This window comes from Eurosta solidaginis, chromosome X (assembly GCF_040869045.1).
Source record: "Eurosta solidaginis isolate ZX-2024a chromosome X, ASM4086904v1, whole genome shotgun sequence".
NCBI classification, from domain to species: Eukaryota; Metazoa; Arthropoda; class Insecta; order Diptera; family Tephritidae; genus Eurosta; species Eurosta solidaginis.
In genome coordinates, this window is record NC_090324.1 from 195,754,821 (window position 1) to 195,826,909 (window position 72,089).

Consider the following 72,089-nt stretch of genomic DNA (forward strand, 5'->3'; position numbering starts at 1 on the left):
TAGCTTTAACTTTAACTTTAACTTTAACTTTAACTCTAACTTTAACTTTAACTTTAACTTTAACTTTAACTTTAACTTTAATTTAACTTTAACTTTAACCTGAACTTGAACTTTAACTTTAACTTTAACTTGAACTTGAACTTTAACTTTAACTTTAACTTTAACTTTAATTTTAACTTTGACTTTAACTTTAACTTTCATTTTATCTTTAACTTTATTTTTAACTTTAGCTTTAACTTTAACTTTAATTTTAACTTTGACTTTAACTTTAACTTTAACTTTAACTTTCATTTTATCTTTAACTTTATTTTTAACTATAACTTTAACTTTAACTTTAGCTTTAACTTTAACTTTAACTTTAATTTTAACTTTAACTTTGACTTTAATTTTAGCTTTAACTTTAACTTTAACTTCAACTTTAGCCTTAACTTTATCTTTAACTTTAACTTTAACTCTAATTTTAACTTTAACTTTAACTTTAACTTTACCTTTAACTTTAACTTTAACTTCAACTTTAACTTTAAAATTAACTTTAGCTTTAACTTTAACCTTAAATTTAACTTTAACTTTAACTTTAATTTTAACTTTAACTTTAACTTTAACTTTCAATTTTAACTTTAACTTTAAGGTTAACTTTAACTTTAACTTTGACTTTAACTTTAACTTTCATTTTAACTTTAACTTTATTTTTAACTTTAACTTTAACTTTAACTTTAACTCTAACTTTAACTTTAACTTTAACTTTACCTTTAACTTTAACTTTAACTTTAACTTTAACTTTAACTTTAACTTTAACTGTAACTGTAACTTTAACTTTAACTTTAACTTAAACTTTAACTTTAACTTTAACTTTAACTTTAACTTTAACTTTAACTTTAGCTTTAACTTTAACTTTAACTTTAACTTTAACTTTCCCTTTAACTTTAACTTTAACTTATCTTTAACTTTAGCTTTAACTTTAACTTTAACTTTAACTTTAACTTTAACTTTATCTTTAACTTTAACTTTAACTTTAACTTCAACTTTAACTTTAAATTTATCTTTAACTTTAACTTTAACTTTAACTTCAACTTTAACTTTAACTTTAAATTTAAATTTAACTTTAACTTTAATTTTAACTTTAACTTTAACTTTAACTTTAACTTTAACTCTAACTTTAACTTTAACTTTAACTTTAATTTAACTTTAACTTTAACTTTAACTTTAACTTGAACTTTAACTTTAACTTTAACTTTAACTTTAACTTTAACTTTAACTTTAAATCTGACTTTAGCTTTAATTTTAACCTTAAATTTGACTTTAAATTTAACTTTAATTTTAACTTTAACTTTAACTTTAAATTTAACTTTAACTTTAAACTTTAACTTTGACTTTGACTTTAACTTTCATTTTAACTTTAACTTTAACTTTGACCTTAACTTTAACTTTAACTTTATTTTTAACTTTAACTTTAACTTTAACTTTCATTTTAACTTTAACTTTAACTTTATTTTTAACTTTAACTTTAACTTTAACTTTATTTTTAACTTTAACTTTAACTTTAACTTTAACTTTAACCTTAACGTTAACTTTAACTTTAACTATAACTTTAACTTTAACTTTAACTTTAACTTTAACTTTAACCTTAACTTTAGCTTTAACTTTAACTATAACTTTAACTTTAACTTTAACTTTAACTTTAACTTTAACTTTAACTTTAACTTTAACTTTAACTTTAACTTTAACTTTAACTTTAACCTTAGCTTTAACTTTAACTTTAACTATAACTTTAACTTTAACTTTAACTTTAACTTTAACTTTAACTTTAACTTTAACCTTAACTTTAACTTTAACTTTAACTTTAACTTTATTAACTTTAACATTAGCTTTAACTTTAACTTTCATTTTAACTTTAACTTTAACTTTATTTTTAACTTTAACTTTAACTTTAACCTTAACTTTAACTTTAACTTTAACTTTGACTTTAACTTTAAATTTAACTTTAAACTTTAACTTTAACTTTAACCTTAACTTTAACTTTAACTTTGACTTTGACTTTAACTTTAACTTTCATTTAACTTTAACTTTCATTTTAACTTTAACTTTATTTTTAACTTTAACTTTAACTTTAATTTTAACTTTAACTTTAACCTTAACTTTAACTTTAACTTTAACTTTAACTTTAACTTTAACTTTATCTTTAACTTTAACTTTAACTTTAACTTTAACTTTAACTTTAACTTTAACTTTCATTTTAACTTTAACTTTAACTTTATTTTTAACTTTAACTTTAACTTTAGCTTTAACTTTAACTTTAACTTTAACTTTAACTTTATTTTTAACTTTAACTTTAACTTTAACTTTAGCTTTAACTTTAACTTTAACTTTATCTTTAACTTTAACTTTAACTTTAACTTTAACTTTAACTTTAACTTTAACTTTAACTTTAACCTTAACTTTAACTTTAACTTTAACTTTAACTATAACTTTAACTTTAACTTTAACTTTAACTTTAACTTTAACTTTAACCTTAACTTTAACTTTAACTTTAGCTTTAACTTTAACCTTAACTTTAACTTTAACTATAACTTTAACTTTAACTTTAACTTTATTAACTTTAACATTAGCTTTAACTTTAACTTTAACTTTCATTTTAACTTTAACTTTAACTTTATTTTTAACTTTAACTTTAACTTTATTAACTTTAACATTAGCTTTAACTTTAACTTTAACTTTAACTTTAACTTTCATTTTAACTTTAACTTTATTTTTAACTTTAATTTTAGCTTTAACTTTAACCTTAACTTTAACTTTAACTTTAACTTTGACTTTAACTTTAAATTTAACTTTAAACTTTAACTTTAACCTTAACTTTAACTTTGACTTTAACTTTCATTTAACTTTAACTTTCATTTTAACTTTAACTTTATTTTTAACTTTAACTTTAACTTTAATCTTAACTTTAACTTTGACTTTAACCTTAACTTTAACTTTAACTTTAACTTTAACTTTATCTTTAACTTTAACTTTAACTTTCATTTTAACTTTAGCTTTAACTTTATTTTTAACTTTAACTTTAACTTTAGCTTTAGCTTTAAATTTAACTTTATTTTTAACTTTAACTTTAACTTTAGCTTTAACTTTAACTTTATCTTTAACTTTAACTTTAACTTTAACTTTAACTTTAACTTTAACTTTAACTTTAACTTTAACTTTAACTTTAACTTTAACTTTAACTTTAACTTTAACTTTAACTTTAACTTTAACTTTAACTTTAACTTTAACTTTAACTTTAACTTTAACTTTAACTTTAACTTTAACTTTAACTTTAACTTTAACTTTAACTTTAACTTTAACTTTAACTTTAACTTTAACTTTAACTTTAACTTTAACTTTAATTTTAACTTTAACTTTAACTTTAACCTTAACTTTAACTTTAACTTTAACTTTAACTATAACTTTATCTTTAACTTTAACTTTAACTTTAACTTTCATTTTAACTTTAACTTTAACATTATTTTTAACTTTAACTTTAACTTTAACTTTAGCTTTAACTTTAACTTTAACTTTATTTTTAACTTTAACTTTAACTTTAGCTTTTACTTTAACTTTAACTTTATCTTTAACTTTAACTTTAACTTTAACCTTAACTTTAACTTTAACTTTAACTTTAACTTTAACTTTAACTTTAACTTTAACTTTAACTTTAACTTTAACTTTAACTTTATCTTTAACTTTAACTTTAACTTTAACTTTCATTTTAACTTTAACCGTATTTTTAACTTTAACTTTAACTTTAGCTTTAACTTTAACTTTAACTTTATTTTTAACTTTAACTATAACTTTAGCTTTAACTTTAACTTTAACTTTATCTTTAACTTTAACTTTAACTTTAACTTTAACTTTCATTTTATCTTTAACTTTATTTTTAACTTTAACTTTAGCTTTAACTTTAACTTTAACTTTAATTTTAACTTTAACTTTGACTTTAACTTTAGCTTTAACTTTAACTTTAACTTCAACTTTAGCCTTAACTTTATCTTTAACTTTAACTTTAACTTTAATTTTAACTTTAACTTTAACTTTAACTTTACCTTTAACTTTAACTTTAACTTCAACTTTAACTTTAACTTTAACTTTAACTTTAACTTTAACTTTAACTTTAACTTTAACTTTAACTTTAACTTTAACTTTAACTTTAACTTTAACTTTAACTTTAACTTTAACTTTAACTTTAACTTTAACTTTAACTTTAACTTTAACTTTAACTTTAACTTTAACTTTAACTTTAACTTTAACTTTAACTTTAACTTTAACTTTAACTTTAACTTTAACTTTAACTTTAACTTTAACTTTAACTTTAACTTTAACTTTAACTTTAACTTTAACTTTAACTTTAACTTTAACTTTAACTTTAACTTTAACTTTAACTTTAACTTTAACTTTAACTTTAACTTTAACTTTAACTTTAACTTTAACTTTAACTGTAACTGTAACTTTAACTTTAACTTTAACTTTAACTTTAGCTTTAACTTTAACTTTAACTTTAACTTTAACTTTAACTTTAACTTTCCCTTTAACTTTAACTTTAACTTATCTTTAACTTTAGCTTTAACTTTAACTTAAACTTTAACTTTAACTTTAACTTTAGCTTTAATTTTAACTTTAACTTTAAATTTATCTTTAACTTTAACTTTAACTTCAACTTTAACTTTAACTTTAACTTTAACTTTAAATTTAACTTTAACTTTAATTTTAACTCTAACTTTAACTTTAACTTTAACTTTAACTTTAACTTTAACTTTATCTTTAACTCTAACTTTAACTTTAATTTTAACTTTAACTTTAATTTAACTTTAACTTTAACTTTAACTTGAACTTTAACTTTAACTTTAACTTTAATTTTAACTTTAACTTTAACTTTAACTTTAACTTTAACTTTAACTTTAACTTTAACTTTAACTTTAACTTTAACTTTAACTTTAACTTTAACTTTAACTTTAACTTTAACTTTAACTTTAACTTTAACTTTAACTTTAACTTTAACTTTGACTTTAACTTTAACTTTAACTTTAACTTTAACTTTAACTTTAACTTTAATTTTACTTTAACTTTAACTTTAACTTTAACTTTAACTTGAACTTTAACTTTAACTTTAACTTTAATTTTAACTTTAACTTTAACCTTAACCTTAACTTTAACTTTGACTTTAACTTTAACTTTCATTTTAACTTTAACTTTATTTTTAACTTTAACTTTAACTTTAGCTTTAACTTTAATTTTAAATTTAACTTTAACTTTAACTTTAACTTTGACTTTAACTTTAGCTTTAACTCTAACTTTAACTTTAACTTCAACTTTAGCATTAACTTTATCTTTAACTTTAACTTTAACTTTAACTTTAACTTTAACTTTAACTTTAACTCTAACTTTAACTCTAGCTTTAACTCTAATTTTAACTTTAACTTTAACTTTAACTTTACCTTTAACTTTAACTTTAACTTTAACTTTAACTTTAACTTTAACTTTAACTTTAACTTTAACTTTAACTTTAACTTTAACTTTAACTTTAACTTTAAATTTAACTTTAACTTTAACTTTAAATTTAACTTTAAACTTTAACTTTAACTTTGACTTTGACTTTAACTTTCATTTGAACTTTAACTTTAACTTTAACTTTAACTTTAACCTTAACTTTAACTTTAACCTTAACTTTAACTTTAACTTTATCTTTATCTTTAACTTTAACTTTAACTTTAACTTTCATTTTAACTTTAACTTTAACTTTATTTTTAACTTTAACTTTAACTTTATTTTTAACTTTAACTTTAACTTTAGCTTTAACTTTAAGTTTAACTTTAACTTTAACTTTAACTTTAACTTTAACTTTAACTTTAACTTTAACTTTAACTTTAACTTTCATTTTAACTTTAACTTTATTTTTAACTTTAACTTTAAATTTAACTTTATTTTTAACTTTAACTTTAACTTTAGCTTTAACTTTAAGTTTAACTTTAACTTTAAGTTTAACTTTAACTTTAACTTTAACTTTAACTTTAACTTTAACTTAAACTTAAACTTTAACTTTAACTTTAACTTTAACCTTAACTTTAACTTTAACTTTAACTATAACTTTAACTTTAACTTTAACTTTAACCTTAACTTTAACTTTAACTTTAACTATAACTTTAACTTTAACTTTAACTTTAACTTTAACTTTAACTTTAACTTTAACTTTAACTTTAACTTTAACTTTAACCTTAACTTTAACTTTAACTTTATCTTTAACTTTAACTTTAACTTTCAATTTAACTTTAACTTTATTTTTAACTTTAACTTTAACTTTAACTTTATTTTTAACTTTAACTTTAGCTTTAACTTTAAGTTTAAGTTTAACTTTAACTTTAACTTTAACTTTAACTTTAACTTTAACTTTAACTTTAACTTTAACTTTAACTTTAACCTTAACTTTAACTTTAACTTTAACTTTAACTATAACTTTAACTTTAACTATAACTTTAACTTTCCCTTTAACTTTAACTTTAACATTAACTTTAACTTTAGCTTTAACTTTAACTTTATTTTTAACTTTAACTTTAACTTTAACTTAACTTTAACTTTAACTTTAACTTTAACTTTCACTTCAACTTTAACTTTATTTTTAACTTTAACTTTAACTTTACCTTTAACTTTAACTTTATTTTTAACTTTAACTTTCGCTTTAACTTTAACATTCACTTTAACTTTAACTTTAACTTTATTTTTAACTTTAACTTTAACTTTTACTTTAACTTTAACTTTATTTTTAACTTTAACTTTAACATTCACTTTAATATTAACTTTAACTTTCACTTTCACTTTAGCTTTAACCTTAACTTTAACTTTAACTTTAACTTTAACTTTAACTTTAACTTTAACTTTAACTTTAACTTTAACCTTAACTTTACCTTTAACTTTAACTTTAACTTTAAATTTAACTTTAACTTTAACTTTACCTTTAACTTTAACTTTAACTTTAAATTTAACTTTAACTTTAACTTTAACTTTCATTTTAACTTTAACTTTCATTTTAACTTTCACTTTAACTTTAACTTTAATTTTATTTTTAACTTTAGCTTTCGCTTTAACTTTAAAATTCACTTTAACTTTAACTTTAACCTTAACTTTAACTTTCACTTTAACTTTAATTTTGACTTTAACTTTAAATTTAACTTTAACTTTAACTTTAACTTTAACCTTAACTTTACCTTTAACTTTAACTTTAACTTTAACTTTAACTTTAACTTTAACTTTAACTTTAACTTTAACTTTAACTTTAACTTTAACTTTAACTTTAACTTTAACTTTAACTTTAACTTTAACTTTAACTTTAAATTTAACTTTAACTTTAACTTTAACTTTAACTTTCATTTTAACTTTAACTTTCATTTTAACTTTCGCTTTAACTTTAATTTTATTTTTAACTTTAGCTTTCGCTTTAACTTTAAAATTCACTTTAACTTTAACTTTAACTTTAACTTTAACTTTAACTTTAACTTTAACTTTAACTTTAACTTTAACCTTAACTTTAACTTTAACTTTCACTTTAACTTTAACTTTGAATTTGACTTTAACTTTAACTTTCACTTTAACTTTAACTTTAACTTTAACTTTAACTTTAACTTTAACTTTAACTTTAACTATAACTTTAACTTTAACTTTAACCTTAACTTTAACTTTAACTTTAACTTTAACTTTAACTTTAACTTTAACTTTAACTATAACTTTAACTTTAACTTTAACTTTAACTTTAACTTTAACTTTAACTTAAACCTTAACTTTAACTTTAACTTTATCTTTAACTTTAACTTTAACTTTAACTTTAACTTTAACTTTCATTTTAACTTTAACTTTAACTTTATTTTTAACTTTAACTTTAACTTTATTTTTAACTTTAACTTTAACTTTAGCTTTAACTTTAAGTTTAACTTTAACTTTAACTTTAACTTTAACTTTAACTTTAACTTTAACTTTAACTTTAACATTAACTTTAACTTTAACCTTAACTTTAACTTTAACTTTAACTTTAACTATAACTTTAACTTTCCCTTTAACTTTAACTTTAACATTAACTTTGACTTTAGCTTTAACTTTAACTTTATTTTTAACTTTAACTTTAACTTAACTTTAACTTTAACTTTAACTTTAGCTTTCACTTTCACTTTAACTTTAACTTTATTTTTAACTTTAACTTTAACTTTACCTTTAACTTTAACTTTATTTTTAACTTTAACTTTCGCTTTAACTTTAACATTCACTTTAACTTTAACTTTAACTTTAACTTTAACTTTTACTTTAACTTTAACTTTATTTTTAACTTTAACTTTATTTTTAACTTTAACTTTCGCTTTAACATTAACTTTAACTTTGACTTTCACTTTAGCTTTAACTTTAACTTTAACTTTAACTTTAACTTTAACTTTAACTTTAACTTTAACTTTAACTTTAACTTTAACTTTAACTTTAACTTTAACTTTAACCTTAACTTTACCTTTAACTTTAACTTTAACTTTAACTTTAACCTTAACTTTACCTTTAACTTTAACTTTAACTTTAAATTTAACTTTAACTTTAACTTTAACTTTAACTTTCATTTTAACTTTAACTTTCATTTTAACTTTCACTTTAACTTTAACTTTAATTTTATTTTTAACTTTAGCTTTCGCTTTAACTTTAAAATTCACTTTAACTTTAACTTTAACTTTAACCTAAACTTTAAATTTAACTTTCACTTTAACTTTAACTTTGACTTTAACTTTAACTTTAACTTTAGCTTTAACTTTAACTTTAACCTTAACTTTTACTTTAACTTTAACTTTAACTTTAACTTTGACTTTTTAACTTTAGCTGTAACTTTAACCTTAACTTTAACTTTAACTTTAACTTTAACTTTAACTTTAACTTTAAATTTAACTTTAACTTTAACTTTAACTTTAACTTTAACTTTAACTTTAAATTTAACTTTAACTTTAACTTTAACTTTAACTTTAACTTTAAATTTAACTTTAAATTTAACTTTAACTTTAACTTTCAATTTATCTTTATTTTTAACTTTAACTTTAGCTTTAACTTTAACTTTAACTTTATCTTTAACTTTAACTAATTTTTTTGTTGGTTTTTTGGCCTTTAGTTTGTAAAAGTGTTTGTAAATTGTCGAGCTCGAGGCCATACAATATTAAGTAACAAAGAAAACTGTTTATTTGTATATGTTATATATTGTCGTTTTTTTATTTATCGATATTTAGACTTCAATTAGAAGTCATCTTCAGGACTAGAAATACAAAAATACAAGTATTATAATAAAAAACATAAAAGTACATGTATACATTTGACTTACATCGTTGGATGTACCAGATCGACTAATTTAAAATTTGATATGACAAAAACGAAAATAAACATAAAAAGTAAACAAATAAAGAACCGTAATTATAAACAAAATTCTTAACTAACAACAATATAGCATAAAAAGTTAAACTGTGAGCGACACCCATAGCATAAGTATGTATTAAATTCCCACCAGGTAAATATTGTTGTATAACACTCTCAGCATTAATTTTTGCAATTTTGCTTTACCAATTGTCGGTATGCGTGAGCGCATTGGTCTGTGTCTGACTTAAAATTCATTCTTTTATCGTTGGGTGTGCCGGTGATGTGAAGCATCTCCGAAATATAGCGTTTCGTATAATGTTTTTCTTGTTGTAGAATTTCTACCTCATCGAAATCCGGAGAGTGTCCAGTTGTTTTGCAATGCTGAGTGAGGGCCGTTTTGTTATCATTAGTGTGGTCCCTATTTTTTATGTTTGATTTGTGAGCGGAAATCCTTGTCTTTAGTTTGGATTTAGTAGTCCCCACATATACCTTATTGCATACGTGGGACCCGTCGCCGTTGCATTTAATTTTATATATAACGTCAGATTTCTCATATTTTCCGATTTTGCTTTTTGTATTTGTAAATATTTTTTGTAAAGTGTTGTTATATGTGAAGGCAATTTAAAATTTTTCCCTGTCGTACAAATTCGAATGCTTTATCCTATTCGACAAACTTGGTACAAAAGTGGTGGATTTATATATTTTATCTGGTTTGGCTTTCTTGTCTCTAGTCGTCTTGAAATGGCTATGTATGAATTGTTTTATAAGTTGAGCAGGAAATTCATTATTTTCAAGAACTTTTTGAATTATTTCAATATTTTTCTTATGGTACATCGCGTCACTAATTGTGAGAACACGTCTTACGAAATTTTTAGCCGTATTTACAATTGCAGACTTGTCGTGTTTCGAATAAAAGTTTAATAATCTACCGGAGGCAGTAGGCTTTCTATACCAATCGAACGTGAGGTGGTTGTTGTTTTTTATTACCAGAGTGTCCAGAAATGGCAATTCTCCATCTTTCTCAACTTCTAACGTAAATTTTATAGATCTGTTGTATTCATTTAAGTTAGCCAGCATTTTCTCAATATGGTCGGTTCTTGCAATGGCAAACAGATCGTCTACATATTTAGTGAGGAGGCGTGGTTTATATGGTGTATCTTCCTCAAATTTAGTTAGCAGTTCTTCCATCACAATATCTGCTATGACCGGAGATGCCGGTGACCCCATAAGCATTCCTGCACGTTGTTCATAAATCTTATTTTTGTAGTTGAAGTACCTGTTTTCTTTAATACAAAATCGTACTACCTCAAGGAAGAGATCTTTGGTTAGATTTGTATGCTTTTTAATTTGGTTCCATTTGGACGAAATGATTTCCAAAGCATGGTCTACTGGAATGCTAGGGAATAATGAGACAACATCGAACGAAACTAGGCTCTCATCATCAAAGACATCCTTAATTTTATTTTTAAACTCAACGGAATCTTTTACATTGTATTTTGATTCTTTGGTTACATTCATCAAAATATTTACAACGAATTTACATAGGTTGTACGAAGGCGAATTGATGGAAGAACATATAGGCCTCAATGGGATACCTTTCCATTCAAGTCTATCATATTGTTTTTAAAGAGCTTTTCCACGATCGCATTGTTTCTGTCTTGGAGCTTGGTAGTTGGATCTCGTTTTAATACTCGATATGTGGAAATGTCATTGACGATGCGTTGTAATTTTGTTTCGTAATCGTCCCCTTGCATTAAAACTGTCGCACTTCCTTTGTCCGCGTTTAGAACTAACAATTCTTTATTATTTCTAAGAAATATTTTTGTCGATTGTAGGGTATCTAGAACAAACCTGTCCCTCGCGCTAATGTCTGCTTTGTTTTGGTGATCTCGTATAATTGTTGTAAAATTATTTCTCTCTATTTCTTGATGTTCTTTGTCTTTAATTGTATGTATGCAATCTTCGCCATCTGCTATAATTTGAAAAAGGGGGAGGCTATTCTTTGTTGTTGGTAAAGAGTATTTTGGGCCTAGTGAGATAATCCACTGAACGTCTGGTGGTATGGTAGTACTTGTTGTATTATGAAACCACTGCGGTACGTTTTTTATGTTAAGTAATTGTTTTTGTTTTTCCCTAAGCTTCTCATAGTTGTTCGTTTGTGTTTTCTTTATTTTTGCGGTAATATTTTGAGCTAACACTTTTTCGCTCTCGAAAAACATGTTGGAATCATCCTCACTAAGTTTTTGTTGTAATTTATAATTTAATGTATTTACCTCTTTTATTTTTTGTTGTTGTAGTTCATGTTTTATTTGTATTATGAGATTCAGGAGCTTCTTATGCACATTTTCTAAATACCTCGATGTTGAGTTGGTGATTTTCTTTGATATTCTATTTTTGCCGATGTTGCAGTTGACAATATAAGAAATGGTCTTAGTAGCGTTGCTGATAAAACTTGGTATAATTCCACTCTTTCTACATCTCCCAAGGAATTTAATCGACTCAGTCAGCCTGCTTAGTTGTTGTGCGCTGCGCTGATAGCGTTTTGTACATTTGATAGTTTTATTATTATACTTATCTTTTAAATTTCTGTAGATGTTGTATGTATTTTTGTTATTGCGGCGTGCTCTCCGTTCCATAATTAATTTTTTTGTTGGTTTTTTGGCCTTTAGTTTGTAAAAGTGTTTGTAAATTGTCGAGCTCGAGGCCATACAATATTAAATAACAAAGAAAACTGTTTATTTGTATATGTTATATATTGTCGTTTTTTATTTATCGATATTTCGACTTCAATTAGAAGTCATCTTCAGGACTAGGAATACACTAACTTTAACTTTAACTTTAACTTTAACTTTAACTTTAACTTTAACTTTAACTTTAACTTTAACTTTAACTTTATCTTTAACTTTAACTTTAACTTTAACTTTAATTTTAACTTTAACTTTAACTTTAACTTTAACTTTAACTTAAACTTTAACTTTAACTTTAACTTTAACTTTAACTTTGACTTTAACTTTAGCTTTAACTTTAACTTTAACTTTAACTTTAACTCTAACTTTAACTTTAACTTTAACTTTAACTTTAATTTAACTTTAACTTTAACTTGAACTTGAACTTTAACTTTAACTTTAACTTGAACTTGAACTTTAAATTTAACTTTAACTTTAACTTTAATTTTAACTTTGACTTTAACTTTAACTTTCATTTTATCTTTAACTTTATTTTTAACTTTAGCTTTAACTTTAGCTTTAACTTTAACTTTAATTTTAACTTTGACTTTAACTTTAACTTTAACTTTCATTTTATCTTTAACTTTATTTTTAACTATAACTTTAACTTTAACTTTAGCTTTAACTTTAACTTTAACTTTAACTTTAATTTTAACTTTAACTTTGACTTTAATTTTAGCTTTAACTTTAACTTCAACTTTAGCCTTAACTTTATCTTTAACTTTAACTTTAACTTTAACTCTAATTTTAACTTTAACTTTAACTTTAACTTTACCTTTAACTTTAACTTTAACTTCAACTTTAACTTTAAAATTAACTTTAGCTTTAACTTTAACCTTAAATTTAACTTTAACTTTAACTTTAATTTTAACTTTAACTTTAACTTTAACTTTCAATTTTAACTTTAACTTTAACGTTAACTTTAACTTTAACTTTGACTTTAAATTTAACTTTCATTTTAACTTTAACTTTATTTTTAACTTTAACTTTAACTTTAACTTTAACTTTAACTTTAACTCTAACTTTAACTTTAACTTTAACTTTAACTTTACCTTTAACTTTAACTTTAACTTTAACTTTAACTTTAACTTTAACTTTAACTTTAACTTTAACTTTAACTGTAACTGTAACTTTAACTTTAACTTTAACTTTAACTTTAACTTTAACTTTAACTTTAGCTTTAACTTTAACTTTAACTTTAACTTTAACTTTAACTTTAACTTTCCCTTTAACTTTAACTTTAACTTATCTTTAACTTTAGCTTTAACTTTAACTTTAACTTTAACTTTAACTTTAACTTTATCTTTAACTTTAACTTTAACTTCAACTTTAACTTTAAATTTATCTTTAACTTTAACTTTAACTTTAACTTCAACTTTAACTTTAACTTTAAATTTAAATTTAACTTTAACTTTAATTTAAACTTTAACTTTAACTTTAACTTTAACTTTAACTTTAACTTTAACTTTAACTCTAACTTTAACTTTAACTTTAACTTTAATTTAACTTTAACTTTAACTTTAACTTTAACTTGAACTTTAACTTTAACTTTAACTTTAACTTTAACTTTAACTTTAACTTTAACTTTAACTTTAACTTTAACTTTAACTTTAACTTTAAATCTGACTTTAGCTTTAATTTTAACCTTAAATTTGACTTTAAATTTAACTTTAATTTTAACTTTAACTTTAACTTTAAATTTAACTTTAACTTTAAACTTTAACTTTGACTTTGACTTTAAGTTTCATTTTAACTTTAACTTTAACTTTAACTTTGACCTTAACTTTAACTTTAACTTTATTTTTAACTTTAACTTTAACTTTCATTTTAACTTTAACTTTAACTTTATTTTTAACTTTAACTTTAACTTTAACTTTATTTTTAACTTTACCTTTAACTTTAACTTTAACTTTAACCTTAACGTTAACTTTAACTTTAACTATAACTTTAACTTTAACTTTAACTTTAACTTTAACTTTAACTTTAACTTTAACCTTAACTTTAACTTTAACTTTAACTATAACTTTAACTTTAACTTTAACTTTAACTTTAACTTTAACTTTAACTTTAACTTTAACTTTAACTTTAACCTTAGCTTTAACTTTAACTTTAACTATAACTTTAACTTTAACTTTATTAACTTTAACATTAGCTTTAACTTTAACTTTCATTTTAACTTTAACTTTAACTTTATTTTTAACTTTAACTTTAACTTTAACTTTAACTTTAACTTTAACCTTAACTTTAACTTTAACTTTAACTTTGACTTTAACTTTAAATTTAACTTTAAACTTTAACTTTAACCTTAACTTTAACTTTAACTTTGACTTTGACTTTAACTTTAACTTTCATTTAACTTTAACTTTCATTTTAACTTTAACTTTATTTTTAACTTTAACTTTAACTTTAATTTTAACTTTAACTTTAACTTTAACCTTAACTTTAACTTTAACTTTAACTTTAACTTTAACTTTATCTTTAACTTTAACTTTAACTTTAACTTTAACTTTAACTTTAACTTTCATTTTAACTTTAACTTTAACTTTATTTTTAACTTTAACTTTAACTTTAGCTTTAACTTTAACTTTAACTTTAACTTTATTTTTAACTTTAACTTTAACTTTAACTTTAGCTTTAACTTTAACTTTAACTTTATCTTTAACTTTAACTTTAACTTTAACTTTAACTTTAACTTTAACTTTAACTTTAACTTTAACTTTAACTTTAACTTTAACTTTAACTTTAACCTTAACTTTAAATTTAACTTTAACTATAACTTTAACTTTAACTTTAACCTTAACTTTAACTTTAACTTTAACTTTAACTTTAACCTTAACTTTAACTTTAACTATAACTTTAACTTTAACTTTAACTTTATTAACTTTAACATTAGCTTTAACTTTAACTTTAACTTTCATTTTAACTTTAACTTTAACTTTATTTTTAACTTTAACTTTAACTTTATTAACTTTAACATTAGCTTTAACTTTAACTTTAACTTTAACTTTCATTTTAACTTTAACTTTATTTTTAACTTTAATTTTAGCTTTAACTTTAACTTTAACTTTAACCTTAACTTTAACTTTGACTTTGACTTTAACTTTCATTTAACTTTAACTTTCATTTTAACTTTAACTTTATTTTTAACTTTAACTTTAACTTTAATTTTAACTTTAACTTTGACTTTAACCTTAACTTTAACTTTAACTTTAACTTTAACTTTATCTTTAACTTTAACTTTAACTTTCATTTTAACTTTAGCTTTAACTTTATTTTTAACCTTAACTTTAACTTTAGCTTTAGCTTTAACTTTAACTTTATTTTTAACTTTAACTTTAACTTTAGCTTTAACTTTAACTTTATCTTTAACTTTAACTTTAACTTTAACTTTAACTTTAACTTTAACTTTAACTTTAACTTTAACTTTAACTTTAATTTTAACTTTAACTTTAACTTTAACCTTAACTTTAACTTTAACTTTAACTTTAACTTTAACTTTAACTTTAACTTTATCTTTAACTTTAACTTTAACTTTCATTTTAACTTTAACTTTAACTTTATTTTTAACTTTAACTTTAACTTTGACTTTGACTTTAACTTTCATTTAACTTTAACTTTCATTTTAACTTTAACTTTATTTTTAACTTTAACTTTAACTTTAATTTTAACTTTAACTTTGACTTTAACCTTAACTTTAACTTTAACTTTAACTTTAACTTTATCTTTAACTTTAACTTTAACTTTCATTTTAACTTTAGCTTTAACTTTATTTTTAACCTTAACTTTAACTTTAGCTTTAGCTTTAACTTTAACTTTATTTTTAACTTTAACTTTAACTTTAGCTTTAACTTTAACTTTATTTTTAACTTTAACTTTAACTTTGACTTTGACTTTAACTTTCATTTAACTTTAACTTTCATTTTAACTTTAACTTTATTTTTAACTTTAACTTTAACTTTAATTTTAACTTTAACTTTGACTTTAACCTTAACTTTAACTTTAACTTTAACTTTAACTTTATCTTTAACTTTAACTTTAACTTTCATTTTAACTTTAGCTTTAACTTTATTTTTAACCTTAACTTTAACTTTAGCTTTAGCTTTAACTTTAACTTTATTTTTAACTTTAATTTTAGCTTTAACTTTAACTTTAACTTTAACCTTAACTTTAACTTTGACTTTGACTTTAACTTTCATTTAACTTTAACTTTCATTTTAACTTTAACTTTATTTTTAACTTTAACTTTAACTTTAATTTTAACTTTAACTTTGACTTTAACCTTAACTTTAACTTTAACTTTAACTTTAACTTTATCTTTAACTTTAACTTTAACTTTCATTTTAACTTTAGCTTTAACTTTATTTTTAACCTTAACTTTAACTTTAGCTTTAGCTTTAACTTTAACTTTATTTTTAACTTTAACTTTAACTTTAGCTTTAACTTTAACTTTATCTTTAACTTTAACTTTAACTTTAACTTTAACTTTGACTTTAACTTTAAATTTAACTTTAAACTTTAACTTTAACCTTAACTTTAACTTTGACTTTGACTTTAACTTTCATTTAACTTTAACTTTCATTTTAACTTTAACTTTATTTTTAACTTTAACTTTAACTTTAATTTTAACTTTAACTTTGACTTTAACCTTAACTTTAACTTTAACTTTAACTTTAACTTTATCTTTAACTTTAACTTTAACTTTCATTTTAACTTTAGCTTTAACTTTATTTTTAACCTTAACTTTAACTTTAGCTTTAGCTTTAACTTTAACTTTATTTTTAACTTTAACTTTAACTTTAGCTTTAACTTTAACTTTATCTTTAACTTTAACTTTAACTTTAACTTTAACTTTAACTTTAACTTTAACTTTAACTTTAACTTTAACTTTAACTTTAACTTTAACTTTAATTTTAACTTTAACTTTAACTTTAACCTTAACTTTAACTTTAACTTTAACTTTAACTTTAACTTTAACTTTAACTTTAACTTTATCTTTAACTTTAACTTTAACTTTCATTTTAACTTTAACTTTAACTTTATTTTTAACTTTAACTTTAACTTTAACTTTAGCTTTAACTTTAACTTTAACCTTAACTTTAACTTTAACTTTAACTTTAACTTTAACTTTAACTTTAACTTTAACTTTATCTTTAACTTTAACTTTAACTTTAACTTTCATTTTAACTTTAACTTTATTTTTAACTTTAACTTTAACTTTAGCTTTATCTTTAACTTTAACTTTAACTTTAACTTTCATTTTAACTTTAACTTTAGCTTTAACTTTAACTTTAACTTTATTTTTAACTTTAACTTTAACTTTAGCTTTAACTTTAACTTTAACTTTATCTTTAACTTTAACTTTAACTTTATCTTTAACTTTAACTTTAACTTTAACTTTCATTTTAACTTTAACTTTATTTTTAACTTTAACTTTAGCTTTAACTTTAACTTTAGCTTTTACTTTAACTTTAACTTTATCTTTAACTTTAACTTTAACTTTAACCTTAACTTTAACTTTAACTTTAACTTTAACTTTAACTTTAACTTTAACTTTAACTTTAACTTTAACTTTATCTTTAACTTTAACTTTAACTTTAACTTTCATTTTAACTTTAACTTTATTTTTAACTTTAACTTTAACTTTAGCTTTAACTTTAACTTTAACTTTATTTTTAACTTTAACTTTAACTTTAGCTTTAACTTTAACTTTATCTTTAACTTTAACTTTAACTTTAACTTTAACTTTCATTTTATCTTTAACTTTATTTTTAACTTTAACTTTAACTTTAGCTTTAACTTTAACTTTAACTTTAATTTTAACTTTAACTTTGACTTTAACTTTAGCTTTAACTTTAACTTTAACTTCAACTTTAGCCTTAACTTTATCTTTAACTTTAACTTTAACTTTAACTTTAACTTTAACTCTAATTTTAACTTTAACTTTAACTTTACCTTTAACTTTAACTTTAACTTCAACTTTAACTTTAAATTTAACTTTAGCTTTAACTTTAACCTTAAATTTAACTTTAACTTTAACTTTAATTTTAACTTTAACTTTAACTTTAAATTTTAACTTTAACTTTAACGTTAACTTTAACTTTAACTTTGACTTTAACTTTAACTCTCATTTTAACTTTAACTTTATTTTTAACTTTAACTTTAACTTTAACTTTAACTGTAACTGTAACTTTAACTTTAACTTTAACTTTAACTTTAACTTTAACTTTAACTTTAGCTTTAACTTTAACTTTAACTTTAACTTTAACTTTAACTTTCCCTTTAACTTTAACTTTAAAAACTTATATTTAACTTTAGCTTTAACTTTAACTTAAACTTTAACTTTAACGTTAACTTTAACTTAAACTTTTACTTTAACTTTAACTTTAACTTTAACTTTAACTTTAACTTTAACTTTAACTTTAACTTTAACTTTAACTGTAACTGTAACTTTAACTTTAACTTTAACTTTAGCTTTAACTTTAACTTTAACTTTAACTGTAACTGTAACTTTAACTTTAACTTTAACTTTAACTTTAACTTTAGCTTTAACTTTAACTTTAAATTTTAATTTTAACTTTAACGTTAATTTTAACTTTAACTTTAACTTTAACTTTAACTTTAACTTTAACTTTAACTTAAACTTTAACTTTAACTTTAACTTTAACTTTAACTTTAACTTTAACTTTAACTTTTACTTTAACTTTAACTTTAACTTTAACTTTAACTTTAACTTTAACTTTAACTTTAACTTTAACTTTAACTTTAACTTTAACTTTAACTTTAACTGTAACTGTAACTTTAACTTTAACTTTAACTTTAACTTTAGCTTTAACTTTAACTTTAACTTTAACTTAAACTTTAACTTTAACTTTAACTTTCCCTTTAACTTTAACTTTAACTTATCTTTAACTTTAGCTTTAACTTTAACTTAAACTTTAACTTTAACTTTAGCTTTAATTTTAACTTTAACTTTAAATTTATCTTTAACTTTAACTTTAACTTCAACTTTAACTTTAACTTTAACTTTAACTTTAACTTTAACTTTAACTTTAACTTTAACTTTAACTTTAACTTTAACTTTAAATTTAACTTTAACTTTAATTTTAACTTTAACTTTAACTTTAATTTAACTTTAACTTTAACTTTAACTTGAACTTTAACTTTAACTTTAACTTTAATTTTAACTTTAACTTTAACTTTAACTTTAACTTTAACTTTAGCTTTAACTTTAACTTTAACTTTAACTTAAACTTTAACTTTAACTTTAACTTTCCCTTTAACTTTAACTTTAACTTATCTTTAACTTTAGCTTTAACTTTAACTTAAACTTTAACTTTAACTTTAGCTTTAATTTTAACTTTAACTTTAAATTTATCTTTAACTTTAACTTTAACTTCAACTTTAACTTTAACTTTAACTTTAACTTTAACTTTAACTTTAACTTTATCTTTAACTCTAACTTTAACTTTAATTTTAACTTTAACTTTAACTTTAATTTAACTTTAACTTTAACTTTAACTTGAACTTTAACTTTAACTTTAACTTTAATTTTAACTTTAACTTTAACTTTAACTTTAACTTTAACTTTAACTTTAACTTTAACTTTAACTTTAACTTTAACTTTAACTTTAACTTTAACTTTAACTTTAACTTTAACTTTAACTTTAACTTTAACTTTAACTTTAACTTTAACTTTAACTTTAACTTTAACTTTAACTTTGACTTTAACTTTAACTTTAACTTTAACTTTAACTTTAACTTTAACTTTAATTTTACTTTAACTTTAACTTTAACTTTAACTTGAACTTTAACTTTAACTTTAACTTTAACTCTAACTTTCCCTTTAACTTTAACTTTAACTTTAGCTTTAACTTTAACTTTAACTTTAACTTTAACTTTAACTTTAACTTTAACTTTAACTTTAACTTTAACTTTAACTTTAACTTTAACTTTAACTTTAACTTTAACTTTAACTTTAACTTTAACTTTAACTTTAACTTTAACTTTAACTTTAACTTCAACTTTAAATTTATCTTTATCTTTAACTTTAACTTTAACTTCAACTTTAACTTTAACTTTAACTTTAACTTTAACTTTAACTTTAACTTTAACTTTAACTTTAACTTTAACTTTAACTTTAACTTTAACTTTAGCTTTAACTTTAACTTTAATTTTAACTTTAACTTTAACTTTAAGTTTAACTTTAACTTTAACTCTAACTTTAACTTTAACTTCAACTTTAATTTAACTTTAACTTTAACTTGAACTTTAACTTTAACTTTAACTTTAATTTTAACTTTATCTTTAACTTTAACTTTAACTTTAACTTTAACTTTAACTTTAACTTTAATTTTAACTTTAACTTTAACTTTAACTTTAACTTTAACTTTATCTTTAACTTTAACTTTAACTTTAACTTTAACTTTAACTTTAACTTTAACTTTAACTTTAACTTTAACTTTAACTTTAACTTCAACTTTAACTTCAACTTCAAATTTAACTTTAACTTTAACTTTAACTTTAACTTTAACTTTAACTTTAACTTTAACTTTATCTTTATCTTTAACTTTAACTTTAACTTTAACTTTAATTTTAACTTTAATTTTAACTTTAAGTTAAACTTTAACTTTAATTTTAAATTAACTTTGACAAGTTTTCATCTCCTATGTATAATTTAATATGTATTACCATTATATATGTTTTTTTAAATGCATGTATTTTTGTACACAGTATATTTAATTCAAAATTTAACTTTAACTTTAACTTTATTTTTAACTTTAACTTTAACTTTAACTTTATTAACTTTAACATTAGCTTTAACTTTAACTTTAACTTTAACTTTAACTTTCATTTTAACTTTAACTTTATTTTTAACTTTAACTTTAGCTTTAACTTTAACTTTAACTTTAACTTCAACTTTAACTTTAACTTCAACTTCAAATTTAACTTTAACTTTAACTTTAACTTTAACTTTAACTTTAACTTTAACTTTAACTTTATCTTTATCTTTAACTTTAACTTTAATTTTAACTTTATTTTTAACTTTAACTTTAATTTTAACTTTAACTTTGACTTTAACCTTAGCTTTAACTTTAACTTTAACTTTATCTTTAACTTTAACTTTAACTTTCATTTTAACTTTAGCTTTAACTTTATTTTTAACTTTAACTTTAACTTTAGCTTTAGCTTTAACTTTAACTTTATTTTTAACTTTAACTTTAACTTTAGCTTTACCTTTAACTTTATCTTTAACTTTAACTTTAACTTTAACTTTAACTTTAACTTTAACTTTAACTTTAACTTTAATTTTAACTTTAACTTTAACTTTAACTTTAACTTTAACTTTAACTTTAACTTTAACTTTAACTTTAACTTTAACTTTAATTTTAACTTTAACTTTAACTTTAACCTTAACTTTAACTTTAACTTTAACTTTAACTTTAACTTTATCTTTAACTTTAACTTTAACTTTCATTTTAACTTTAACTTTAACTTTATTTTTAACTTTAACTTTAACTATAACTTTAACTTTAGCTTTAACTTTAACTTTAGCTTTATTTTTAACTTTAACTTTAACTTTAACTTTAGCTTTAACTTTAACTTTAACTTTAACTTTATCTTTAACTTTAACTTTAACCTTAACTTTAACTTTAACTTTAACTTTAACTTTAACTTTATCTTTAACTTTAACTTTAACTTTAACTTTAACTTTCATTTTAACTTTAACTTTATTTTTAACTTTAACTTTAACTTTAGCTTTAACTTTAACTTTAACTTTATTTTTAACTTTAACTTTAACTTTAGCTTTAACTTTAACTTTAACTTTATCTTTAACTTTAACTTTAACTTTAACTTTAACTTTAACTTTAACTTTAACTTTAACTTTAACTTTAACTTTAACTTTCATTTTATTTTTAACTTTATTTTTAACTTTAACTTTAACTTTAGCTTTAACTTTAACTTTAACTTTAATTTTAACTTTAACTTTGACTTTAACTTTAGCTTTAACTTTAACTTCAACTTTAACCTTAACTTTATCTTTAACTTTAACTTTAACTTTAACTTTAACTCTAATTTTAACTTTAACTTTAACTTTACCTTTAACTTTAACTTTAACTTCAACTTTAACTTTAAATTTAACTTTAGCTTTAACTTTAACCTTAAATTTAACTTTAACTTTAACTTTAATTTTAACTTTAACTTTAACTTTAAATTTTAACTTTAACTTTAACGTTAACTTTAACTTTGACTTTAACTTTAACTTTCATTTTAACTTTAACTTTATTTTTAACTTTAACTTTAACTTTAACTTTAACTTTAACTTTAACTGTAACTGTAACTTTAACTTTAACTTTAACTTTAACTTTAACTTTAGCTTTAACTTTAACTTTAACTTTAACTTTAACTTTCCCTTTAACTTTAACTTTAACTTATCTTTAACTTTAGCTTTAACTTTAACTTAAACTTTAGCTTTAACTTTAACGTTAACTTTAACTTAAACTTTAACTTAAACTTTAACTTTAACTTTAACTTTAACTTTAACTTTAACTTTAACTTTAACTTTAACTTTAACTGTAACTGTAACTTTAACTTTAACTTTAGCCTTAACTTTAACTTTAACTTTAACTTTAACTTTAACTGTAACTGTAACTTTAACTTTAACTTTAACTTTAACTTTAACTTTAACTTTAACTTTAACTTTAACTTTAACTTTAACTTTAGCTTTAACTTTAACTTTAAATTTTAACTTTAACTTTAACGTTAACTTTAACTTTAACTTTAACTTTAACTTTAACTTTAACTTTAACTTTAACTTTAACTTTAACTTTAACTTTAACTTTAACTTTAACTTTAATTTTAACTTTAACTTTAACTTTAACTTTAACTTTAACTTTAACTTTAACTTTAACTTTAACTTTAACTTTAACTTTAACTTTAACTTTAACTTTAACTGTAACTGTAACTTTAACTTTAACTTTAACTTTAGCTTTAACTTTAACTTTAACTTTAACTTTAACTTTCCCTTTAACTTTAACTTTAACTTATCTTTAACTTTAGCTTTAACTTTAACTTAAACTTTAACTTTAACTTTAACTTTAACTTTAGCTTTAATTTTAACTTTAACTTTAAATTTATCTTTAACTTTAACTTTAACTTCAACTTTAACTTTAACTTTAACTTTAACTTTAAATTTAACTTTAACTTTAATTTTAACTTTAACTTTAACTTTAACTTTAACTTTACCTTTAACTTTAACTTTAACTTTAACTCTAACTTTAACTTTAATTTTAACTTTAACTTTAACTTTAATTTAACTTTAACTTTAACTTTAACTTGAACTTTAACTTTAACTTTAACTTTAATTTTAACTTTAACTTTAACTTTAACTTTAACTTTAACTTTAACTTTAACTTTAACTTTAACTTTAACTTTAACTTTAACTTTAACTTTAACTTTAACTTTGACTTTAACTTTAACTTTAACTTTAACTTTAACTTTAACTTTAATTTTACTTTAACTTTAACTTTAACTTTAACTTGAACTTTAACTTTAACTTTAACTCTAACTTTCCCTTTAACTTTAACTTTAACTTTAACTTTAGCTTTAACTTTAACTTTAACTTTAACTTTAACTTTAACTTTAACTTTAACTTTAACTTTAACTTTAACTTTAACTTTAACTTTAACTTTAACTTTAACTTTAACTTTAACTTTAACTTTAACTTTAACTTTAACTTTAACTTTAACTTTAACTTTAACTTTAACTTTAACTTTAACTTCAGCTTTAAATTTATCTTTATCTTTAACTTTAACTTTAACTTCAACTTTAACTTTAACTTTAACTTTAACTTTAACTTTAACTTTAACTTTAACTTTAACTTTAACTTTAACTTTAGCTTTAACTTTAACTTTAATTTTAACTTTAACTTTAACTTTAAGTTTAACTTTAACTTTAACTCTAACTTTAACTTTAACTTTAACTTCAACTTTAATTTAACTTTAACTTTAACTTGAACTTTACCTTTAACTTTAACTTTAACTTTAATTTTAACTTTATCTTTAACTTTAACTTTAACTTTAACTTTAACTTTAACTTTAACTTTAACTTTAACTTTAACTTTATCTTTAACTTTAACTTTAACTTTAACTTTAACTTTAACTTTAACTTTAACTTTAACTTTAACTTTAACTTTAACTTTAACTTTAACTTTAACTTTAACTTTAACTTTAACTTTAACTTCAACTTTAACTTTAACTTCAAATTTAACTTTAACTTTAACTTTAACTTTAACTTTAACTTTAACTTTAACTTTAACTTTATCTTTATCTTTAACTTTAACTTTAACTTTAACTTTAACTTTAATTTTAACTTTAATTTTAACTTTAACTTAAACTTTAACTTTAATTTTAAATTAACTTTGACAAGTTTTCATCTCCTATGTATAATTTAATATGTATTACCATTATATATGTTTTTTTAAATGCATGTATTTTTGTACACAGTATATTTAATTCAAAATTTAACTTTAACTTTAACTTTAACTTTAACTTTAACTTTAACTTTAACTTTAACTTTAACTTTAACTTTATCTTTAACTTTAACTTTAACTTTAACTTTAACTTAACTTTAACTTTAACTTTAACTTTAACTTTAACTTTAACTTTAACTTTAACTTTAACTTTAACTTCAACTTTAACTTTAACTTCAACTTCAAATTTAACTTTAACTTTAACTTTAACTTTAACTTTAACTTTAACTTTAACTTTATCTTTATCTTTAACTTTAACTTTAATTTTAACTTTAATTTTAACTTTAACTTAAACTTTAACTTTAATTTTAAATTAACTTTGACAAGTTTTCATCTCCTATGTATAATTTAATATGTATTACCATTATATATGTTTTTTTAAATGCATGTATTTTTGTACACAGTATATTTAATTCAAAATTTATGTACATATATTTCATATTTATTTGTTTGTTTACTCCCTTAGCACATTAAGACGCTGAGTCTTTTTTTGTACGTTTTACATATAAATTACAGAGTTTGCTGATATTAAAATATTAAAATAACTTAAATTAGAAGAAACCTCACGAACGAGGCAGAGCGGGGTGTAAGAGATATCCCTATGAAAAATGATTTGAAACTGCCGCCTTAAAGCATCTATCTGATTTAATACATTTAATTGACATTGGCAATGAGTTCCATAGTCGCACAGCACTAACAAAGAACAATCTAGACTCCGGTAGAGATACAAATCGTGGTACTACAATATTATTAGTACGGGAAGATGTTACAAAGCTGAGTTTTTCATAAAGATAGCCGGGTTTCTGGTACCTAATAATTTTAAATAAAAAAATACGTTCCTAGTCTGAAGGTAATTTTCCAAGCTCCTTCCAAGAATATTTTTTGTGTAGATGGAGATGCGATCAAACTTTCTCTTACCGTATATAAACCTCGCAGCATTATTCAGAGCTAGGTTTAATTTCCTATTGGATTCTGAGTCGAGATTTCCATATACTAGTTCGAAATAGGTGATTTGTGGGACAACGAGAGGCTTTACTATTTAATTTTTGTGTTAACTGGAAGATAAGAACAGCCCAGCCACAACCTCCTAAGAACATAATATATTTTCGAGACAGCAAAATTAATGTGGTTTATGCAAGTAAGCCGGGAGTTCATCCTAAACCCAAGATTAGTCACAGCCGAAAGAAAAAGTATTTTGGTTTCATCCAGTACTATACATGGCAAGTCATTTAAGTCATAGGAGGTGAAGGATATATGCAGGACTTGTGTTTTTGCCAGATTTAGGCTAAGTCCATTCACCTTGGCCCAATTTGATATAGCTTTTAGGTCATCATTCATTCTACATACTAAATCTTCGCATAGACCAATAGGACGCGAAAGGTAGATCTGAGTGTCATCCGCATACAAGTGTATAAATGTATTTTGGCAACAGCAGACAATGTCATTTGTAAAAATAGTAAATAAAATGGGGCCTAGGATAGAACCTTACATGAATGGGGCTGAACAACAATCTTATCCCGCTCGTAATCTCCGAATAATCGGATGTATAAGATAAGAAATATATAGTGAACAGATCTACATACCTTAACGATTTTTAAGATAAATATAAAATAAAAAATAGGTAGGTACTTTGTGTGAGGATCCAAAGTTTCAGGTTTTTTGTGGTCTGCGTGTAAAAACTATGACTACGAATCACGTATTTCAACAATATATGACGTAAGCGTAACTATTTGATGAAATTTGATGAATTTTGAAGCTTCTAGCCGTAAAAAGGGGGCAAAAATTAGAGTTTATATGGGGTATGTAATATATATACCACCGATCTCTATGATTTTTTCAGACAACAATATATGCTATATACGCAAGCATATGGTGAAATTTGAAGCCTCTAGCTCTTAAAATAGGACAGTAATTACGAAAAGTTCCTTATCTGAACAATCGGTTGTGGGGGATATATACTATATATACAACCGATCTCATCAATTTTTTCAGGCAACAATACGTGCAATATACGAAAGTATATGGTGAAGTTTGAAGCTTCAGTCTGTTAAATTGGGTAAGATATTACAAAAATCCTCTTTTTCTGAAAAATCGGTTGTGTGGAGGATATATGCTATAGTGGTCCGATCCGGTCGATTCCGACAAATGTCTAATCGGACAACCAAATACACCCGCTCACCAAATTTTATCAAGATATCTCAAAAATTGAGGGACTAGTTTGCATACAAACAGACAGACGGACAGACGGACATGGCTAAATCAACTCAGCTCTTCAACCTGATTATTTCGGTATACTTAATGGTGGGTCTATCTATTTTCCTTTAAGGACTTACAATTTTCGGTTTCGTGACCAAATTAATATACCATTTCATTTTCATGAAAGGTATAATTAAAAATATGCGTAAGTGAGGAAAGCCCACAAGGCAGAACTAGCTTTAAAAAGCGTAGATTAATACCGTCCACACCAACAGCGTTTGATTTGATGGCGTAAAGGCACCTAACTACATCCTCTTCGGTTACTGAATTAAAAGTAAACTCCACAGAACGATCGCATACGAGATCTTCATTTATTTCATACAAAGACTCGTGTCCATGCGACCTATTCATCCCGATAAAGTAACAGTTCATATCGTTTGCGCCAATCGTACATGTTACTCTGCCTTTTCCGCCAACTCCAAGTGATTTAAGGTTTTTCCATAAGTTTTCAGTGGAAATACCATCAGAAAATTTGTTCTTAAAATATAACGATTTAGCTTGGCGAATTTTCGTCGTTGTCTTGTTTCGCAAACTACTATATGCGCTCCACCGTTCCCGAGTAGGATTACGCTTCCAGTACTTGTACGCTTTTTTTCGATCCTTAATGAGGTTTAAAATGGGTTTAATGAACCACGGCTTTCTGCTATCGGTGATTCTTATACACCGAGTAGGTACATATCTTTCGAATAAGCTTGTAATCATTGTTGTGAAATAACTTATTTTTTCATCAACACTTAGGAGGAACCAGCAGAAAGTTCAATCCATTGTACTAGCTACACTTACTAAAGCAGCCATATTTATATTCTTAAAATCATGAAAAGTCAAGTTGGTCATTTGACGCGCCCTGTTAAACATAATATCGTAACACAAAAATATCAATTCATGATCTGAAACACCTGCCAGAGGAAATTGATCAATGTGGTTTACTTTATCAACATCACTGACACCAAAAATATATTGACGGTTTGTTTTGATATGCAAAACCTCGGTGATAATCGCATACTAATTTAAGTGCCACCCTAAGACTTTCCTTGTTAGTGTGTATGCTACTGTCATTGTCCAAACCGAGAGCAAATAAAATATGCTTGTAAGTTGGCAGTTTTTAAGGGAAGCTGTAGACTAAGGAAAGAGGTGAGAAGAATAGTAAAAGAAAGCACTGTAAATAAATTCTTCCTCTTGAAAATATACATAAATATAGTTTAAATAATAACAGTAGGTCTTTTCTCATGTAGCTGCTGCAATACAATCAATGGTTGTTGTATCATACACTCTCACAGCTTCAGCATTTGGATGCTTTCTCACATAAACATGCCCATGTATTGAAAATGCGCTCACCAAGCGCTTTTGTTTTTTCAGCTGTGATGCGCGATACATAAGATTCCTGTTCTTTTTTGTCAAGCATTCATGCACGAAGAGCTTCCCATCACCTATAACACCAACATCGCGCAGAACAAGCTCTTTCCTGCCAGTTTTAAATACTCTGCTGATTGCTTTAAATAGCAGTGAACGATCATAGGCAGAATTTAAATTTTAAATAATAGGGGAGTGATTATTGCTGGCTTTGTTTTTGCGCGTACGAAAAGCTGAGCGAATGGAAAGTGGAGTCAAATTTATGTTGGTGCACAGCTGTGAGGACATCGCTGTTAGGTTTTCGTCACTTTGCTGTGGTACGCCAAACACAATAGCATCTGTCGACACCAACGCATTTTCAAACTCATCAACTTGTTCACAAAGAGTTTGGATGTTTGTTGTTCCCTTAACATTTTCGCAATTAAGTTTCTCAAGTATGTATAAGTAAATTCATTTCCTATATATAAATTATTATAATTCAGTTTATAATTGAAAAATCCAAATTTGATGATTGTTACCTCGCCGCCTCTGTTGATCCGTACTCGAAATGTGTTGTTGGCCGAATTCACTACGAACGTCCTTCTTTGTTTTGTGTGACGATGTTCGTTGACTGCTTTCACCACCTCTACCGGGAGTGGGTTTATCCCACTGTAGTTGCGCCACTCTGCGGGTTGCTCGGCCGGTGCGTCATTTTGAAAGAGCCATTGCTCGATTTCTTTGACCACCTCTGGGCTGATTGGTCCTGGCTTGGTATTAATGACTTCTTCGAGCCAGATCTCCATCCACTTTTCGTCAGCACAAACGCTTAGCTTATCACCAGCTTCGGTCACCTCTTCCTCGGCTGCATCGCATATTTGTAATTTTTGTGGGGGAGGGGTTTCATTGGTGCTGCCATCTGTAACGACAGCCTGCCTCCATACTGACTTAAATGAGTGGCAGGGTGTATATGCGTCTATGTGTTTAGGTGTTTTATGTCCAGGTCCGTGCCTTAGCAGCAATGTTGCCACTAACCTAATAACATCGCGTATTGACAACATTGTAGCTATAGTGAACACCATGTTGCAGCGGAAATAAGATGTTGCCCGTTGGCATCAGGTTGTTAGCAGCAGTCGCTATATTGCTAACAGCCTAGCAGCGAAGGCACGAACCAAATGTATCTGTGGAGGTGTTCGGTTTGTGGAGCGGTAAGCGTATGAATGTATGAGTGCATGATTGTATAGATGGAAAATACGGGAAAGCCGAAAAGCATGTAATGGTAAAAACTTTCCGCTTCTGGGTAGCGTTCCTGACCACGGCGGTGGCTACAAAAGGGCACAACGTTAGGCAAAGTGCAAAGAACTATTTTATCTGTGCCAGTGCGTGTAAGTGCAAAGCGCAAAAATCTTTTAAATACATAAAGTTTTTTAGTGCGTGGATTTGATCGATTAAAATTTAAAAGTTTTATTCAGTGTGTGCCCTCGAATTGTTTTTTTTTTTACCTCCCTCCAATTTGGCATGCCCATTGGGAAATTGGCTTCCCTATAGCCAATTTTCCAAACAAGCCAAGAGCAAACTTGCACGAATGTATACACTCCCACATAGAGACATATGTGTGTCAGTGTGTATATTAATAATGCAGACAAAGATATAGATTCAACATCACCAGTTTTTCCACACTAGGAATTCTTGAAGAATAACGTTTTTGTATATTACCAGGGCACTTTTGGAAAGCACCACTGGGCACGGCAACTTTAGCTACATACCGCTCGGCAACAACAACTACCACGCACTACACTATATTTTTAATTTGGTGGCGCACGCCACAACAATAACCACAACTACACCATTTTTGTTATATTGGCGGCGCAACACCAACCACAACCGGTATTTATTTTTTTTCTTGGCGACATACCGCCCAACAACACTACAACAACGTTTGTAAATTGGCAACAATAATTATTACGCATCGAAAAACACTACATTACATTTTTTATTTTACCGGCGCACACCACACCAACACCAAAAACAACAAATTCGTCATAGTGGCGACATACCGCCCAACAACAGAGTCATCTACCAGAACTTTTAACTTGGCATATAGCATTTTTCACCGGCGGCGTTGAGCCGCAACAACAACAGCAAAGACACAATAAGCTTTTCAACCTCAAAAGTAGTTTTCACCGGCGGCATTGAGCCGCAACCACAACAACAAGAAAAAAGGTACTAGACGATTTTTGGCAAAACGACAGTAGGGAAAAACACTGGCAACAATCACAACGAATCTGGTAGCAACATTTCCATATTTTTGGGGCTAGTTCACATACTTTGGCAACATAAATGACAACAAACGCCGGCGGAGGGAGGAGCTTTACCGGCAATACAACGGATGAACATTGTGATTTTCATATGTTTTTTTCTTTATATACCTTTAGAATTATTATTCAAACATTGTCATAAGAGGCATAATTAGTTGGTAGGAAACGGGCAAAAGGGGGCATTCTATTTCCGGGGCCAAGCATTTCTTTTTCGCGCATATAAAGTCTGAGTTTACTTTAACTCCATATTTCAGGAGTTAATGGTGGCACTTTTGCCTCCATCATTTTAAGCTATATATAGAATTTATCGCGCGCTTGTCGACTAAATCAAAAAAAGCCGAAACGGATATTTGTCAAAAAAGATCCGAAAAGGCTCGGAAAGGTTCGTAAAGGTTCGGTTTTAGCAACAGGCCTAATACATTAAATGGATCTCTATCATAAACAGAGGTGGGCACCACTACATTTACACGGTTACCAAATTGAGAATGTGTTAGTAAACACGAACGCGTAGCGAGAACGAAAGCAAAATCAATTATTTATTTAGTTTGATTTCAATGCTTGAACGGTGAATACGTATCACACGCACTCTTTGGTACTCTGCTTTAAGCGCGCGTGCGACACTTCCTCACCGTAAGACCATCGAAATCAAACTAAAAGAGCTGTCGTTCATTTTCACGAAGTAGCCCTTGTGCTATCGCTTATCGTATACATATATGGTCGCTTACAAGCCAACCTAATAAAACCGCACTGCGTTAAAATTGGAAATCGAGTTAGGTTTTCACGCAGCAAATTCATTTGAGTTGCTCTCATACAAGTTGTATGTGCACGACACATTTTTGACAGGAAATGACTTGCGTGCGTTTATATTAGGTTGGTTTGTTAGCAGGCGCTAAGCTCACGCCCACCCCGGATCATAAAGTTAAAGTTAAAGTCAAAGTCAAAGTCAAAGTTAAAGTTAAAATTAAAGTTAAAGTTAAAGTTAAAATTAAAGCTAAAGTTAAAGTTAAAGTTAAAAATAAAGTTAAAGTTAAAATTAAAGTTAAAGTTAAAGTTAAGGTTAAAGTTAAAGTTAAAGCTAAAGTTAAAGTTAAAGTTAAGGTTAAAGTTAAGGTCAAAGTTAAAGTTAAAGTTAAGGTTAAATTTAAAATTAAAGTTAAAGTTAAATTTAAAGTTAAAATGAAAGTTTAAGTTAAAGTCAAAGTTAAAGTTAAAGGTAAAGTTAAAGTTAAAATTAAGGTTAAAGTTAAAGTTAAAATTAAAGTTAAAGTTAAAATTAAAGTTAAAGTTAAAGTTAAAGCTAAAGTTAAAGTTAAGGTTAAAGTTAAAGCTAAAGTTAAAGTTAAGGTTAAAGTTAAAGTTAAAGTTAAAGTTAAAGGTAAAGTTAAAGTTAAAGTTAAAGTTAAAGTTAAAGTTAAAGTTAAAGTTAAAGTTAAAGTTAAAGTTAAAGTCAAAGTCAAAGTTAAAGTTAAGGTTAAAGTTAAAGTTAAAGTTAAAGTTAAAGTTAAAGTTAAGGTTAAACTTAAAGTTAAAGTTAAAGTAAAAGTTAAAATTAAAGTTAAAGTTAAACATAAAGTTAAAGTTAAAGGTAAAGTTAAAGTTAAAGTTATAGTTAAAGTTAAAGTTAATGTTAAAGTTAAAGTTAAAGTTAAAGTTAAAGTTAAAGTGAATATTAAAGTTAAAGCGAAAGTTAAAGTTAAAGTTAAAAATAAAGTTAAAGTTAAAGTGAATATTAAAGTTAAAGCGAAAGTTAAAGTTAAAGTTAAAAATAAAGTTAAAGTTAAAGTTAAAGTTAAAGTTAAAGTAAAATTTAAAGTTAAAGTTAAAGCTAAAGTTGAAGTTAAGGTTAAAGTTAAAGCTAAAGTTAAAGTTAAGGTTAAAGTTAAAGTTAAAGGTAAAGTTAAAGTTAAAGTTAAAGCTAAAGTTAAAGTTAAAGTTAAAGTTAAAGTTAAATTTAAAGTTAAAGTTAAATTAAAGTTAAAGTTAAATTTAAAGTTAAAGTTAAAGCTAAAGTTGAAGTTAAGGTTAAAGTTAAAGCTGAGGTTAAAGTTAAGGTTAAACTTAAAGTTAAAGTTAAAGTTAAAGCTAAGGTTAAAATTAAGGTTAAACTTAAAGTTAAAGTTAAAATTAATGTTAAAGTTAAAGTTAAAGTTAAAGTGAATATTAAAGTTAAAGCGAAAGTTAAAGTTAAAGTTAAAAATAAAGTTAAAGTTAAAGTGAATATTAAAGTTAAAACGAAAGTTAAAGTTAAAGTTAAAAATAAAGTTAAAGTTAAAGTTATAGTTAAAGTTAAAGTTAAAATTAAAGTTAAAGTTAAAGTTAAACCGAAAGTTAAAGTTAAAGTTAAAAATAAAGTTAAAGTTAAAGTTACAGTTAAAGTTAAAGTTAAAGTTAAAGTTAAAGTTAAATTAAAGTTAAAGTTAAAGTTAAAGTTAAAAATAAAGTTAAAGTTAAAATGAAAAATAAAGTTAAAGTCAAAGTTAAAGTTAAAGTTAAAATTAAAGTTAAAGTCAAAGTTAAAGTTAAAGTTAAAATTAAAGTTAAAGTTAAAGTGAATGTTAAAGTTAAAGTTAGCAAGTAAGGAAGGCTAAGTTCGGGTGTAACCGAACATTACGTACTCAGTTGAGAGCTATGGAGACAAAATAAGGAAAATCACCATGTAGGAAAATGAACCTAGGGTAACCCTGGAATGTGGTTGTATGACATGTGTATCAAATGGAAGGTATTAAAGAGTATTTTAAGAGAGAGTAGGCCATAGTTCTATGTATGGACTCCATTTAGGGATATCGCCATAAAGGTGGACCAGGGCTGACTCTAGAATGTGTTTGTACGATATGGGTATCAAACGAAAGGTGTTACTGAGCATTTTAAGAGGGAGTGGGCATTAGGTCTATAGGTGGACGCCTTTTCGAGATATCACCATTAGGGTGGGCAAGGGGTGACTCTAGAATGTTTGTACGATATGGGTATCAAACGAAAGGTGTTACTTAGCATTTTAAGAGGGAGTGGGCATTAGGTCTATATATAGGTGGACGCCTTTTCGAGATATCGCCATTAGGGTGGGCCAGGGTGACTCTAGAATGTGTTTGTACGATATGGGTATCAAATGAAAGGTGGTAATGAGTATTTTAAAAGGGAGTAATCCTTAGTTCTATAGGTGGACGCCTTTTCAAGATATCGCCATAAAGGTGGACCAAGGGTGACTCTAGAATGTTTGTACGATATGGGTATCAAACGAAAGGTGTTACTGAGCATTTTAAGAGGGAGTGGGCCTTAGGTCTATAGGTGGACGCCTTTTCGAGATATCGCCATTAGGGTGGGCCAGGGGTGACTCTAGAATGTTTGTACGATATGGGTATCAAACGAAAGGTGTTACTGAGTATTTTAAGAGGGAGTGGACATTAGGTCTATAGGTGGACGCCTTTTCGAGATATCGCCATTAGCTTGGGCCAAGGGTGATTCTAGAATGTTTGTACGATAAGGGTATCAAACGAAAAGTGTTACTGAGCATTTTAAGAGGGAGTGGGCATTAGGTCTATAGGTGGACGCCTTTTCGAGATATCACCATTAGGGTGGGCCAGGGGTGACTCTAGAATGATACGATATGGATATCAAATTAAAGGTATTAATGAGGGTTTTAAAAGCGAGTGGCCCGAAAATTATATACTCAGCGTGAGCTTCAATTGTACATTTCATTTCAGATAAATTACTTTTCTACATAACACGTGGCACCGCCCGTTTAAAAAAATTCTCCACATTTGCTCTTACAATAAAACTTGATAAGTGAAATATCATTGATTCAAAACTATTTTTTGCTAAGTTATAGCTTATTATTCTAGCCTACGAGGCTTTTAAATTTGTTTTATATCTAAGTTGCCGTGGTCTTTAACCGATCCCGTCCATTTTACTAGAAATATTTTCTGGTATAAGGAAAATATGTGTACACAATTTCATTACGATATATTAATTTTTCTTCGAGTTATGGTTCCCGAAACATAGAAAATTGCCTAGTCGTAAGAAGGGCGGTGAGACACCCATTTTTAAAAATTTGAATGTTTTCCAATTTAATGTTATAATTCAATTTATAAAGTAAAATTCTATTGATACAAAGCTCTTTTTTGCTAAGATATAGCTTACTATTTTCCTCTACGACCCTTTTAAAAATCTTTTATATAAAAGCGGGCGTGGTCTTTAACCGATCTCGTCCATTTTTTCTAGAAATACTTCCTGCTATAGGAAAAATATGTGCACCCAATTTTACTACGATTCGTTAATTTTTCTTCGAGTTATGGCTCCCGAAACATAGAAAATTGCTTAGTCATAAATGGGGCGGTGCCACGCCCATTTCTTTAAATTTGAAGTTTTTCCTATTTATTGTTATAAATCCACTTGGGAAATGAAATACCATTGATATAAAGCTCTTTCTTGCAAAGATATAGCTTATTTTATTCGTCCACGACCCTTTTAAAAATCTTTTATATAAAAGTGGGCGTGGTCCTTAACCGATTTCGTCAATTTTTCTTCAAAGCATTCCTTATAGCAAAGGCAACCTCTCTGCCGAATTTTGTTACGATAGGTTTAACGATTTTTGATTTATGATTAATAATATTTGTAAAGTTGATTTTATCACAAGTGGGCGGTGCCACAGCCATTTTAAAATTTTTTTCCAAATTTGTATCAAGAGTCTCAATCCACATGTCAAATTTCAATATTCTAGGTGTATTATTTACTAAATTATCAGGTTTTTTGTGTTTTCCAAAATTTTAAATATATAAAAAGTGGGCGTGGTTATCATCCGATTTCGCTCATTTTCAATACCAATCTATTCTGGGTCCAGATAAGCTAGTGTACTAAATTTGGTGAAGATATCTTAATATTTAATCAAGTTATCGTGCTAACGGACGGACGGACATGGCTCAATCAAATTTTTTTTTCGATACTGATAATTTTGATATATGGAAGTCTATATATATCTCGATTCCTTTATACCTGTACAACCAACCGTTATCCAATCCAAGTTAATATACTCTGTGTGCAAAGCACGCTGAGTATAATTTTAACGTTATAAGAAAAAGAACTAAATAAACATCTTTTTATTTCTTCGAAGTGAAGTGTAACGAAGAGAGGCCAATTTATTCACTATGTTTAATAATCATATTGAAACATACGTTTTGGAAAACGATCAACCCAATGATTTAATTTTTGAACATTTTTTTTGAAAAACATTTTAATTAATTATCTGAACTTTTACAGAAATCTATAGAAAAGCATGAAAGTATCAAATTTAACTTTGAATTATTTTGTAAATATATTCAAATAAAAGGAAATATTGAAGAATTTGCTATAATGTGACACCAAACATTTATGACTGAAGCATTTGTGGAGAACAAAAATGTTTGTGATAAAATTAAAGTTTAGTAAATTAAAAAAACGATTACATTTCAAGAGCGAAATAGTGGTTGGAGTCTAAGTGAAATTATTCATCTAGAAGTAAACATAAATAAATGCCAACCAATTAGAGGTTCATTATATATAGCACTACCAAAAGTAATAGTAATATAGATAAAAAAGTTTGTATTAATACTGTTAACTATGATATATGTTGCTTTAAGTTGGCCAAACCTCCAAAAAAAAAACAAAGGTGTTCTTCATATCACATTAGAAATATCCAAGTTTCCATTATCTTATAACTTTAAACGAGCAATTGTTTGTTTGCATAGCCGAACGATCTCAGGAACGGCTCAACCGATTTAAATGAAATTTAGCACAGAGATAATGTATCACCTTCTAAGACTTTCTACTAAGGTGTTGCCATTCAGAATGTTTCACAAGGTTGCCACCTATACGAAATTAAAAAAATTGCCTCAGATATGCCGATATGGGTATCAAACGAAAGGCATTTCACCCCGCACTTCAATAGGGACATTTTTGAGTAGGGTTGCCATTTAGGGTTGCCACCTATTCGAATAAAAAAATATTGCATGAGATATGCCGATATGGGTATCAAACGAAAGGCATTTCACTCCGCATTACAATAGGGACATTTCTGAGTAGGGTTGCTATTTAAGGTTGCCACTATTCCAAATTAAAAAAAAATATTGCATGATATATGCCGATATAGGTACCAAACGAAAGGCATTTCACTCCGCATTACAATAGGGACATTTTTGAGTAGGGTTGCTATTTAAGGTTGCCACCTAATCGAAATTAAAAAAAATTGCATGAGATATGCCGATATAGATATCAAACGAAAGGCATTTCACTCCGCATTACAATAGGGGCATTTTTGAGTAGGGTTGCCATTTAGGGTTGCCACCTATTCGAATTAAAAAAAAAATGGTATGAGATATGCCGATATGGGTATCAAACGAAAGGCATTTCACTCCGCATTACAATAGGGACATTTTTGAGTAGGGTTGCCATTTAGGGTTGCCACCTATTCGAAATTAAAAAAAACTTCCATGAGATATGCCGATATGGGTATCAAACGAAAGGCATTTCGCTCCGCATTACAATAGGGAAATTTTTGAGTAGGGTTGTCATTTAGGGTTGCCACCTATTCGAAATTAAAAAAAAATTTCACGAGATATGCCGATATAGACATCAAACGAAAGGCATTTCACTCCGCATTACAATAGGGGCATTTTTGAGTAGGGTTGCCATTTAGGGTTGCCACCTATTCTAAATATAAAAAAAATGGTATGAGATATGCCGATATGGGTACCAAACCAAAAGTATTTCACCCCGCATTACAACAGGAACATTTTTGACAGGGTTGCCATTTAGGGTTGCTACCTATTCGAAATTAAAAAATAATTGCATGAGATATGCAGATATGGGTATCAAATGAAAGGTGTTTCACTCCGCATTACAACAGGGACATTTTTGAGTAGGGTTGCCATTTAGGATTGCCACCTATTCGAAATTAAAAAAGTGCATGAGATATGCCAATATGGGTATCAAACGAAAGGTATTTCATTCCGCATTACAATAGGGACATTTTTGAATAGCATTGCCATTTAGAGTTGGGGTAGTTAGACGAAATAGTACTCTACTTACTCATATTCTATTAAAGGTTTAAAGGAGAACATTAAAGTTAAAAATCTTCGTAAAAATCTTACACATGATTCAACTTAGTTTTCTTAATTCCACACACGTTAATAAAATTTAAATGCAATATCAATGCACCGTGGCAAATTCTAACAAAATATATTTAAATGCATGTTTTTTTGGCAAATATGAAATGAATAATTGCAATTTCTCACAGATTACTATTAGAAAGATTTCTCACCATAGCAAAAATATATCTCACCATGGTAGTTTGCTACCGTTGAACACTAGAGGCATTTGTTCAATTTGAAAACGACATCTACCCATTTAACTACTTACCAACAGATGGCGCTTAAGGAAGTAAGTTGACATTTAATTAAACTAACTGATAGTTGTCATTCGTGAAATTTACAAGTTTTTGGAATGTAATAAAATTGTGAGAATTTCAAAATGTATAACTAAAAAAATGTTTGAAATTAATAATTCGGCGTATGAAGATACTCGACCTAAATAACTTATTTCTCTATTTCACTAATTATCATAACAATCCCTTATACTATAGGCTGGAATTGCCCATTTCAAATTTTTCATTCCAGTTCATTTTGCGGTTTGTGTTTGATATGTTTTTAAAATCTATCTTTAAGGAAATCAAATATTGGTTAGTAAAAATATATAATATATGTAAATAAAAAAATAGAGTTTGATTAATGATAACATGTAGAACAAAATATGTTATGCGGTATACTCGAAGATTGCCGAGCAAAGCTCGGCCGCCCAGGTACTAACTAAAATAGTCAATTTTGAAAATTTAAAGTTCACATTGCAAATAAAAGATATTGAAATACTTGAATCAACTATTCCAGATATTAGTGTAAAATTGTTTGGTATAGAAGACAATTTGGTAGTACGCCTCTTTTATTTAACCAAAGAGGAAAAATCGCATCACATTAATCTTATTTCTTTACACAGTGATGATTTCAATGAAAGCCATTATGTTTGGATACAAAATTTAAGTAGATTAATGAGGCATCAAGTTACAAGAGATGAGCATAAATTATATTTATGCAATACTTGTCTAATACATTGTTGAGCTCGAATTTGCAAACATAAAACTTATTGGAAAATCTAGTATTACTAGGGTTAATGCACAATCATGTCAAGCTTGTATGTTATGACATTTGTATTACCACCATTCCTTTTTATACCTTTCATGAAAATGAAATGGTATATTAACTTTGACACGAATCTGAAAACTGTAAGTCCTTAAAGGAAAATAGATAGACCCACCATTAAGTATACCGAAATAATCAGGATGAAGAGCTGAGTTGATTTAGCCATGTCCGTCTCTCCGACTGTCTATTTGTATGCAAACTAGTCCCTTAATTTGTGAGATATCTTGATAAAATTTGGTGAGCGTGTGTATTTAGGTGCCCGATTAGACATTTTTGGAACCGGCCGGATCGGACCACTATAGCATATATACTACATACAACCGATTTTTCAGAAAAAGAGGATTTTTGTCATATCTTACTCAATTTAAAAGATTGAAGCTTCAAACATCAGCATATGCTTTCGTATATTGCACATGTTGTTGTCTGAAAAAATGGATGAGATCGGTCTATGTATAGTATATATCCCCCACAACCGATTGCTCAGATACTTTCAAAATAACACTACTATTGCTCGCCAGATAGCGTCTTATATCAAACTGGTTGTCGTGCCTCTACTGTTGCTGCCTTTTATACTGTCTGACTTCCTCGTTGCATATTTCTAGGCTTTTTATATTTCCAGAACTTACTAGTTAGTTATCAGCTATAAAATTTCTCAGCTGTAACTACAGATGCATGATTTTATAGCTTCTCTCAAACCCCATGCGCTTGTATGTGTGAGCGACATTTGCACAACCATTGTATACTTTCGGGAGTATCTCAGACTTACGCATGTGGTTGTGCGTTGCTTCTCCGTTGCGTGTACGAACATATGTGTAGACATAATGATTGAATTATTGATGTGCATACAAGTCACTGCTTAGCATCGGCTTAGAGATGATAGTATCCCTTAGTGCTGCTAATATTCGTTATACTGCCCTCCACCTTAATCTGATCGTCCCGAACAGACAAATCTCAATATCTAAATGCTGCTAGCCTTTCCAAATAAACCACTTTCATTTTGGTTCGCGGTTTGCCAATTGTTTGTATGCGGTACACTACATCGTTGATCCGTTTTACAAATTTGTATGGGTCTTCCCAATTACACTGCAATTTCGGGGACAAACCTTTGTGGGTTCTATAACAGCACCAAATCTCCTTCCTGAAACCCTTCCGAATTAATTGCTTTATCGTACCTCGCTTTCATCTTGTCGCTCATAATCTTTGCTCGTTGCCTTACCAGATCGTGTATCTCTCTCAGCTCTTCTTCCAAGACAACCGTGGATTTCTTGACATTTCTCTCCGCATCGGAATCTATCCCATACTTCAAATCAGCTGGCAGTCAAAGGAGTTTGGTCCGTTGTCTCATGTACTGCCGATCGGTAAGCCATCAAAAATAACGATATGTGTGTATCCCACTCCTTATGGTACTTGTCTATTACTTTCCTTAAATGCTCCTCCAATGTTCTATTGAAACGTTCCACCATACCATCGGACTGAGGATGCAATGTAGTTGTCCGTATTTTTTCGAATGCCCAACTTCTTACACATTTCTTGGAACACAACTGATTCAAAACTCCTGCCGTGGTCAAAATGTAACTCCATTGGTTCACCATACCTTGCAACCCAATCGTTTGTAACCACTTCTGCTACTGTTTCCGCTTCTTGGTTTGGGATTGGGTATACCTCTGGATATTTACTGAAATAATCCATAACCACCAATACGTATTTGTTTCCGCGGTTGCTAGTAGGAAATGGACCTGCGACTTCCATGGCGATCCTTTCAAATGGTGCACCTGAAATATACTGTTTCATCTGGCCATGACTTCGTGTTTTGGGACCTTTCGCTCTGTTGCAAACCTCGCATTTGGCAATCCACTCGGTGACCGACTGACGGCAACCAACCCAATATAATCTCTGCTTAATTTTCTCGAGCGTTTTCGTGATTCCAAGATGACCTCCACTTGGACCACTATGCAGCTCGCTGAGTACTTCACGAATCCTCTTTCTGGGAACAACTATCAGTTCCTTCTTGCAATGACCATCCTCACTCTCCCATACTCGATGCAAGCAACCGGATATCAATTCTAAACTGTTCCACTGTGCCCAATATGACTTCGCATTGGGACTCTCTGCTGACATCTCTTCTCTCCTTGGTCTTTCGTTTCGTTCGAGCCCTTGCATAACATTTGACAGATCTGTATCTTCTAGCTGACACTTTCTTAGTTGTTCTTATCCCATTCATCCGTAGACGTTATAGTCATTAACCGGACATCTATAATGTCTTCTTTAGCTTCGGCCTTTGAACAGTGCTTGCATTCCAAACTACATGCTCTTCGTGATATTGCATCAGCATTTCCATGGGTACTACCTCTTCGATGCTCAATGGAAAAGTCATAGCTTTATAGTCACTCGATCCACCGCGCCAGTTGTCCTTCCGAATTACGGAACTGCAGAAGCCATTTCAACGCTGCGTGATCTGTCCTGACGCGGAATCGCTGGCCGTAGAGGTATTTGTGAAAATGTTTATTGCACTCTACCAATGCCAACAGCTCTCTCCGTGTAACGCAATAGTTCCTCTCTGGTTTTCCAATCGAACGGCTGTAATATGCAACTACCTTCTCCTGTCCATCGACCAGTTGTGATAAAACGCCTCCTATAGCATATCCACTCGCATCTGTATCCAGAATAAATGTTGCTCCTGGAATCGGATATGCCAACCTTGGGGTAGTGCACAACCGCTCCTTCAATGTTTGGAAAGCCACTTCTTGCTCCTTATTCCATTCTCGCTCATTTCTTCTATGATTTGACTCACAACTTCCCGCTTCGCCAGTGGAACACTACGTGGAGCTTGACGGATTGACCCCGCATCTCCAGTGTCAATTTGATGTTTCACAACGTTGGTGCGGCCTGATTTGGAGCCATCTTGGTCAAATATGTTCTCGTACTTTAGGAGCAGTTGTTTTGCCTTACTCTGATGGTCTTCTTCTAATCCCTCCGTCCATGCCATGATGTCATCTGGAAGATGAATATTGCTAGGTGAAACCTCCTCCTGGAGCTATTCACAATTGATTATTACTTCAGACTCTTGGCATCTTCCCAAAATAGCTCCTCTGGTCAGTTTGAGTTGTGACTTGAACTCATTGAGTACTTTTACCGAGACAGCTCCACCTTGTTTTGTTATATCCAGAGTTTTTTCTACAAGTACGCTCTGTGTTGATTTGTTTGCTGCTTCGACAACCCACAATTTGTTTGTCCCACGATCTCCATCAACCTTTGCCCAGATGACTGCTTCGGATTTTGGCGGTATTTACTGACCCTCTTCCACCAGCACTCGTTTACTGCTGTAGTCTCTCTCGTAGCCGAAATTAAGTGGCACATCCATGTTCTTATATCGCATCGTCTTGCTTTGCATGTCGATCTTGATGCCTTCGTCGATTAAGAAGTCCATTCCAATTATGATTTCATCAACAAGCTGTGACACTATAAAATTGTGTACTACCGTGATGTTCCCAATTGCAACTTCACATAATACTTCTCCTAGAACCGTGGTGTCTTCTCCAGTGGCTGTACGCAATCTTTCTCCATGCAATGGTCTTTTCTTCTTGTTGACTAAATCCGCTCGAATGATGGAATGAGATGCACCCGTATCTACAGTCAGTAAACGTTCCTTTCCAACCACATGTCCTCCGACTGTAATATTGTTTGACCTTCTTCCAATTTGTGAGATAGAGATTATGGGGCATTCTATTGCGGGAGCCAGCCGTCGCCCCTTGAGGCTGACTCTTTGTAGTTTAACGATTGAGTGGACTTGGAGATTTGCTCATCTCCGTCAGCTCTGTGTTTACGGCCACCCACATTATTGGAACTATTAGGACCGGTGCTGCAATGACGTGCAATGTGGCCTGAGTTGCCGCACTTGAAACAAGTCATAACTCCAGAGTTTTTCTGTTGTGATCCTTTCAGTGCTTCCAAAATTGTGTTCACCCAATGTGGCCTTTCTACTTCCACACGATGGGCTTTGTACGCTGGCTTACTCAAAAGTCAGCCAGTTTCCTGAGTCAGTGCATGGGATACCGTTTCAGCAAATGCTGGCTTTGGGTTCGCATATGTAGCTCGGTTCGTTTCGACATCCGGTGTTCCATTTATAAAGCTCTAAATTTTAACCTTCTCGGTGTATTCCACGGGTGCGTCTGCATTTGCGAGATGAGCCAATCTTTCAACATCCGACGCAAACTCCTGCAAAGTCTCGTTCGTTTTTTGGTAACGGTTTTGCAACTCAATTTGGTATATCTGTTTTCTATGCTCGCTTCCATAACGTCTCTCGACAGCGGCCATCAATGCTTCATAACTGTTCCGTTCGTACTCTGGAATTGTCTGCAAGATCTCAGCTGCAGGCCCTTTCAATGCCACGAACAGTGCAGCAACTTTATCTTCAGTATTCCAGTTGTTCACTGCTGCGGTCTTCTCGAACAGTAGCTTAAAGACCTGGAAAGGAACAGAACCATCAAAATATGGAGTTTTTAACTTCGGATTGCTTGCTGAAACAGCTAGGCTATTTAGTTGTAACTGCTCCATACGCCCTTTTAAATCATTTAATTCTGCCTGAAATTGAGCCATTTTTGCATCTTCTGCTTCCATTTTTTATGAGAGCTGTTCCAAAATTTCTGCCGACATTTCAGATATACGTGCCTCGTGCGCTTCCAATTGAGATACCATATATGCCTTTTGGTCTTCCAGTTGAGATGACACTTGCGACGTCATTTCTGAATGACTGTGATTCCAGTTGGGATGCTATATATGTCTTCTGTTCTTCCAGTTGAGTTTCCATCTTGGATGTTATACGTGTCTCCTGTGATTCTAGTTGAGATGTTATATCTGTCTTTTGTACTTCGAGCTGTGTTGAAATATTGGTTGATATTTGTGACGACATTTGCTTCAGCACTGCTAGTATCGCGTTAGAGTCTACACTCGCCAATGGATTCGGAGTCTCTATCTTCTCTTCCAATTTAGTCGCTGGCTCTTCCACATCAGGATAAAAGACATACTCGTCCACATCAATTCCTTCCAACTCCATTACCTCTCGTAGCCGTGCTTGAAGTTCGATCTTATTGCTGGTTGTATTCAATCCACGGCTCTCTAACTCCTTCTTCAGTTGCTGGATCCTCAATTCACTCAACTTTTCCATGTCCAAGTTGTATTCGCAGTTGTAACGAATTTACTGCAATTCCCCTTATTTGCAACCTTCTGCTAACGTTCGAATCACTAAACTGTTGAATAAATAACTCCAATATTCAATAATGCAAGATGGTCTTTATTAGACTACTTTCAAAATAACACTACTATTGTTCGCCAGATAGCGTCTTATATCAAACTGATTGTCGTGCCTCTACTGCAGCTGCCTTTTATACTGTCTAATGTCCTCGTTGCACATATCTAGGCTTTTCTATTTCCAGAACTTACTAGTTAGTTATCAGCTATAAAATTTCTCAGCTGTAACTACAGATGCATGATTTTATAGCTTCTCTCAAACCCCATGCGCATGTATGTGTGAGCGACACTTCCACAACCATTGCATACTTTCGGGCGTATCTCAGACTTATGCATGTGGTTGTGCGTTGCTTCTCCGCTGCGTATACGTACATATGTGTAGACATAATGATTGAATTATTGATGTGCATACAAGTCACTGCTTAGCATCGGCTTAGAGATGATAGTATCCCTTAGTGCTGCTAATATTCGTTACAATATATATAGTACTAGATTTACCAGGCGCACGTTGTAACGCCCGAGATCGAATGGATGTTGCGTTATTTTTTCTGTTTTGTTTGTTGATAATTTAATTTATTGTTCTGTAAATTGAATTGAATTTCTTACGCATATTTGGTGAAATTTTCTGTTAAAACATTTTATTCTTGTATCTTATTGTATCATATTTTATAATATTCTAGGTATTGCTTTTACCGCTGATGATTGTTGCTTTGATAACATTCCGAAGAAGCATGACTGGTGAGCCAATTTTCAAAGTTGATATATGCGCAGGCATTCCTTTTGGTTCTAAGGAGTATAGAAATTTATTTGGATAATTCACAATTTTATCTTCATCTGTAACTGTGACGATCGATTTATATTTCGTCACTTCACCAGGAAATTGATTTTGAAAGCGATCACTGATTTTGTTAACATGATCATTTTTGGGAGCTAAGATAGTTCTTTCGCATACCCAAAAAACAAAAACATTTCAATTTAAAATTCTTAATTCTGAAATATGAAAAACTTTCGTCTTGATCGAAGGAACCTCCAGCCAAAATTTGGTGATGATCGAAGTATAGCAAACACGTTTTCATAGGGAACACACACACAGAATTTGATTTTTATAGAAGATGTAGACAGACTGAAGCTTAACAATTTTTTTAACAGCGGCAGATTACTAAACGTCCAAAAGGCATAACAGCTAAACTCAACAATGCAGTCAAACTTAAGGTGTTAAAATAACTTAAGTTTGTACGGCAACCATAGTTTTTCCCCATTCCACATTTTACTGGAGGTTTTAGGACTTAACGTCAAATAGCTTCTTATCAATTTTAATTATCCTACCATTACGACATCCAGATATATGCAGTATAATATATTCCATTTGTATGGGAGGTGCCACGCCCCCTTTTTCCCTATTCCATATTTTCTTGGTGATGTTAAGGATTGACCTCAAATAACTCCTTACTGAATTTCAATGTTCTGGCATGTATACCTTCAAAGTTATGCAGTACCAAAGATTCCATTTGAATGGGAGGTTCCACGCCCCCTTTTTCCCAATTCCGCATTTTCTTGGTGGTGTTAGGGATTGACCTCATATAACTCCTTACTGAATTTCAATGTTCTGGTATGTATACCTTCAAAGTTATGCAGTACCAAAGATTCCATTTGAATGGGAGGTTCCACGCCCCCTTTTTCCCAATTCCGCCTTTTCTTGGTGGTGTTAGGGATTGACCTCATATAACTCCTTACTGAATTTCAATGTTCTGGCATGTATACCTTCAAAGTTATGCATTACTAAAGATTCCATTTGTATGGGAGGTGCCAGGCCTCCTTTCTCCAAATTCCGCATTTTCTTGGTGGTGTTAGGGATTAACCTCATTGAATTTCAATGTTCTGGCATGTATACCTTCAAAGGTATGCAGTACCAAAGACTCCATTTGTATGGGAGGTGCCACGTCCCTTTTATATATCGAAATAATTTTTAGCCTAAAACCTTCCCGTTGATCGAAGGAACCCATAACCAAAATTTGGTGATGATTGATGTGTGGGAAATACGTTTCAATAGCGAACACATACACACACACATAATTAGATTTTTAAATATATATGACTAAACCGATTTGGGATTTCAAAATCAAGTAACCATCGCCTCTCCTTCCTGTATCTTTCCTAAAAATTTCATGGCAATCTCTCGAGCCGTTCTCGAGTTATGCAGGGACAATCAAAATGTACACTTCTTTTTATATATATAGATAAATATATATTTTCGTAATTTCAGCCCCCCTTTAACAGCTAGAAGCTTCAAATTTCACAAAATGCTTACGTATATAGCATATGTTGTTGTCTGAAAAAATCATAGGGATCGGTGGTATATATAGTACATATCTCATACAACCGATTGTTCAGATAAGAAACTTTTCACAATATCTGCCCCATTTTAACAGCTAAAAGCTTAAAATTTCACCAGTTGCTTACGTATATAGCATATATTGTTGTGTGAAAAAATCATAGAGATCGGTGGTATATATAGTATATATATGGTGGTATATATAGTATATATATGTATATAATATAAATAAATAAAAAAAAAATAAATGTAAGGCGCGATAACCTCCGAAGAGATCTAAGGCCGAGCTTCTCTTCCAATTTGCGTCGTGCTCCTCTTGATTTTTCCCTACAAATTGGCCGGACGGGACCTACATGTTTTATGCCGACTCCGAACGGCATCTGCAAGGCAGATGAGTTTTCACTGAGAGCTTTTCATGGCAGAAATACAATCGGAGCGCTTGCCAGACACTGCCGAGGGGCGACCCCGCTTAGAAAAATTTTCTTCTAATTGAAAAATCTTATTTCTAAAATTTTTGATGTTGCTTTGCCCGGGAGTTGAACCCAGGGCATACGGTGTGATAGGCGGAGCACGCTACCATCACACCACGGTGGCCGCCTTCTTCAAATTTCACCAAATGCTTATGGATATAGCATATATTGTCGTCTGAAAAAATCATAGGGATCGGTGGTATATATAGTATATATCTCATACAACCGATTGTTCAGATAAGAAACTTTTCACAATATCTACCCCATTTTAACAGCTATAAGCTTCAAATTTCACTAGTTGCTTACGTATATAGCATATATTGTTGTGTAAAAAATCACAGTGATCGGTGGTATATATAGTATATTATATGGTGGTATATATAGGATATATATTTCAGCCCCATTTTAACAGCTAGAAGCTTCAAATTTTACCAAGTGCTTACGAATATAGCATATATTGTTGTCTGAAAAAATCATAGAGTTCGGTGATATATATAGTATATATCTCATACAACCGATTGTTCAGACAAGAAACTTTTAACAATATCTGCCCCATTTTAACACCTATAAGCTTCAAATTTCACCAGTTGCTTACGTATATAGCACATATTGTTGTGTAAAAAATCATAGTGATCGGTGGTATATATAGTATATTATATGGTGGTATATATAGGATATATATTTCAGCCCCATTTTAACAGCTAGAAGCTTTAAATTTCACCAAGTGCTTACGTATATAGCATATATTGTTGTCTGAAAAAATCATAGGGATCGGTGGTATATATAGTACATATCTCATACAACCGATTGTTCAGATAAGAAACTTTTCACAATATCTGCCCCATTTTAACAGCTAAAAGCTTAAAATTTCACCAGTTGCTTACGTATATAGCATATATTGTTGTGTGAAAAAATCATAGAGATCGGTGGTATATATAGTATATATATGTATATAATATAAATATATATATATATTTTCGCAATTTCAGCCCCATTTTAACAGCTAGAAACTTCAAATTTTACCAACTGCTTACGAATATAGCATATATTGTTGTCTGAAAAAATCATAGGGATCGGTGGTATATATAGTATATATCTCATACAAGCGATTGTTCAGATAAGAAACTTTTCACAATATCTACCCCATTTTAACAGCTAGAAGCTTCAAATTTCACCAAATGCTTATGCATATAGCATATATTGTCGTCTGAAAAAATCATAGGGATCGGTGGTATATATAGTATATATCTCATACAACCGATTGTTCAGATAAGAAACTTTTCACAATATCTACCCCATTTTAACAGCTATAAGCTTCAAATTTCACTAGTTGCTTACGTATATAGCATATATTGTTGTGTGAAAAAATCATAGAGATCGGTGGTATATATAGTATATATATGGGGTATTCCATCCCATTTCGACCAATTTTGAACCCGACCCCTTTAGAATTGGCCGAAAGTTTTTCTTCTTTTTCTAGCTTACGAAAGAAGTTTTTCAGAAGGGGGGGGCATTAGAATTCGTTTTCCTCACACAAAGTACCTACCTATTTTATATTTTATATTTATCTTAAAAATAGTTTAGGTATGTACATCTGTTCACTATATATTTCTTATCTTATACAGCCGATTATTTGGAGATTACGAATGGGATAAGATTATTGTTCAGGCCCATTCATGAAAGGCACAGCCGTAGACATTCCCGTCCTTACTTGTTGGCATTACAATTCTTTTCATATACAATTGCTACAGTCCTTTCAGCGCATAGAAAAAAGCGCTCTTGCTCACCATGTCATTACTTTTGGGCACAAATTTGATTTTGATAATGCCAAAGTAGCAGCAAGAGAAACAAACTGGCAAAAGAGAATGCTTCTGGAAGAAATACTCATAAAAGCAGGCAAACAATGTGTAAACAAACAAGCATAGAAGCAAGAAATATTAGCGACATCGCCCCTCCCCCCACCAGACTAGATTTTTTTTCCAAAATTTATAAGGAAAACAATTTTTTTCACGAAGTCGCAGAAACCCACTATTTATATGCACTATTTGTATAAATATAATGATGAATATTTGATCGTTACTTTTCATAATGCAGTTTTTGTATGCATGCTGTAATTGAGTATCAATTTTCAAATAATATTAGCGCTCAACAGTAAGAATGCTCATACAAATCAGTCCAATGCTCAGAAATATTTACGCTGTTGATAACATACTGAATAAAACCTTACTTTATTGAATAAAATTTATTCAGAATCTTCACTCTCATTGTACACAATTTTCACCACTTTCTACTGGGCATTTGTCATCTCTGTAGAAACTGCAATGCACATATTCAATTACAGTAGAATTGCGAGAAAGTTAATCGCCAGTGTTCGGACTTCTACCACTAAAGTGGTAGATCTACCAATATTTTTCTTGTATTTGAAGTTTTACCACTTCTACCACGTAAGCTCGAAAAAAGGTGGTAGTTTTTATACTCAGTTGAGCAGAGCTCACAGAGTATATTAACTTTGATTGGATAACGGTTGGTTGTACAGGTATAAAGGAATCGAGATAGATATAGACTTCCATATATCAAAATCATCAGGATCGAAAAAAAACTTGATTGAGCCATGTCCGTCCGTCCGTCTGTCCGTTAACACGATAACTTGAGTAAATCTAGAGGTATCTTGATGAAATTTGGTATGTGGGTTCCTGAGCACCCATCTCAGATCGCTATTTAAAATGAACAATATCGGACTATAACCACGCCCACTTTTTCGATATCGAAAATTTCGAAAAACGGAAAAAGTGCGATAATTCATTACCAAAGATGGATAAAGCGATGAAACTTGGTACGTGAGTTGAACAGATGGCGCAGAATAGAAAATTGGTAAAATTTTGGGCAATGGGCGTGGCACCGCCCACTTTTAAAAGAACGTAATTTAAAGATTTTGCAAGCTGTAATTTGGCAGTCGTTGCAGATATCATAATGAAATTTAGCAGGGACGTTACTCCTATTACTATATGTATGCTTAATAAAAATTAGCAAAATCGGAGAACGGCCACGCCCACTTTTAAAAAAAAATTTTTTTAAAGTCAAATTTGAACAAAAAATTTAATATCTTTACAGTATAAAAGTAAATTATGTCAACATACAACTCCAGTAATTATATGGTGCAACAAAATGCAAAAATAAAAGAAAATTTCAAAATGGGCGTGGCTCCGCCCTTTTTCATTTAATTTGTCTAGTATACTTTCAATGCCATAAGTTGAACAAAAGTTTACCAATCCTTCTGAAATTTGGTAGGCGCTTAGCTTCTGGGACAATAACTTATTTCTGTGAAAAAGGGCGAAATCGGTTGAAGCCACGCCCAGTTTTTATACACAGTCGACCGTCTGTCCTTCCGCTCGGCCGTTAACACGATAACTTGAGCAAAAATCGATATATCTTTACTAAACACAGTTCACGTACTTTTCTGAACTCACTTTGTATTGGTATAAAAAATGGCCGAAATCCGAATATGACCACGCCAACTTTTTCGATATCGAAAATTACCAAAAACGAAAAAAATGCCATAATTCTATACCAGACACGAAAAAAGGGATGAATCATGGTATTTGGATTGGTTTATTGACGCAAAATATAACTTTAGAAAAAAACTATGTAAAATGGGTTGACACCTACCATATTAAGTAGAATGAAATGAAAAAGTTCTGCAGGGCGAAATAAAAAACCCTTGAAATCTTGGCAGGAATACTGTTCGTGGTATTATATATATAAATAAATTAGCGGTATCCAACAGATGATGTTCTGGGTCACACTGGTCCACATTTGGGTCGATATCTGGAAAACGCCTTCACATATACAACTACCACCACTCTTTTTTAAAAGCCTCATTAATACCTTTAATTTGATACCGATATCGTACACACACATTCAAGAGTCACCCCTGGTCCCCTATATGGCGATATATCGAAAAGGCGTCCACCTATAAAACAAAGCCCCACGCCCTTTTAAAATACTCATTAACACCTTTCATTTGATACCCATATCGTACAAACATATTCTAGAGTCACCCCTGGTCCACCTTTATGGCGATATCTGGAAAAGGCGACCACCTATAGAACTAAGGCCCACTCCCTTTTAAAAAGACTCATTAGCGCCTTTCATTTGATACCCATATCGTCCAAACAAAGTCTAGAGTCACCCCTGGTCCACCTTTATGGCGATATCTCCAAAAGGCGACCACCTATACAACTACCACCACTCCCTTTTAAAACCCTCATAAATATCTTTAATTTGATACCCATATCGTGCAAACACATTCTAGAGTCACCCATGGTCCACCTTTATGGCGATATCTCGAAAAGGCGTCCGCCTATAGAACTAAGGCCCACTCCCTTTTAAAATACTCATTAGCACCTTTCGTTTGATACCCATATTGTAAAAACGCATTCTAGAGTCACCCCTGGTCCACTTTTATGCCGATATCTCGAAAAGGCGACCACCTATACAACGACCACCACTCCCTTTTAAAACCCTCATTAATACCTTTAATTTGATACCCATATCGTAAAAACACATTCTAGAGTTACCCCTGGTCCACCTTTATGCCGATATCTCGAAAAGGCGTCCACCTATAGACTAAGCCCCAAGCCCTTTTAAAATACTCATTAACACCTTTCGTTTGATACCCATATTGTACAAAAGCATTCTAGAGTAACCCCTGGTCCACCTTTATACCGATATCTCGAAAAGGCGACCACCTATACAACTACCACCACTCCCTTTTAAAACCCTCATTAATACCTTTTTTGATACCCATATCGTACAAACAAATTCTAGAGTCAACCCTGATCCACCTTTATGGCGATATCCCTAAATGGCGTCCACCTATAGAACTATGGCCCACTTCCTCATAAAATACTCTTTAATACCTTTCGTTTGATACACATGTTACACAACACATTCCAGGGATACCCTCGGTTCATTTTCCTACATGGTTATTTCCCCTTATGTTGTCACCATAGCTCTCAACTGAGTATGTAATGTTCGGTTACACCCGAACTTAACCTTCATTACTTGTTTTATATAAGTTTTTTGAAGAAACCTTTGCTTTTCCACAATTTTTTGGGAAGAGAAACAATATTATTTGTAGAAGAATAGTTTTATAAAACTCAAAATAACACCTAGCGATGCTTTGATCACCATTTAATCTCTTTTTCTTTAGGTTTTTAGGATATAACTGCCACTTCCACCCACCTATGTATATATAGGAAAAGAAGTGAGTAATATTCACTACTTAAAAATATTTCAAATATAACCCAATGCTACCACTTTTTTCATAAATCTACCACTAATTTCTGAAAAATCTACCACTAAACAAAATTTTAAAGTCCGCACACTGCTAATCGCTCGGCTAAGTTGACCGAGTACAAATGTTATCGAAAATAAAGATGTTGCAGGCGCAAACTTCGGTGGAAAGCAGCGGAACGTAACAAAATTCTAGTAGGTCACTTTCACCACACCTAAAACTTTAACACAATTTTTAACATAATTTAAGCACAGAAATACACTGATTGGAGTTTTAGAGAGTAAAAGTTAAAATTCTGAACACACTACCTGAATAAAAAGTGTACAAATAATTATTGAATAACACATACAGACAGTGGTAGTTAACAAATTCTGCTGTGGTAAGTGGTGAATGTGACCTACTAGAAGTTTTGTGAAGCTTGCTTCAAACGATTTTTCGTCCCTGCAACATCTTACTTTTCGATAATCTTTGCCGAGTATTAGCGTCCATGTCCCGCTCTAAAAATTAACTATGTATTAGTTAACTTTTCTGAGCTCATCAATTTTTTCAAATCTAACCGTTTGTTTGGCAATAAAAAAAAAAGTGCGGGTATTCCCCGAATTCCTGTGTGAAAAATTATTGTCGGTGTCGCGTGGCGCAAATGTAGTTAGTCATGGGCATTTAAACTTGTGACTTGTGCACTTGTGTTAACCTGTGTTAATGCTTGTGTTTTGGTTAACTTTTACGCGACTCCACTGTACTAACCTTCGAATATTAAAAAAATGAACCTAATTCATTCGATCTACCGACTCGTTCGGCATCGTGAACTATTAAATCTGTTTAATTAATCGACAATTGGAAGTTCGAGTGACAGATAACCAGCAAACTAAAAGACCGGGGGCGGAGGAAGTCGAAAATGTAAGTGAGAATTTTCCATTAAAGTGTGATTCGGGTTTTTCCCTCGAGCATACATTGCCATTTTCATATAATCGTTAAACATTTCATAAAATTTCTTGAATCAGACTGCTTTTTAACAGTCGAGTATAAATAACAATAGCGAGCAGTATATTTGCATATACTGAAGTCGCGGCAAGAAAACAAGTGCATATAGCTTGTTTTTATAGCTTTTTTTTTTACTATCAAAAGATGAATCTTGTGTCTACGTTTTCCTAATTCGATACATCAATCAGCATAAAAATAAAAAGGACGTGTGGCACTCGGGCACTGCAGCGGTAAAGCTATTGCATATTATCAACTTATGCAATTATAATATTTATGCAACATTTTGTTTTCTTTGATATTAATCCAAGTTTTGTCGTTGATATTAATTCAAGTTAACCTTTTTAAGCGTGGTGACCGATAAGAAAACAAATTGTTTACTTTTATTGAATAAATGAGAAGTTAATATTTAACTTTCACTTTAACTTTATTTAACTTTAACTTTAACATTCACTTTAACTTTAACTTTAACTTTAAATTTAACTTTAACTTTAACTTTAACTTTAACTTTAACCTTAACTTTAGCTTTAACTTTGACTTTAACTTTATTTTTAACTTTAACTTTAACTTTAACCTTAACTTTAACTTTAACTTTAACTTTAACTTTAACTCTTACTTTAACTTTAACTTTATTTTTAACTTTAACTTTAACTTTCGCTTTAACTTCAACATTCACTTTAACTTTAACTTTAACGATTCAAGGTTCGATTCGAGCTCAAGGCCAGAACAATAATTTTTTTCTAATGATAATTATTGTTATTTTTTAATTTTTCTAAATTTGAAAAATTGTATTTTGTTTTTGGAACAGTAAGTAGGAAAACAATATAGTTGGTAAAAAGGAATAGAAGTAGCAAATTTGCCAGTCAAACAAACCATCGCTGTATAGCTAAATGGTTAGCGCAGCATGCCTGAAGCGTACTGATGATGAAGGCTTAGCACCCTTCGAAATGGATCTATCTGCGCAGCTATGGCAGGTTTTCTGAAAAATTTTCTACTTACTATTCCAAAAACAAAATACATTTTTTCAAATTTAGAAAAATTAAAAAATAACAATAATTATCATTAGAAAAAAATTATTGTTCTGGCCTTGAGCTCGAATCGAACCTTGAATAATTTATCAATAGGCCGATAAAAATAGAAACAATTGTTAATAAACCATGAGCACTTGGGAATGTCAAACAAAGTAATTGACAATAAACAAAAATCCAGCATTATCAGTGATTTGCACCAGATGGCGCAACACTGAACAAATATAGTTTGTAAAAAGGAATAGAAGTAGCAAATATGCCAATCAAACAAACCACCGCTGGATAGCTAAATGGTTAGCGCAGCATGCCTAAAGCGTACTGATGATGAAGGCTTAGCACCCTTCGAAATGGATCTATCTGCGCAGCTATGGCAGGTTGTCTGAAAAATTTTCTACTTACTATTCCAAAAACAAAATAAAATTTTTCAAATTTAGAAAAATTAAAAAATAACAAAAATTATCATTAGAAAAAAATTATTGTTCTGGCCTTGAGCTCGAATCGAACCTTGAATCATTTATCAATAGGCCGATAAAAACAAAAACAACTTTTACTTTAACTTTAACTTTAATTTTAACTTTAATTTTAACTATAACTTTAACTTAATCTTTAACTTTAATTTTAACTTTAACTTTAACTTTGACTTTAACTTTAACTTTAACTTTGACTTTAACTTTAACTTTCATTTTAACTCTAACTTTAACTTTATTTTTAACTTTAACTTTAACTTTCGCTTTAACTTCAACATTCACTTTAACTTTAACTTTAACTTTAAATTTAACTTTAACTTTAACTTTAACTTTAACTTAACTTTAACTTTAAATTTAACTTTAACTTTAACTTTAATCTTAACTTTAACTTTAACTTTGACTTTAACTTTAACTTTAACTTTAACCTTAACTTTAACTTTGACTTTAACTTTAACTTTCATTTTAACTTTAACTTTATTTTTAACTTTAACTTTAACTTTCGCTTTAACTTCAACATTCACTTTAACTTTAACGATTCAAGGTTCGATTCGAGCTCAAGGCCCGAACAATAATTTTTTTCTAATGATAATTATTGTTATTTTTTAATTTTTCTAAATTTGAAAAATTGTATTTTGTTTTTGGAAACAAACAGTCAAACAAACCACCGCTGTATAGCTAAATGGTTAGCGCAGCATGCCTAAAGCGTACTGATGATGAAGGCTTAGCACCCTTCGAAATGGATCTATCTGCGCAGCTATGGCATGTTGTCTGAAAAATTTTCTACTTACTATTCCAAAAACAAAATACATCTTTTCAAATTTAGAAAAATTAAAAAATAACAATAATTATCATTAGAAAAAAATTATTGTTCTGGCCTTGAGCTCGAATCGAACCTTGAATCATTTATCAATAGGCCGATAAAAACAAAAACAATTTTTAATAAACCATGAGCACTTGGGAATGGCAAACAAAGTAATTGACAATAAACAAAAATCCAGCATTATCAGTGATTTGCACCAGATGGCGCAACACTGAACAAATATAGTTGGTAAAACGGAATAGAAGTAGCAAATTTGCCAGTCAAACAAACCACCGCTGTATAGCTAAATGGTTAGCGCAGCATGCCTAAAGCGTACTGATGATGAAGGCTTAGCACCCTTCGAAATGGATCTATCTGCGCAGCTATGGCAGGTTGTGTGAAAAATTTTCTACTTACTATTCCAAAAACAAAATACAATTTTTCAAATTTAGAAAAATTAAAAATTAACAAAAATTATCATTAGAAAAAATTATTGTTCTGGCCTTGAGCTCGAATCTAACCTTGAATCATTTATCAATAGGCCGATAAAAACAAAAACAACTTTAACTTTAACTTTAGCTTTAACTTTAATTTTAACTTTAATTTAACTTTAACTTTATCTTTAACTTTAACTTTAACTTTATCTTTAACTTTAACTTTCACTTTAACTTTAACTTCAACTTTAACTTTATTTTTAACTTTAACTTTAAATTTCGCTTTAACTTTAACATTCACTTTAACTTTAACTTTAACTTTACCTTTAACTTTATCTTTAACTTTAACTTTAACTTTAACCTTAACTTTAACTTTAACGTTAACTTTAACTTTAGCTTTAACTTTAACTGTAACTTTAACTTTAACTTTAACTTTAACTTTAACTTCAACTTTATCTTTAACTTTAACTTTAACCTTAACCTTAACTTTAACTTTAACTTTAACCTTAACTTTAACTTTCACTTTAACTTTAACTTTATTTTTAACTTTAACTTTAACTTTAACTTTAACTTTGACTTTAACTTTAACTTTAACCTTAGCTTTTACTTTAACTTTAACTTTCACTTTAACTTTAGCTTTATTTTTAAATTTAACTTTAACTTTCGCTTTAACTTTAACATTCACTATAACTTTAACTTTAACTTTAAATTTAACTTTAACTTTAACTTCAACTTTATCTTTAACTTTAACTTTAACTCTAACTTTAACTTTTACTTTAACCTTAACTTTAACTTTATTTTTAACTTTAACTTTCGCTTTAACTTGAACATTCACTTTAACTTTAACTTTAACTTTATGATCCGGGGTGGGCGTAAGCTTAGCACCTGCTAACAAGCCAACCTAATATAAACGCATGCAAGTCATTTTCTGTCAAAAATGTCTCATGCACATACGACTTGTATGAGAGCAACTCAAATTAAATTTGCTGCGTGAAAACCTAACTCGATTTCCAATTTTTGTTCTGCGTGACATTTAGATTTGACGTTTGCACACATGCTTTACATTGTCGCAACGCATGCTTATTAGGGTTAGGGCAATAAACGCCGGTTGTTGGCGTGTGCTAAAAAAATGCAGTGCGGTTTTATTAAGTTGGCTTGTAAGCGACCATATATGTATACGATAAGCGATAGCACAATGGCTACTTCGTGAAAATCAAAGACAGCTCTTTTAGTTTGATTTCGATGGTCGTACGGTGAGGAAGTGTCGCACGCGCGCTTAAAACAGAGTACCAAAGAGTGCGTGTGACACGTGTTCACCGTTCAAGCATTGAAATCAAACTAAATAAATAATTGATTTTGCTTTCGTGCTCGCTACGCGTTCGTGTTTACTAACACATTCTCAATTTGGTAACCGTGTAAATGTAGTGGTGCCCACCGCTGTTTATGATAGAGATCCAATTTTATGTATTTGGCCTGTTGCTAACACCGAACCTTTACGAACCTTTCGAGCCTTTTCGAACCTTTTTTGACAAATATCCGTTACGGGTTTTTTTGATTTAGTCGCCAAGCCCGTGATAAAATCTATGCAATAGCCTAAAAAATTCAAGTAGATAAACTTCATAACATGCAAATATTGCTCACTGCTTCTACGTGAATCAAGGAGAATTCTTGAATAACGTGAGATAAATATTTACAGGACGGAAACTCTGATGGAAAAGATAATAAGAAGCGACGAGCTATCAAGAGCATCAAAGAATATTTTTGCAAGCTGCCAAAACTTCAAGAACAGGACTGCGATGATACAAATGTAGAAAACGGTGGTACTGATCCACTCTTAACTCATACTGATCGCGAGGCTAATACATTGTTGGTTGATAATAATAACAAGAAAACGTTGCATTCAATATCTATGAATACTGAATCGGGTTCGTATGTACCTGTATCACAATCACAAAATTATATTGTTGAAAAATACGACATAGATAATTTTGTGGGAAACAAACATTTATTAGATGATTATACGAAGTACAACTTACTAAAATATCCTTGGGTACCACCGAAGGACTATATCTTCCCTTTTTCGAATCATAGTAAAAAAGGAAAAATAGAAAAGCGATACTTTAAACGTCATTTTTTAACTGAATATGAGTGGCTTGTTAATTCTGAACAAAAAAAGATGTTTTTGTAAATATTGTTTCTTATTTGCAAGTGATACTGGTAACTCGAAATCGAGTATTCCTTTCAATGCACTTGTCAAAGTTCCTGTGACATCGTTTGCAAAGTGGTCCGGTAAAGAAGGTGTACTAAATAACCACGCTATTAACAAATATCACTCTAAGTCAGCCCTTTCTAGTCACGATTTCATAAATACTTATGAAAACCCAAGAAAGGAAATCAGTAATTTGCTTTTTTCTCATCGAATGGAACAAGTTGAGAAAAACAAAAGATTGTTGGAGATTATTATAAAAATTATTATTCTTTGTGGGCGACAGAATTTAGCAGTAAGAGGCCATAGAGATGACGGTAAACTTAACTTTTCTGAATCAGCAACAAACGACGGTAGTTTTAGGGCAATTTTGAACTTTTTAGTCGCTGCAGGTAATAAAGAGCTTGAAGAACTTTTAAATTCTACACATTCAAGAACTACTTATATAATCAACACGACTCATAACGATCTTATTCAATGCTGTAAATATGAAATTCAATCTATTTTAATAGAGAGGATTAAAAAAGCTAGGTTTTTTGCAATTATTTTCGATGAAACTACTGGGGGCCTACTCTGTATTGCGATGCGAAAGAAAAAATACGCGAAATCGCAAAATCGGTACTCTGTATCTTGACATTCGCATGTATATTTTGACTTTCGCATTCACATTTTGCCCATTGGCAATTTTTCTCCCTTTTCTCATTGCCGGCACTCTGTAAAGCGAAAGCGAATGTCAAACAGCATTCATTTTCGCATTTTTCTTGCTACAAGTAAAGGCATTCGCATTGTTCAAATATGTAAGTATTAATTGATGATTTTTTAAATTGATATCTTTATATTCATTTAAAAATATATAGGACAACTCAAAAAACAAAACAAACACAAAAGCAACAATTTGTAATCCTAGTTGACTTAAAATACATAAATAAATAACAATTAAATCGAAACCACTTTTTTATAAAGCATTTCTATTAGAAATCATGTCATTTTTTATTTGTTCTCTGATACAACTACCAATATTTCCCATTCTATGATTTTCCACATTTTCTGTATTTATCACGTTCACTTCTTCCAGTTCAATTTCTGAACTGGGAGGATTTCTTCATTTAAATCAATCCTTTCTTCATTTAAATCGTTCCATAATGCTACAGAATCCTTTTTTTAATTTGTTCAACAAAAATTAATCGTTTGCCGAAATTGTAATCGCCTTGTTTCTTTTGTTCTCTTTCTTTGAGTTTGGTCAGTGATGCATACTCGAGCAAAAAATTAGCGAAAAATAAAAAAGCGACATTGTTAGGGATGCGATAGCGCTACAGAGTTCCAATTACCTTTCGCATCGCAATTTATTTTCGCATCGCAATGCCTTTCGCATCGCAATACAGAGTAAGCCCCCTGATTGTAGTCATACTGAGCAACTCAGCCTTTGTTAGCGGTATTTATATGATGGCAATATAAGAGAAGATTTTGTAACTTTCCTTGATGGGTACGATTCGATCCGAGAAGAAGATGTTATAAATGGACAAAAAAAATTGACAGGTGTAGCCTTGGCACACATAGTGATCGATATTTTTAATAACTTAGGACTACTCTTCTTGCGTTGGAATTGGAATGGATGGATGTTCTGTAATGACATCAGAAGTTAAGGGAGCTGTGCAGGAACTTCTTAAAATATGTACCAATGCTAATCATTGTCCGTGTTTCAACCATTGTCTTAATAACTCGCTTGCGAAAATGTCGGAAGTTCTTCAAACAAAGGATTGTATTGCGTTGATGAAAAAAAATTATCAGTTTTCCAAATCAGTCTCCGGAACGTACCATAGTTTTCAAAAAACTTCTACAGGAATCTTTAAGTGGACTATGTGAAACGCGCTGGTCTGAAAAACATGATGGTATAATGCAGTTTGAAGAAAACATCACAAAAATTGTTGCTTCGTTTCTAGAAATTTCTACTTGGCAAGATTCAACAACAAGTTCTGAGGCCCGTTCTATGTTGAAATCTATTTGCTAGACAGAGTTCGTGATTTCAATGATTTGTTTGAGCAATGTACTTTCTGTTACACGACCACTAACTGTGGTCGTAGACAAAAATAATAAGTTAAATCTTAGCGAAAAGTAGTTTTGTACTAATCGTATTTTGTGCCATTATAACAAGAAATGGAAAAAAATTCAATATAATAATAATAATAAATATCCCAACGTTTCTGGAGCCATAACTCGACGAAACATTTTTGCACATGTATGCATTTTAACAGGAAATATTTTCAGTAAAAATGGACTCAATCTGTTGAGTCGCCTTCTTTTAAATAAAAGATTTTGTAAAAGTGCGTAGATGCAGGTAATAAGCTATTGCTAGTAAAGTTGGAAAATTTCGTTATAAATACTGCCCTTTTTTTGTAATAACGCTTTTTAGTACAATGGCACTTGTGTGTTTATGTTTGTTGTTCTGTTATATGTTTATTTTAAAATAAAAAGTAGGGAAATCCCCATATCTGAAGGGAATCTGCATTATTACCCACTCAAGGTCATTGGTGTTAGCATCTGTATCGTTTTTGCTTCTTTTAAACGAAAATTAGTTCAGAATAGGACCATATGTATATGTGTTATTGCGCAGCCTTGTAACACTATTAAGCACACAAAACAAACAACAACAGAATTTCAAGTGTACAGCTGGGTATTTTTTTTTTTTTTTTTTTTTTTTTGCGGGGAGGCTAAAAAATGCCTAATGCACCATAATTGCTGCCGTCGCAGCAACCGTGTGTCCGTAGACTAAACAGCCCCGTTCTGGAACCGTCGCCCACCCCGGCACCACTTTCGCATTACTTCAGGGTGGCGTTCCATATTTCTCATTTTTTAAGAGCCTACTGTTGTCCTTGCGTCCAGGTTCCCGCTATTTGCTTTGAGTGTCCATTTAATCGCCAGTGCTTCGCATGCGTATTTCTCTGCGCTCCCTCTCAGCATCCATCAGGCGTCACATTACTATAAATGCCATTTTGCTCACTGCAGTCCAGCACACTTTCCTGTTGCACACATGTGAAACTAAATTTCTCGTGGTAGGTTCCTCCCCAAAGACTCCATGCAAGGTGAGTCTTTCTTCGTGGAAACGGGGGCAGTAGAACATGACGTGTTCTGCGTTTTCTAACTCTGTGGTACACATTGGGCAATGAGGATCTTCCTCTATCCTACGCTTCCATAAATACTCTTTGAAACCGCCATGTCCACTCATTATCTGCGTGAGATGGTAGTTCAGTTCGCCGTGCTTCCGCTCATTTCATTGAGCTACGTTCCAAACTAGTGTGAAAGTCCAACGCCCTTTACTCGAGGCCTCCCACCGTTCTTGCCACTTAGCTATTGTTTGTGTCCTTGCTCTTTTCTTGTCTTCTTCAGATGGTCGCTCGATATTAGTATTATACAGATCGGCCATTTCGCTTGCCAGTAAGTCCACTGGGATTTTCCGGGTTAGAACCAGGATCGCGTCGTCGGACACCGTCCGATAAGCACCTGCTATTATTAAAGAAGCAAGTCGGTACGCTGCTAATATATATTTTTGATGGGTCTGTTTAGATCCATACCACAATGGTGCTGCGTATAGTATTATTGAGCTGGTTACTGTGGACAATAGCTGACGTATAGCTTCGCTCGGACCACCAATGTTAGGCATTATTCGCATAAGTGATCCATTAACTTTGGTAATTTTCTCCCCCACCGCTCTGAAGTGCTCTTTGAAAGTTAACTTAGAGTCAATGTGCACTCCTAAGTATTTTAAGGAATCCTTTGATGTGATTAGATGATTCCCGACAGTTAATACTAACTCGTTCGCCGACCGTTTGGAGCTTACTAATACCACTTCCGTCTTTTGGCTAGCCAACTCCATTCCTGTATTGGTCAGCCATTCCTTTATTCTTGCTACGGCGTCATTACATAATGCTTGAAGCAGGTCCAGTTTCTTGGCCACTACTACCACTGCAATATCATCAGCATATCCCACAATTTGCGTGTTTTCTGGTAGATCAATCTTTAGCACCCGTCAAACATTACATTCCAAAGCGTTGGACCGAGAACAGATCCCTGTGGGACGCCTCCTGTGATTTTGTACTCTTTTGCTCCTTGATCCGTGTCAAAAAGAAATACTCTGTCTTTAAGATAGCTACCTATAATTCTGCGTAAGTAAGCTGGAGTGCCGAAGCTTTGCAGCGCTGCCATTATCTGCATCCAGTTCGCAGTGTTAAAAGCATTCTTGATGTCCAACATAATCAGTGCACAGAACTTCCTTTTATTTTGGCCTCCAGAGATAGCTTCTCTAGCTATATTGACGACTGTTTGTATTGCATCTACGGTGGATCTTGATTTGCGAAATCCATATTGACTATTCGATAAGCCACCTGGTCTTCCTAGAGTCAGCTGTAGGCGCTCACTAATTATACGCTCGAAAATCTTCCCTAGGGAATCCAGCATACAAAGTTGCCTATATGGGGATGGTTGGTCCGGCTGTTTACCACGTTTCAGCAATAGGACAAGTCTTTGTCGTTTCCGCGGGCGAGGGAACACGCCTTCTTGCATACAGGCATTAAAAAGATCAGTAAATAATGTAGCCCTAGTTGTAATCGCGGCTTTAAGGGCTATGTTTGGTACTTCGTCGGGTCCTGGGGATTTGTTATCAGCAACTCTTTTTGCAGCGTCCAGCACCTCTTGCTCTGTAATTTGCGGAATTTCCGTACTTTCTAGATCCTCGCTTGCGCCGGGAAAAGTATTTCAACAATAATATTCATCAGTATCGGGCACGTAGATTGCTGTGATATCGGTCCTTTAACTTTGGCCATCACAGTTCTGTAGGCTGATCCCCAAGGATCTAGGCCGACATTATCCAGCATTTCCCTAAAGCATAAATTCTTACTCTTTTTTGTGGCATTTTTAAGTGCCTTTCTTTGTGCGACATAGGTGCTGTGCAGCTCTGCATATCGTGGTGATGAGCCTGCCCTCTGCGCTATTATTCGTGCTTTGTGGCATTTTCTACGCTCTTCCGCAATTTCGTCTTTCCACCAATATACCGGAGTGCGCTGTGCTTTTCCGCGACTTCTGCGCATGGCAGCATCACATGCCATAGATAGCAACTTAGTGATTTGAACCGACTGGTCTTCCGCATGCGATTCTCGTACTATGGCGTCCTTCCAGATAATGTCAAATATTTGTGGTTCGAAAAGGTGCTGTTTCCATTTCCTACTTTGTCGATGTCTTGCTGCTACCGTTCGTGGAGTTTCGAGCAGCTCTACGCTAATAGCTTTATGATCGCTGTGTGTGTAGACGTTGCTTATGGACCATTTTGCACGTCTTGCTGTTTCACTGCTAGGGAAGGTGAGATCTATAATGGATCGTCTGGTACCTGTATCGAAGGTATATATCCTTAGTTAATTTAGGAGTTCTAGCCTCAAAGTAAGGCTTTCGAGGAGAACTCTCCCTCTTTCGTTGGTTCGTCTACTTCCCCAAACAGATGACCATGCATTGAAGTCTCCACACACTAAAAGCGGGTGTTTACCTCGTGCTTCAATGGTGATCCCGTATATCCTGTCTTCGAACTCGGCGATGGTCATGCTCGGAGGGGCATAGCAACTGAAGACGTATATACCGTTGATTTTTGCCCACGTGAATCCTGCTACCGTTGGCGTCATAATTTCCTGTGGGAGAAATTTCCCTGATGCCCAAATTGAGGCTTTCCCTGCTGAATCTGAGAGCCAACCCTTCTCCTGGCGATTTTTGTATTGTTCAGAGAGTACCACTATGTCATATCCCCCTTCATAGAAAAAATAAAAAAAAACTGTTTGGGATAATAGCTCTTGGGCTGCCTCGCAATGGTCTAAATTGAGCTGCAATACCCTCATGAGACAGTCATTTTGCTGGCCTCTCGTTGTGGGCATTTAAAACTGCCTGCTGAATGTTGTCCCCCACATAGCGCGCATTTCGGTGCATTTTCGCAACTTGCAGCCTTATGACCTTCCTGGGCGCATTTCCTGCATAGGCTAGACCTATCTTCAGTCTCCTTACATTTCTGAGCTATATGCCCGTAGCCCCAGCACCTATAACAGCGTTTTTCTTGCTTGAGCTCTCTAATTCGGCAGGAAACCCATCCTACCCGGATTCTTTGCGTATTAAGAACCGCCTTGGTATCATCCGCTGTAAGGCTTATAAGTGCCGACTTCGTGCCACTGTACCCTGTGTGTATGCTTTTTATGGCAGCCACACCTGGAAGTTTGATGTTGCATTGCTGGTGGAGGGCGTTGCAAACCTCAACGGGCGTAGTAATCTCATCGAGATCTCTGCACTGTAGCGTGACCATTTGGGACTTTGTTATAACTTTAGCCGAGTCCTTTAGTACCGCTTCAATTTCTGCTTGGTACGCGTTTGTTTTCCCATCTTGCGATTTTTTCAGCTCTAGTAACAGCTCTCCTTTCGCCGTTCTTCTAATCGTTTTGACGTCATCACCCAGGGATTTTAATTCGTCACATCTTCTCACTTTACGCAATATGTCGGCGTACGTCGCATCCCCCGCCTTGGAAATGATGATTCCATCCGGCCTATACTTAAATGATTTTTTCTTGCTCTTCTTTTTGGCTAACTGCCACTCTCCCGTCTTTTGGGCTGCAGTTTCCTCTTTCCGCTCCGTCTTCTCTTGCGTTTCTTGCCGTCGTTGGTGGTCACACACGTGCCCTGGTAAGACATCTTTTAGTGTAGTAGTGGGTTTTACCACGTTGTTCTCCTTGGTCGAGTACGAATTATTCCTCGGTAGCTTTCCTGGGGGTGATGGACTTCTATCCTTGGCGCATTCGCTTGCACGCAATTTATGTTCTAAATTCTTTACCTCTAGGGCCGACTCGATGTACAGCACTTTTATTACGGAGGCCAAGCGCTTGATTTCCGCGTGTATATTATTACGCCCTATGAAGAACTGCATGAAGTCCTCAATCGCCTTGCCTAGCTTGGTCATCTTTTTTTCTCCAGGGGGGTTTTGCTGATTTAACGCAGCTGACGCCTGCTTAATTAGCTCACTTAATAATGGTGTGCCCGTTTGAGCCTTGCTGTCGGAGTTCTTTTTGCAAAGCTTCGGTGTAGCACCCGGCGACAACACTCCTTGCTTGCTTTCGGCCTCCGCTCCTTTGGGTTTCGTTACCACTTGCGACGAAATGTTAACGCCCCCAGCCGATGGGCCACGCCCTTCTGGAGAGCGAGCTAGCTTCCATCCTACAAATGGATTGAACGCCATTTCATTCTCCTGTGTTTGGTTTTTTATTTTAGTATTGTTGTTGCTCATCATTTATTTAATTGGGTCCCCACTTGAGGCCGCTATCTTGGTCCGAGTGTGCAGTTACCTATATAGATCCCGTGGTTCTCTATGCGAAGGCAGGGAGGCCACGTGAAGGTTGACGCAGTCCCTCATGAAGACTGCGTTCAGAGCCAGATCAGTATTAATCGAGAGGATCTCAACCGAACCTGCACCAACAACTTAATGATGACGGACTTTGAACGTACCCCAAGGCCTGCCAAGGTTTTAACGGGACGGAGACGAATGGGACATTACATTGTACAGCTGGGTATGTAATGTTCGGTTTAACCCGAACTTAGACTTCCTTACTTGGTTGTTATTGGTATTGTACCACTCCTCATCACTGCAGAAGATTGTTTGTGTACTATATTTAAACTCGCGCTCAGTTTATATAGGTATATGTTTGTATGTTCAAAGCTGTGTTAAGTTTTACTTAAGATTTTTTAAAGAATTAATGAGCTTAACACCGGTAAATAATAATTGTTAATTGTTACAACAGGCAGGCGGATATTGCCTTCACGCTCGCGTTCTCCTTCGGGTGGAACCTCACTATATTTTTCCTGCTTTTTTAATTTAGCTTGAAGTTCAGCCATATTGGACATGCATCGCAGGAATCCGGCATATGCCGTTTTATGATTGATTTTCTTTTTTTTTAATAATGTTTATTTATTTAGTATTCATGAGTTTAGATACTAAAATACACAATAGTTTCAGTTGTCTTGTTTAATATAGTTATACAATGACTCTAGACGAGTTCTCGTGTACTTGGCGGTCTTCATATTGATATACAGGGCCGGATTAACAGGTAGGAAGAATAGGCAGTTGCCTGGGGCCCCCGATTTTAGGGGCTTCCGAAAAATGAAAAAGACTTCTAACATTTTATTACGAATATAAAATTCTAGAGAGTGAAAGAAAAATATAATCAGAACTGAAAATAAATTTTACTCAAATAAATAAAACTCAATAGGCGACGACCGCGAAACTAGACAAGGTTCCTAAAAAGGACATTTCCGACTCATTTGACAAATTGTATGAGCGTGCAAAGAAGTGTATCGAAGTGAAAGGAGAGTATATTGAATAATAAAAAAGGTTTATAACTTTTCTTCAGTTGGAAAGTCATACTGGTGAAAGTCTAGCGAATCAAACTTTAAAGTTTCTTACTGAAGACTGTGGTTTAGATCAGGGATAACCATTTACTTGAATAACTATTGGCGCCACTTCACACGTATTGTTATTCTCTTTCGTCTTTAGTTGTCGCCCAACAAGCAGAGTAGCAACATCGATTGCTAGTGTCGCTTGTTTGCCTACGACTAGGCTATTTATGCGCGAAGTTTCGTAATCTTGCACATAAATAAACATAATTCTTGCGTACGATGTTGCCTCGTTGCTTGCTAATAGGCGAATGAATCGTGCATCAATTGATTCGTACAATCATCGCGCTTTCACTAATACTGTTTTCACACAGAAACTTATTGATCTCATTTCACCTGCTAATGAAATCGTAAATTTTTTGCTTTCACACAGAAGTAACTGCTCGATTAGTATGAAGGATGAGACAGACAATAATGGCGGAACGATACAAGGTGGGAGCATGGTGACATACCTACAAACAAAAAAAATTCCATGTACTTGTAAATTCGATGGACAAATGTCAAAATCGTACTGCGCCGGTAGTTGATGTATCAAATCAAATAAAAAAGGTTATAATCAGCTGTTCGATGTGGCCACCTTGTATCGTTCCGCCATGCAGACAATGACATTTGCTTTGAAAACTAAGAAGTGGAAACGGAAGCGGATCGCTGCCAACAGAGTTGCATTGTGCTTTTGACTTCATTAGGCATTCGATTAGCTACTAATGGTATAATAATAGATTCGAATTTTGTAGGGAAGATTGAGCTCAATAAGCGTCTTAATGTCCCCCCAAAAAATGAGCCAATCCCACCCCATCAGGGAGAGAAATGAGATGCTGACCAAACAGTTTCTGTTGAATACCCAGAAACCTGGGCATCCCAACAGACATCTGATTGACGAACCAGCACCGCCTAGGGGCCTAAGGAGTCATCTCCGTAAGCATTTTGAGGAAATACGGCACCTGAGAACCCAGCCGTATGAAGCGGAAAAACACAAGCAGGTCCTTGGTGAACTCCATAGACAGGCGTCGGACCTTTATGTCGGGAATTGCCCGGTGAATCCAGTACTTGAAGAAAAATATCCAGAACTCGCAGAAGAGGAACGCATACTCCCCAGGGAAACGCGTGTCACTCTTGCTCAACTTCGTTCTGGATACTGTAACAGGTTAAACTCTTACCTATCCAGAATCAACCCCGACATACAAAATGTATGCCCTGCTTGCAATGTGTCCCCCCATGACACCAACCATCTCTTTAATTGTAATGTGGAACCAACGCCTCTAACACCCCTTTCCTTATGGTCCACCCCTGTTGAAACGGCAAGTTTCCTTGGACTCCCGTTAGAGGATATTGATGACAATTTGTGATCGGTCGCGGCTATTAGGTGGGGCGAGCATTGCTACAACAACAACAACAGCGTCTTAATGTAGAAAACTGCCTTTATTATTCAATAAGCCGTCTGTGTGAAAACAGTGGAATACAGCCACAGTTTCAATTTTGGTTATCCCTGGTTTAGATATTCAAAATTGTAGAGTACAATAATATGACAACGCATTAAACACGTCCGGGAAGTATAAAGGTGTGCAAGCAAGAATATTGAGTTTAAATGAGAATGAGATCTATGGTCCTTGTTCCGCGCATTCCCTTAATTTGGTTGGAAAGCATGCTGTGAAGTGCTGTTTTTATGCAGTGGATTTTTCGCCATTATGCAGACATTATATAATTTTTTTCCGCTTCCACCTGTCGTTGGGGCGTATTAAAAAATAAAATAAAAAATGAGAAAACTTTAAAGGCATTGTCAACTACACGCTGGGAAACACATTCGAATGCGACGAATGCAGTGTACGATTCATTTCATTTCATATTAAAAGCTCTAGAAATCATTGCTGATGATGAATCACAAAATACTGATACTCATTTTGAGGCGACGTGTATCGCGAATAAAATGGAAAAATTCGAATTTGGTTTCATGTTGATTTTATGGATTTTTATTTCGACTGCTTTGCGTTCAGTGAGTAAGTCATTGCTGAAAGAGGCAAATTTGCAAACGTGTGTTTTTGTACGGATTGTTAGAAGATAGTTTAGTTTCATTCCGTGAAAAGTTCAATGATTTCGAGGAAAAAACAAAACAATTATTACCTGGTGTAGGTTATACAGAAATCGTAAGACGTACTCGTCGTAGAAAAAACCTACCTAATGACGGAAATGCTCCAGAAGTCCAGATTTAGATGATTTTAGGACAAAAGGTTTCCTCGAAATCATCGACAATCTTCACAGTGAAATCAAACGACGTGCGAAAGTGTATATGGAAGCTTCAGAGAGATTTGCATTTCTCATCAACTTTTTTCTAAGTGATGGAGACCTCCACGAAGCTGTAAATAAATTAATTCGTTTTTATTCTAGAGATTTGGAAGAATTTTTCATTGAAATGAAACAATTCCAAACGTGAACTCCAGATACACTGATACAACGCGACAAGGGCGACCCGAGATGTTAGGTATACTTTGCATTGAGTCAGATTTATTGAACAAAATCTATATTGATGATGTAATTGAGGAACTTGCCGAAAAGAAATGTAGAAAACGAAGTGTTTAAAATGTAGATAGTAATTCTATTGATATTATTACATTGTGTCAATAAATTTTTTATGAAAGATATAATTTTGTATTTTTTAATCGAAAAAAGAAGGGAAAGGACGTGAAAAAGGGCCCCCAATTTGATGGTTGCATAGGTCCCCGTTGAGGGTTAATCTGGTCCTGCATAAAATGGCGGTGTGGCAGTGCAACTCTGCTAAACCAGCTGATCGTGACAATTTATTTTCGTAACTTCACATATTTTAGCGAAGAAAATGGAAATGAAGGGAATAATTGCTAATGAGTTTTTATAATAATTGACAGCGCGTTTGTGAAAATCAGGTAATACATATACATAGGGTAGCCATTTATGTTCTTTGCATGGACTATAAATGTTGAAAATTTTCTGGGGTAAGAGTAGCTCTTTTAAAGCTTTGCCTTTTACTTAGGCAACAATTTAGTTCAGAAAAGAAAACGCTATAGATGAGCTTATAAACTAAAAGGCATGCTTACGTGAATAGTATACAGTTTTTTTCGAATTAAAAAAATATATTTTGTGTTTAAGTTAAATTAATTGATATGACAGGGGTGAAGGAATAACTATGTATAGAAAAAAGGAGGAAACTACAATCAGCTAAAAGCAAAGCGATTTTTTTAGATGAAAATAGTGTTGCATTTCGGGTATTTAATATAATAATAATATTACAAAAAGTGTAATTATAGTTATAACAGGTCGTTACAGGATTCATTTAAAAAAACCCAAAAATAGAGCGAAAAAGCTTTGTTAGATATTAAGGATAAACATACCGAAATTTAATTACGAATGCAGCAAATCCGTAAAATGCATGCTCCGTAAAAACTTATAATTTAAAAAGATCCCGGACGGATTCCGAAAAGCATCCAGAAACGATTCCGGAAGGGTCCTCTAATGATACCGAAATAATCCAGAAAAAGTCACGAAATGACCCGACTGGATGACGGATACTGAAATGAATCTTTAAAGCAGTAGCGGGTTTGAGGGGGGGGGGGGGGGGGAGAAGGGGCGATCGCCCTCAAACCTTACTTTATTGAATAAAGAATCTTCACTCTCACTCTAAACATTTTTCACCACTTTCTACTGGGCTTTTGTCATCTCTGTAGAAACTGCAGTGCACATATTCCATTACAGTAGAATCGCGTGAAAGTTAATCGCCAGTGTTCGGACTTCTACCACTAAAGTGGTAGATCTACCACTATTTTTCTTTTATTTGAAGTTCTACCACTTCTACCACGCAAGCTCGAAAAAAGGTGGTAGTTTTTTTATAGACGTTTTTTGAAGGAACCTTTGCTTTTCCACAATTTTTTGAGAAGAGAAACAATATTATTTGTAGGAGAATAGTTTTATAAAACTCAATATAACACCTAGCGATGCTTTGATCACCATTTAATCTCTTTTCCGGTAGGTTTTTAGTACATAACTGCCACTTCCACCTACCTATGTATATATAGGAAAAGAAGTGAATAATATTCACTACCTAAAAATATTTCAAATATAACCCAATGCTACCACTTTTTTCATAAATCTACCACTATTTTCTGAAAAATCTACCACTAAACAAAATTTTAAAGTCCGCAAACTGTTAATCAGCTAAGTTTACCGAGTATGAGCGTCCACGTCCCGCTCTAAAAAGTTAACTATGTATTGGTTAACTTTTCTGTGCTCTTCAATTTTTTCAAATCTAACCGTTTGTTTGGCAATAAAAAAAAGTGCGGGTATTCCCCGAATTCCTGTGTGAAAAATTATTGTCGGTGTCGCGTGGCGCAAATGTAGTTAGTCATGGGCATTTAAACTTGTGAGTTGTGTACTTGTGTTAAAGTTTGTGTTTTGGTTAACTTTTTCGCGAATCTACTGTATTAATCTTAGAATATTAAAAAATTTAACCTAATTCATTCAATTTATCGATCCGTTCGGTATCGTGAAATATTAGATCTGTTTAATTAATAGAAAATTGGAAGTTCGAGTGACAGATAACCAGCAAACTAAAAGACCGAGGGCGGAGGAACTCGTACGAATTTTCCATTAAAGTGTGATTCGGGTTATTCCATCGAGCATACATTGCTATTTTCATATAATCGTTAAACATTTAATAAAATTTCATGAATCAGACTGCTTTTTATCAGTCGAGTATAAATTACATTAGCGAGCAATATATTTGCACCAGCTTTTTTTTGTGACTTCACTCGGATATAGTACGTTTATGCATATACTGAAGTCGCGGCAAGAAAACATATAGCTTGTTTTTATAGCTTTTTTTAATGTCAAAAGATGAATCTTGTGTCTACGTATTTCTAATTCGCTACATCAATCAGCATCAAACAAAATTCAAGTAGATAAACTTCATAACATGCAAATATTGCTCACTGCTTCTACGTGAATCAAAGAGAATTCTTGAATAACGTGAAATATATATTTACAGGACGGAAACTCTGGAAAAGATAATAATAAGCGACGAGCTATCAAGAGCATCAAAGAATATTTTTGCAAACTGCCAAAACTTCAAGAACAGGTCTGCGATGATACAAATGTAGAAAACGGAAGTACTGTTCCACTCTTAACTCTTAACTCTAAACTCATACTGATCGTGAGGTTAATACATTGTTGGTTGATAATAATACTAAGAAAACGTTGCATTCAACATCTATGAATACTGAATCGGGTTCGAATGTACCTATATCACTTTCACAAAATTCTATTGTTGAAAAATACGACATAGGTAATTTTGTGGGAAAAAAATATTTATTAGATGATTATACGAAGTACAACTTACTAAAATATCCTTGGGTACCACCGAAGGACTATATCTTCCCTTTTTTGAGTCATAGTAAAAAAGTAAAACTAGAAAAGCGATACGTTAAACATCTTTTTTTATCTGAATATGAAGGGCTTGTTTATTCTGAACAAAAATAAGGATGTTTTTGTAAATATTGCTTCTTATTTGCAAGTGATACTGGTAACTCGAAATCGAATGTTCCTCTCAATACATTTGTCAAAGTTCCTATGACATCGTTTGCAAAGT